At 39.8% G+C, this 72,089-nt stretch overlaps 1 protein-coding gene across 8 annotated transcripts; it reads left to right on the top strand.

Moving 5' to 3' along the window:
* Positions 1 to 26,526: 26,526 nt before the first annotated feature.
* On the top strand, positions 26,527 to 59,059 carry LOC144056197 (casein kinase II subunit alpha). Of its 8 annotated transcripts, none has more exons than XM_077572743.1 (14): positions 26,527 to 26,690; positions 27,015 to 27,044; positions 27,896 to 28,173; positions 28,251 to 28,362; positions 29,644 to 29,745; positions 32,713 to 32,763; positions 39,117 to 39,176; positions 39,271 to 39,354; positions 39,828 to 39,938; positions 42,280 to 42,381; positions 47,917 to 48,017; positions 48,200 to 48,348; positions 52,062 to 52,154; positions 57,331 to 59,059. In XM_077572743.1, exons 3-14 carry the CDS (start codon positions 28,073 to 28,075, stop codon positions 57,447 to 57,449), a joined length of 1,185 nt encoding a protein of 394 aa, XP_077428869.1. In that variant the 5' UTR covers positions 26,527 to 26,690; positions 27,015 to 27,044; positions 27,896 to 28,072; the 3' UTR covers positions 57,450 to 59,059. The 8 variants fall into 8 exon arrangements, with proteins under 8 accessions (XP_077428869.1, XP_077428871.1, XP_077428870.1 ...); XM_077572745.1 differs by having other exon boundaries at positions 26,528 to 26,690; positions 27,018 to 27,044; XM_077572744.1 differs by lacking the exon at positions 27,015 to 27,044 and having other exon boundaries at positions 26,529 to 26,690.
* The last annotated feature ends 13,030 nt before the right edge of the window (positions 59,060 to 72,089 follow it).

Genomic DNA, 72,089 nt, shown 5'->3' with positions numbered 1-72,089 from the left:
GGGACAATCGCAGTGAAACTACTCTGTTGTGCAAATCCTGCTCCCTCTCCTTGCACGCAGGGGAGTGTTACAAAAAGAAAAACTGTATTTGAGGCACCAAATTTTATGTACTACTATATAGCTAACCAGCTACAATATATCGTTCTATGGGCGCAACCCAACAGAGATACTAACTGTTGGCTGGAACTAGAACAAAAGGATTGTAATAACCTCAGACTTCTAGATTTACTCTTTATTACAACATCAATTAAGCGGCATAATTGTTTTAAAAACCCAATGATTTCCGCCACCCTGACTGCTTGGTGGAAGGCATTAGAAATTACAAAAGCCCAAGTGGAGCCCTGTGGGCTTTCTCCCCTATGGCATAACCCTGACTTTCGAATTAACAACCAATCGTTTTATTTAGGTGTGTGGGAGCAGAAAGGAATTACACAGCTCCACCATCTCTTCTCAGATAATATGTTTATATCATATACATCCTTGCTCCAAAAATACAAAATAACAAACGGAAATTTTTTACATTATCTGCAAGTTAAAAATATGATAAAGAAACAAATTCCAACACTTCAGGGTACACTCCAACCGCCTGGTTTAGCTGAAGATATTACCAAGCTTTCTCCGACAACAACAAAAAAACTTTCAAAAATATATAAGTTACTTTCATATACGGATAAAATGTCTTTACCCATCTCGAAATGGGAGACAGACTTGTCTATAGCTCCGGAATCTGACTTTTGGATTCAAGTTTGTGAAAATGCATTTAAAATGACAAAACACACAAATTTACAACTTATCCAATATAAAATTATCCATAGAACATACATTACTCAATATATGATGAAGAAAATGGGACTCTCCGACTCCGAAATTTGTCTCCAGTGTTTACAAAACACTACAGACACTTATTTTCATGCTTTATGGTTATGCACTCCGGTTATGTATTTCTGGACTAAAGTCTTAGAAAAACTTTCCGGTATCTTGGACTATAGGATACCTTTATCTCCAAACTTGTGTTTGCTAGGTGACCTAACAACAACTGACTTACCACACAAACAATTTCAATCTACACTTGTAGCCCTTACTATCGCAAAAAAAACAATTCTTGTTAACTGGAAAAATAAACAAACTCTGAATATCGACCAATGGTCTAACCTCCTCATAAATCACATTTTAATGGAAAAAATATCGGTCTGGGGTCTGGGGATTTGGGGACCTGGGGGCGATTGGGGTTGGGTTGGGGTGGATGGCGGGGGTGGGGGTTTGGGGCGGGGGGGGTCGTGGGGGGAGTGGTGGTTGTGGGCCGGTGGGGTGACTGGTGGGCCTGCAGTGCCCCGTCCTGCTGCGTTGGGTTGGGGGCGCGGGCCGCGTTGGGGTGGGGGGCGTGGGCCGCGTTGGGGTGGGGGGCGCTCCTGCTCCTGGGTTTGCTCTTCGGCCGGTGGCCCCTGCGGGGCCCGGGGGTCGTCCTTTGGCGCTGCCGCGGCCTGGGGGGCCCTGAGGTGTTGTGCTTGCTCTGTCCTGGCGGGGGTCGACGGCTCCCCTCTTTGGTGGAGATTTTCATGCATACCAGATCCACCACACCAGCATCTATCGAAACTCAGACTCAATTTGTTTCTCCCTCAGGTCATTGATTCGGTGGAGGCGGGTGTCTGTGGATCTCACTCTGCTTCGTCTGTCCTTTCTACCTTTCCTCAGTTTCTCCTTCGGGCCCTTGAGGTCTCCCTGATTTGTTGGAATTTAGATGTCTCTGGGGTTGGTGAAGGACTCTGGTTAGTGGCCCGGTGGGTGGTGTCTGGTCGGTGCTGGGCTTCGCTTTTCTTTCTTTTCTTTGGTCCCTCTTCGGGTCTCCTGGCGGCCCCACGACTCTGGCTGGATTTTGAAGTGTTCGGTTTAGGTGAACGGTATGGTAATTCTTATTTTTTTTTACACGCACGCACGCACGCACACACACACACACGCACAAACACACACCCACATACCAAAAAAAAAAAGAAAAAAAAAAAAGGGAGAACAATGATGATGACGTGTCAAATGATCAATACTGAGCTCTCCCCGAAAAGAAAAAAAAAGAAAAACTGTATTTGAAACATCCACATAATTGTAAATAGTACCACAGTTGCACACATTTGTAAATAGTTTGCGAAATTGTTTTGTCAAATTGTTACACTGTTGAATGGAAATAAACATATTTTGCAATCTAAAAACACTTTTTCATTGTTGGTGATAGTGTTTTACAGAAGTAAAGCACTATTTAGGTGTTTGTGGCATCATTCATGGACAAAAAGAAGTGTACAATTCACTAGAGTGCATGAAATAATATCGTTTCACAAAAAGCTCTTTTTCTCCGCTTTTTGTTTCAAAACAGAGCATTTCGGTGAAACTAACCATTTTCTATTGTTGATTACTGAAGAACAGAATAAGGTAGAAACAAACTTTTTCTGATGAAAGAGTTCAATCTTTCATTTGGTAGTATGTGTGTTTCCATAGTCCAAACACAACATTTTCTGTGGACCTTGAAAGATCAGTTAAAATGCTTAAATCGGCTGGCACTGGCGACATCCCGTTTCTGAAAACGTTTGGCAGTCAAAGAGTTAATTGAAGATTCTTCTGTTATCCATAGGTTTGAATCGATTCTGAATGGTCTTTTATTTATGTCATACTAAAATCCTTAATTGTTCCTCAACGCTGTCAGTACGTAAGGACTTTGTCCTGGGATCTAAAGTTTGAATCCTTTGTAGGAAACGAGCAACACAAAAAAAAGCACCCCAACCTTCCGTAATGTTTTCATCTGTCTGTGCTAAGGCCTAATTAGAAGCTGCTGTTCAGAATGATCTTGCAGCTCTTCAGTTCAGGTGGAACCTTTCTTAAAGACTCCCACAGGTATCCAGAATCAGGTAGATGTCATAGAAGAGCAGGAAGGAAACATCCTAAAGGCTCGACCCTGTTGAAATCCTCCCTGTTGGGGCCTTGGATCTTGGGGATCCAGATTGCAGAGGAGTGGCTGTAAAAATGCATTTCTCTTTGTCACAAAACAGTGAATTGTAAATGACTATATGTGATACAGGCGGCACGGTGGGTGACTGGTTAGCACGTCCGCCTCCCAGTGCAGAGGATGTGTGATCGAGTCCGGGCTTCGGCCTTCCTGGGTGGAGTTTGCATGTTCTCCCCGTGCTTGTGTGGGTTTTCTCCGGGTACTCCGGTTTCCTCCCACATTCCAAAGACATGCATGGCAGGTTAATTGAACACTCCAAATTGTCCATAGGTGTGTTTGTGTTTGTGGGTGTGGATGGTTGTTTGTTTTCTTGTGCCCTGCGATTGGCTGGCAACCAGTTCAGGTTGTACCCCGCCTACTGCCAGCAGCCAGCTGGGATAGGCTCCAGCTCCCCCCGCGACCCTTGTGAGGACAAGCGGTTAAGAAAATGGATGGATGCGTATATGTGATACAGTATACAATTAGGCCACACATGCTATAAAGCAGGGTTCATGTTTCCAAAGGAGGACCAACATTAAAAATAATATAAAAAATATATAATTCCAAAATTAAATACAAATAAATAAATGTAAATGAAAATAAAAAAATGTTTGCATTTATTTCAACATTTATTTTTCATATTTATTTTAATTGTTTTAAATCGTTTTTATTTTTGTATTTATTTTTACTTTTATTTATTTATTTAGAATATATATATATATTTTAATTAAGTTTTGTATATCCGTTTTTATTTTCACTTGTATTCAGGTTTAATGGATGAGTGGCAGCCTAGGGAACATTATCACGTTTGACTTTTACATATCTACAAAATAATTAAAACTATTTTTACATTTCATCGGATCTTCATTTTAAACAAATATTTGCATGTGTATGTCAGTAACAATGCAGTGCTGTAAAATACAAAATCCAACCATTTCTGTGTATATATATATATATATATATATATATATATATATATATATATATATATATATATATATATATATATATATATATTTCCATTTATATTTATTTTTTGTAATTCATTTTTTAATTAAGTTTTTTCGATCCGTTTGTATTTTCACTTGTATTCATTTATTTAGTCATTTATTTATTTAAAATTTTGGCAGTTTTGGTCCCCCATAGTTTCCGCCCACTGACTCATATAATCAGCTCATCAACATGTCTGATAACGAACCTGATCTTTAGTATCAGGTGTTGGTAGGCGGAAACATCTAAAACATGCAGGATTCCGGACCTTGCATGAAGGGACTTATCTATTTTAAATTTTTTATTTTATTCATGTCCATATTTGTTTTTATATACTGTAACTTGAATATTTCATGAACAATGTGTACAAAAAAAAAAACACTTTTGAATTACTCCTATGACTTGACAGCAAGAATGGATGATGTGCAGAAACTTACAAGCGACAGTCTGTCTGTCAGCAAGCCTACACCGTCGGAAGCACAATATCAAAAGCAAAGGGTAAGCAAAGCTGCATCGTTGTTTTGTGGCTGCACAGATAAGCATTACAGTATATTAGTGGTAGGCCTAAATGTCACAAACTTGGTTGCTCAGTAAAGTTGATGTGGTTGGTGGGTTTTTTGTGTTTCACGATGTGTCTGCGACAGTCCATATGCCACTTTCACATGTACACTCCCTAAGTGTAATTCAGCAGCTCGGTGTCTAGGTGCTACCTCCATGAGGGAATAAACTGTTTAGGGGTGTGGTGTGCGGATCCCAAAAAAGCAGAAACAGATAAATGTTTTACAAAATTGTATTTATTTACAAGAAAATCAAAACCGCTAACAATGGCAAGTGTAAACATAATATGCTTACAGAATGGCAAGGGGCAAAAATGAACAGAAAGCGCACGCACAAGCGCGGAAACAATGAACTAGCAAAAAGTGTTGAGATGATGAAATGTACAGAGTACTTTTTTTCATTTCTGTGAATGATATTACAACTGTTTCGAAATTGTTCAAATGTATCTTGTTTGCAGATGACACCACTTTATTTTATGCCGGGAAAAATATATATAATGTATCACAAGTAATAGAGAAAGAGTTTAAGAACATTATGCAGTGGTTCAATGCCAACAGACTGTCTATAAATATTAATAAAATCAGATTTATGATTTTTAGTTGTAGAAATATAGAAGTTGAAGCAACACTGCAGTGGAATAGAAATAGAAATAACTAATTAAATTAAGTTTCTAGGTATCATTATTGATGAACATCTAACATGGAAAACACATATAGAATATGTTAAATCTAAGCCAGGTATCCCAAACCGGAGCCGTTTTACATAAGGTTAAAGAATCATTGAACAAGAATGCTTTGTTATTACATGCAGTCAATATTCGGGTTAAGGTCAGAACTCCGGTTTCTGAAACAATCAAGGTAACATGTTACTCCCGTTTACATGCTTATTTGTGCTTGATTGGAATAACCTGTTTGGACCGCGACAAACAGACAACGTAATTCCGTAAATAACGTCATTTCCTCTTTTAACTTACTTTACGTTCAATAAAAGACATTATATTTATGTCACTCACCGCGCTAAATAAAGTAGTCAGTTTCCTCCTTGCTCCAGAAGTGTGGTTCTATTTTGTGTATAAAAGGGGATCGTGTCTCTTTGAACCTTCTCGCGCTCTCACTCGCGGTGTTTACCGCTCTTCTTCGTCGCCGTGGCTGGTGACCTGTGATCTTGCTGATCGGGGCAGCGGGTTTCCCTGCCCCCCTTGGCTGCGAAGGCTCGGTGTATTTTTTTTAGTTTTGAAATATATGTATGGACATTGGAGCTCCCCTTCCATCTTTACATGATCTCCGCTCCTCATCGCTGAGTGCAGCTTCAAGTTCGTAAATACTGATGGTGGATGTCAGCGACTGTTGACGTCTTGCCTACAGTTGCTTTGACTTGTTTTGAATACAACTCGCTAGTGTTGATACGGTTATTCATATCCTTACCTAGCTTGTATTGCTTTGCAACTCCATCCGTGGGTCGCCAGCCGCCTTGATGTTGTTTGATGGCTTTGATATTGTCTGTCATGACTTCTGCTAGTTTATGACGACACAAACGTTCACTTTTACGTGTTGCTGTGTGCACTTGTGGATTCATTTGTTCTGTTGGTGAAGAGGTCGGATTTTCACCTCTCCCACACGAAGATAGCAGCCTGTTGACTTCTGCACACTCATTGCGTGTCAATTGGCGGCTGCTATGGAGGACGACGCTCACTGTAAGCACTGTGGCGGCTCCTTGCCCGAAGAGGGACGCACTGACTGCTGTCTTGACTGTCGCACAGTAGCGACCGCTGCTGCTGTGATCCATACTCTGGTGAACACAATTAATGTTGCACCTCACCAGGATGCAGCGGCTCTCCAGGGGCAGTCATCGTCGGCGGTGGCGAGTCAGACTGGAGTAGATCTTGACAATTTTTTGCATATCTATAAATTGAAGCAGAAATCATTGTCAATCAAATAATTTTTAATCTAAAATCGTTCAGAATCGATAATAGATTCTGAATCGAATTGCAGACCCAAAAATCGGAATCGGATCGAATTGTGAGAATTGCCCTAATCAAAACCCTTCTGTTTCTCAGGCCTCTGCTGTGGCGTTGCCCTATGCAGGGTTGAACATGCCGGATGCAACTCTTCAATTACCCTCCCAAGCGGACGACGTCACAGAGGATGCCGTCTCCGTCTGGGATTCTGAGGCATATTTCCACTGCCCCGTCTTTTCTTCCTTCTGACTGTTTTTCAGCTGGAGCGGAATTGGTGCACACGGTTATGCTTAGAGCTTTCCAACGTTTAAAGTTGTACACATCTGACTTTTCTCAGCCTCTTACTGAGTGTGGCCTCTCTCCGATGGACTACTCAACCATGTCTTTTTTTGACAGACCTTCATTCCTGCTGGTACAATTCTAGTGTTTATCCTCGGCTCCTGGCGGACGGCCGTGCCCTGGCAAGCATGCGGTTTCTTAATCCTATTGGTTTGGACCTTAATCCTATTATCCTATGTAGATTATTCTGTGGCTTCACTCATCGTCTCCCCGGAGGAAGCCCTTAGAGAGGCTGTAAGATGCCCTAGCCCTCAGTGGCGCTTGATGGACGAACTGGTCACTAAGTTGTACAACGCGGCGACGGTGGTAGCAGGCCTGGCTAACGTCGAGGCGCATCTCCTACTTTCTCTTTCCGAGGCTTTGAGAGACAACGAAGTAGATGAGGCCACATGGTTCTGTAACATGGCGCTGAGGGATTTATCCCTCCTTTCGAGGTATCATGGCCGTAGTAGAGGCACCTCTGTGAGATACAGTTTCCCGGGTCTTCGTGACATCGCTGGTATTCGGCATTCCGTGCTGTTTCAGCACCGGCATCTGGCGGTCGGGAGGGATGAAATAGATCGACAGTTACGTATGTAACCACGGTTCTTTGAGTCCTGAATGACCGCCAGCTTTGCTTGTCACTCAGAGCCCTCGTGTTGGTTTGCGCGAGAAGGTTCTGAGAGACGCGTTTCCGGCTACGATCCTCTTTTATACATGAGGATCACATCAGTCGGAACCCTGGAAATGTCCTTTTTTCTTCTCATTCTTTCTTTTCATTCTTTCTCGAGTGACGCATGTGCGTGGGGGGATTTCCGTGCTGTTTCAGCACAGCCACCTGGCGATCATTTGGGACTCATAGAACCGTAGTTACATACTTAACTGTAATTCTTTGCTTCGTCGTCATGTTTGTTGACACCAGCTTGAATATTTCCAGTAAGTTACACACCAGAAGCACAGAATTATATACTTGTAGATATGTGTGTGTACAGGCACAAACTGTGGCGTTTTTGCCGTAGAGACACAAAAAATGTCAAAACACAGTGGAGAAATCAATTTATTCAAGGGAGGCTTCTTTAGCAAGTAGGACGGAGCTGCACATAATTCGCATAATTTACATAGACCAAGATTCCTTGTGAATCAAATGAGTGAAGAAGAAGAAGAGAAGACAGAAGAAAATAGCGAGCATGCGCACAGCGAAAAACATTGCCCCGATTGATCGAGGTATTCCGAAGGTGTTTATATGAGCAAGAATTTTGGTTATAAAAGGAGTAAACCAGGGGTCTTTTAAAAAACCCGAACAAGAGCTTATTCGGGTTGTTGCACATGTTTACAGGCCTTACAAAACCCGAATATTGTTAATATTCGGGTTTTAAAAGGGTTGTTGCCTGCATGTAAACATAGTCATTGATTGTTCGATACCTGACCTATTGCATTGAAGTGTGGGGGTGTGCTAGCAAAACCTATTCTTCTACAGAAACATGCTATTCTAGTCGTTTTCGGATGCAAATACAGAGATCACACTAACCCAAAATTTATACAAGTAACAACTGTAAAATTGAATGAATTGATGGCGTAAAACCGCTCTAAATGTATAAAGCCCAGACACGTACTAAGCCCTATATATATATATATATATATATATATATATATATATATATATATATATATATATATATATATATATATATATATATATATATATATAAACCATAGAGTTTAAAAGTAATATTTAAACAACAAAAATATAGTATATCACCCCCATTTGATAAAAAAAATGGTTTGATCCACCTCAGCCATCGGCTGTAGCATTCAAGCAGAGCATCCATTGATCGTGCTCCAGCGGTACCTCGCTGTGACTGTCTAGTCAAGCGAAATTGTAAGTTCCTTACTTTCCCCATATGTGAAAGGTTTGTTACTCTACCACTCAATACTAACACATTATTTTAATTACCAGTCTGCTTTTTTTTTGCTGTTCAGTCATGATACTTCGTAGGTAGCCAAAGTACCCCCCCCCCCCAACCCAACCCCACCCTACCCTCCAAGCTAGTAAACATCACAGGTGGTCAGACTGCAGGCTTATGCCCATCACTGTCATTTTTGAGTGGAATGAGGGAAACAAGTGTTAATATTAGTGTCTCTATTGTGCTGCTATTGGCTAGCATACTAACATGTGTGGCGTGCGTTTGTGCCTGTGTGTCTGCACCAGGGGTGAAAGTGGGCCGGAACTGCGTTCCGGTAAAAAAAAAAAAAAAGTCCGAAAATATGATGGCAACTGTCAAAACCTCATTTTAAATAACCTGCCATGTTGACACCCAAGAAGAAAAAAAATCTACTAATGTCAGATTTACATACACAAGTCCCCAAAAGCGGGGGGAGCGTGAGGCGGCGCGATTGTACTGTATATCACGCGGACGGGCGCGTTGTGTGGGGCGGCTCGGAAGACGCGTTTGGAGACACGGTGCGGTGCGGCAAAATTTAGCATATTAGCCAAAGTTGAAAAATGTGAACTTTCTTCGCATTTCGCCTTGCGGCCTGATAGGCTGAATTATGTGGCACATCGGCTTCGGGGATGGACTACGTCACACACAGCGTCTGTTGTCACCTATGCTCAACCACAGCCACTTAATACCCCCGTACAAAAAAGTATCCCCTACTGCGGGTTCAAGGCATGTTTTTCAATAAATACATAAAAACACACGTGGGCTTTGTTTTGAAACAAGAAAAAAGTATTTATCACGGAGAAGCAAAAGAAAAGCAAGCACTAGCGCTATTCAAAGACCACAAGCGCAGTAGGAAATCTCAGGTATACATAGAAAAACCTTAGACGACGAATGTCCTGTTTTTTTCCAGATGTTTGAAGTTTAAATATCTGTTTAAAAATAATATTTTCAAAGAATCTCCACTTTTCTGTGGTAAAAGTAATAATAACCCACGGCAGGGGATGCAATTTTTGTACGGGGGTAACTACTTTTGGGACGACAGCTGAACGCTTCCACCTATTTTGGTGTGGATATATCATAAAGTGCTTCTGAATTACTCCAGTGTGCTTGTGTAGCGTAATCCGTTTCCAACGATATCTATTATTTATTTTTCCTACGCAGTTCTGTACACCGGCTCCGTTCTCTGTGTATTTGACGAATCGCGTCGATGTGTGCACGTCTGTGTTTTTGTTATCTGCTATTTTGCACATCATTAAAAAAAAAAAAAACATTCTGGCTGCGCAGCGACCTTTATGTCAGGGAGTTCCGGCAAGAAATTCTAGCCACTTTCACACCTGGTCACACAGAAAAAAAGTAGCCTCATGGAGAGTCATGGACATTGTTTTTCAGCAAACAAAAGCTCCATTTTGAAACATTTGTATTTATATATTTGTATTAAATCCAGACCAGATGTAAAAAGGCAGAGAAAAACAGTGTTAAAGGTGAATGTCGCAAGATTGACGCAAATTGGAGTGTTAAAATAGCCATATATTTTTTTTAAGAATTGTAAAATGGACAGGAGGGACTACTGTGGGACAATGGCAGCTGCCCCTATTTTCCTGTAGAGTGAAATAATGATCACGGTTTGGGGGCAGAAACTTTAGGTTTTGTCTCGCGCGTGACGTCAGACGCATGCACGCTTGCTCACTCGCTCAGCGGGAAGCGCTAGGAAGGCGAAAGTGTTGTTTGAGAGTGTGTGGATACGACCGTAGAAAAAAGACAAGCGGATATGAAAGTGTGTCAAAATAATAAATAATAATAAACCAAGACTGCAGTACAACCCTCCGTCTCCCGGTGGCTCCTTTTGTTTGACAATCGGGCGAAAGTTTGGGGACATGCAACGGAAGTTGCCCCGGAGATGACTCTGACCATGGAGGAAAAAATCTCTCCTGACCACGGTCAGGATACCGATCAGGAAAAGGATAACCAATTTCAATTGTAACAAAAAGGGCAAAACTGAAGTCACACAAGTGTCGCGGGAGGACATGAATCAATATTGGAGCAGTGTGAATATTGTAGTATGTGGAAAGACCGAAGACGAAACGGGACCCACAGCTTGCTAAAAAAAACGAAAATGCGACAAGGTCTGTTTATGATGAGCAATGCACAATAAAACTACCACTAATGTCACTCTGGGCGCGTGCACGTTGCTGGCTTCCATTACGCTTTTCTCCAGAGGGGGTCGCAAATCTGCAAAAACTCGGTAACTTGCGTTCAGTGCCTTTAAAGTAAATTTGTTTTGTTAAATAATATGTTTCATATTACTTGTCTGCACTTCACCCATACACAGACTTGTGCATGTAATATTATAATTTTACAGATTCAAGCACATTTCTTTTTTTTTATATGTATATGTTTTTTGTTTTGTTTTTGTTTTAAATAGTACAGACAAGCAATATATAGTTAGAAAACAAACAAGTCCAGGGTCCATTTTTGTTCTCACTGTAAACTGTGGGGAGCTGGTTTACTCCAGAAACATGTATATTGTCAATGCGTATGTTGAGGAGCTGTTGTATAAAAAAAAAAAAAAAAGTACCCTTCCCCATAATTAGAGTTGGGATATGTTTATATTTTACTATTACAGTCATTTTCTCCTTTGCATAACTTTTATTAGATTTGGTTTACTCACTGACTTCCCATGTAATTATTGGAGCGGCAAGTACCCCCAAAACACGACAGACTAGCCCCCCCACACACACACGCTTTGTAGCAGCCCTAAACATCTTTATAGCACTCCTAAACCTCTGATCCTAGAATCGCCTCTGATAAAGCCTATCATGAAATTTTAAACAAATAACATGCAAATCAGATTTAAAAGAAAAGGGTATGTGAGTACAAATTAAGAGGAAAGAAATTATATATTTTTTCCAAACCTAAACACAGAACAAAACAAAAAGAAATAAGTATTTGAATTCAAGGTGTCAGTTTGTGGAACAATATGGATTGTAAAATCAAAACATCTCAGTCTAGCTGTATATTTTTTTTATGTATAAAAGTACAATTACTAATCACCATCATCATGTTGTTGAATTAATTTGTAAAATTGGTATGTTGAAAACGTCTTGACTGTTTGCTGTCATTCATTTTGTGTTGATCAGCAGATATCACAAGTTTTAATTCTTTCTGTCCCCCAATCATTTCTTTTTTTAATGAGTGATTTAAATAAAATAAAATAAATAAAACAGATTATATAAATGAACCCCAGAAAACCACATTATTATTGATTATATAAATGAATGATGATAATATGATTTGATTATATAAATGAACCCCAGAAGACCACATTTTGGTGTTTTGATTCCAATTCATGCCACATTCATTCATTCATGTCACACAGTTCAAATAACAATCAAAGCTGAAGCCTCACGAGCTGAACCTTTTTGTGAACCAACTGGATGGAAAACTTCAAGAGTTCAAAAGGCTTCGTCTGCCCATCACTTGGTTCAGCTGCCTTTTAAAGCAGTCTGATTACAGATCAGCGGTAGATGCGTCGCTGGAGGATCCGTCCACCATAATTCAAGTTGAACTAAAAAAAACACAAAACAAGCCTGAGAGCAGAGATATGACACACACATTGCATGCTTTCGTGATATTCGAGCTCAGCAGACTTAAGGTAAGAAGCAAAGCACACACCCTGGATTGATCACCTTCCAATCACAGGCCAGACATTTATAAACAGAAAAACACAATTAGCAATCCTATTTGCTGTCTGTGTCTTCAGTGACTTTAAAATACAGTACATGTTTTTAGGAGGAAGCTACCTGAATAAAAAACTTCCACGCAGAGAGACTATTTTGTTGTGAGGCAGCAGTGCTAACTCATCCATTGTGCTATTATAATCAGTATAGTGTATTTGCTGCATTTTAGTAAATGTTTATTTTGAACATTTTTGACAGAAGACAATTTAATATATACATATATATATATATATATATAATTGAAGGAATTTCCCTGACGGGATTCTCCTATAAATAGGCAATTGATAGGAAAAGTGTGTGATTGACAACTAAAAGCCATCTTCACCATCTAGTGCAATTGTATAGAGGATATCCTCAATCAATCAGAGTGCTTAGAATAGCCTCACTAACAGAAAACAGCTGTTCCCAAACATCCTCAACATCATGCATGGGGTCAAGCAGAGACAATAAAGTAGGCGTGCTTCAACCAATGTGACATTCTATCTTCATTCCTCATCTAAAACAGATTCAAATCATCACATATATACAATAGCATCAATATCAAATGTTTTTTGTTCACATCCAGGTTGTTATTCATTTACAGTATTATTGATCCTGACCGACTCCAGCGTGCAGGCATGCAAAGAGCGCGCAAATTCACAAAATAGACTCGTAGCTGTTTCAGGTTTGATGGGTGCCTTCTCCAACGAGCATGTTTGAACTTGTTCTTTCACAGTAGGCACAATGTTTAGGAATTACACTGATGAAGAGCAGTGCAGCAAAGAGGCAAAGATTGCAACAAAAGTAATACGTACAAGAGCACTGTACTGAGCAAACATAGGCTATGGATGATCAGAATTCTAAATATAATTTCATGAATAGCTTGTATGATATTTTTAATTACTGTATCATTTATTCAACTGGATGAAAGTCCTCAGTGAGATCCAGAGAAAAATCTTTTTATCCAGAGTTAGCTGGAACATAAAAGATAACTTCATTAATTAAAAAAAGAAGAAGAAAGTCAACCATAGCACACAGTTTATAAAACACTGCACACAATCTGTAAATGAGGAGCAGCATTAAGTTTTGAACAATTCCACTATACATTTATTTGCAATCACATCGGAAAATCTAACTTTATTCAAGATCTTTTAGGCTGTACTGATTCAGTAACCCAAGAAGAGATGACGTTTTTGCAATATTTTGTGTGATTTTTATAGCAGAGTTCCTGAATAAGTGTCTTCAATATGTTCAGTATAGGCTATACTGTGTGGATTAGTGTGTAGCACCCTCCTTTGGTAGGATAAGGTATATTAGTAAAACTAGAAAAATTCCCACGGAAATTTTGAATGGGACTGCTGACTTTTGTAAATGAGCTGAACAGTTTAAAATTTAAACCACTGGAATCGCTCAAGAAATGTGGAAGTTAACCATAATCAACATCAACTAAAAGTATCTCACTGTCCCTGAAAATGTATTTAAAAAAATGTAAATGAGCTAAACAGTTTAAAATTTAAATGACTGGAATCGGTCAAGAAATGTGGAAGTTAACCATAATCTAAAAATATGTCACTGTCACTTTAAGAGCGCACACACATTTTTGACTTGGAGCCGTCACGCACCCCACATTCCATTGAGATTGCATGAGAGAAGCACCCCTTCAACAAAAGCCTCTCACGACTTAACGGTTGAAGATACAGATTCAAGAAATGACTCGTTAGAACGGCAAGGGTTTGGGGAACACGAGCATGTTCTCATTTTCTTAATCGGATAAAAAATGACCAAATGAGAGCAGGTTGAAAACTTATGATTTATCAGAAATGGAGAGAGGAAGGCGCCTGAAATTAACATGTAAAAGACAGGCGAATTAGTCCGACTTCTCTTGCTTAAGGTGAAAATAAAGGTACTAAATGACACCTTAGCCAAATAAAAGTTAGTTTGTCTGAAAGAAGACACTCGTGACTACAAAATGTGAGAATTTGATGTCTAGTGAGCAAAGATTGTGGCCATGGTGACGAGTTGAAGTGAAACTTTTGACTTTTGGCAAGAGATTTGTTGGTTCCCGGCACTCTGGCTAATTGCTAAAACAGAGTGTGTTAAAATGCTATATGACTCACTGTCTTTGAACCCGCACAGAGGAGAGAGCTTTCATTCCTTAAAAAAAATTTCGACACTAAGCTAAAGATGGGAAAAATTCCTACAAAATGAGCTAAAATTCGTATCGGTCGGATAACGTATGCGTGCACAGCGTGTCTTGGAAAAAGGTGCTTGATGTGTGATTTTTTCTTTCCATTTCCCATTCATTCCTATGGCACTTTTTGGGGTAGTTTTTGGGGTATTGCGTCGCCATGATAAGTGGGAATTCCTAGAAAATAATGCCGCACCGAGTCAGATCGCGCCGCACCGTTTGATACCTCATTTGTCCAGGTGCGATCTACGGTACGGAATTCTTGCGGAAAAATCGGTGTGCTATAATAATAATAAACCCTTTTTTCTAGGAATAGTAATATGGGCTGCTTGCTTCGCAGCGAAGCTGCTGCTTGCTTGCTACGCTCAGCAGTCCCATAATTAGTCACCAATCTATTATGCTCATCGGACACTATTGCAATTCCTTCAGAAATTGCACATGCATGCTGAGAACAATAGCAGAAATACAAAATATCTATCTACATATGAGTGATTGAATGATTTAACATCAATTACAAATTATTTGAATTTTTGTTACAAACTTAAAGTAGTTTGTAATATACCAACAACAACAAAAAAACATATTAACTAGCCCAATAAAGATCATACCTTTTTTGCATCATCTTTTTGTGGTCAGCTCAGCTGTTAGGGGCTTCATGCCGCTAGTAGGTGAAAAGCAGGTCCTAGTTGTGTGATCAGAGATGGATGGCTGATGGCTCACAGCCGCCAATGATGACCACAAAAAATGGACAAAATTGTTCCTTAAGTGGTCACCTGGTGGCCAAGCCCGCAACCATGGCACAGCCCAAAGAGCCATCTCAGACTGTTCTGCTGCGCTGGCCTTGGGACGTCAACCATGTCAGCGAGGGTCGCTGGGAAGAGAAAGTGACATACAGTATTTTGAACCTCAGGTGCAGCCAGAAAGAAAAGAGGAAAGTTCTGACATTATTTTTCATTCTTTTTTTGTTGTTTATTCACATTAAATGAGGTCCATCAAGCTCAACCCGTCCACCCGGTCACGCAATATTTATAGGGAAAACTGTTTTGTTTTTTAAATTAAAAAATGTACACTATTAATTTAAAGACAAATACAAAAGTGTCTGAATGTCAGATGAATGCTAAAAACCAGATCATATAAAGAGACAGAGTTTGTCCATACCACCCCATCACAGTAAACTACTCCGTCACAGGGTCATCTTGCTAAAAATAAATAAATAAATAAATGAGGGAAACGGAGTGAAAAGCTTCATAAAGTAAATGCTGAATAATGTTCTTGTTTTGTGGACTAATTAAAGGACTATAGGTTTTATTTTGAATTTTGAAGTCGATAGATATTTTGTAAAAACAATGACACAGATGACGTGAAATTCATATTTCATGGCCAATGAGCCTAAAAACGAAAAAACTGATTAAATTACATACTGTCTTTTGATGGTATAAAAAAAGAGGACACTTCACTATTTTCAAAATTTATTTAATGTGCCATCACTCAAATAGTGCACATATTGTCCCTGACGTAGTGGAGAGGTGGGATATAAATGTATATACAGTGCTGCTCAAAAGCTTGTGAACCTCTTAGCAATTTGGATTTTCCAATTGTTTCAACCTGATTTTGTTATTCAATCTGAGCCATTACATTTTATATGAATTAACAGGTGTAGGTTTAGCATTTCAATGCATTTTTCTTTTTTTAAAAATCAATTGTGTAGTCAAAACTAAATTCAAAATAGTTTTTGGTCAATTCATGTAGGTGCAAAAGTAAGTGAACCCCGAGCTGCATTGCTTAAAACAAGCAGCCAAGTAGGATCAAGTCGGACAAATTGGTAGCTAAACTAACCACTGAAATGGACCAATGAAATGAGAGAAGTTTAGCGAAGAAATTGTGCATCACTGACTGAAACAAAGACAAAACCACGTCACTTTAATCTTACCCATGTGAACCCTTACAGGTCAGTCAAACTGAGAGTAAGAAAAATCTCAGGGGACCTCAGGAAGTTTGTAGTGACAGCACATCTCAAAACTCATCTGTTTAGACAAGCATACTCTCTCTGACTAGAACTGTTTCGTCTTTTCTTAATTTTTTTATTGACCTTATGTTGTTCTTACCTTTGTACTTTTTAACTGATGTTGTAAGGTGACCTTGAGTGTCCAGAAAGGCACATATAAATAAAATGTATTATTATTATTATTATTGTTATTACATCTGTCTGGGGAAAGCTATAAAGTCATCTAAAAAAGTTGAGCGTCATCATTCGACTGTGAAGCAGATCATCTGCCACTAGAGAACACTGAAAATTACTACAATCCAGCCTAGAAGTGAATAACCTACTAAAATATCAGCAAGACTGAAGAGGAATCTAGAATTTTGTCCTCTTTGCGTGTTCCAAAAATGAAGATAGATTTAATGTAAGAAAAAATACACCTTTGCAAAAATGATTTAATAAAAAACAGAGAATCTCTGGACAAATAACTGCCTCTAATCAACACTTAAACAGGTGGGATTCAGAGCGTCAAATGTAGCTCTTCCGCGTTCACAACGGTTTCTTATAGTTAAAAAGACCTCCTCTCTTTCATTTGTAGACAAAACATACTCTCTGGTACTTTTCCGTGAGCGATGGCGAAAATAGAGTCAGGTGTGGGTATTCAAAACAGATTCTGTTCTCAAGGACCAAATGTGTTTTCGCACAAAGCGCTGAGAAGGAACTTTTTTAGACTAAATAGTATGTCCCAGCTTAAGGTCAGCCTATACGAAGTCAACACCATCTGCTCTGCACAGGACACAAAACATTTCGACATGGTTAATATAAAGAATTAAAATGTTAATAATGTGTAACAATGGTTAATAAAATAAAATGAAGTATTAAAAAATGTTACAATATCTATCAGTCCGCCCTTTGGGCTTTTTAAATAAAGCCCAACAACTAAATATTTAAACATTTTTAGCAAAGGATTCCAGCGGGATTTGCATCATCGCAATGGCAGATGCAACAGTAGAATAAAAGGAAAAAAAATAAAAAACATTCTTTTTAGCAGGAGAGGAGGTTAGTCATATGTCAAAACAATGTGATTCATTAAAAGATTTTTCAGTAAAATAAGCATATCATATATGAAGACAATATGTTATGATTATGTTAAAAATTGTGGTGGGGGATCCCAGAAATAGCAAATTGGCATGACAGTCAGTATGAGAAAGAGTGTCATTATGTACGTGCAATTGGAGACGCGATTGAAGACTTGTTGTCGTTTGGGCTAGGGAAGTTTTTGTTGACGTTTGTCAGTTCCGTTTTCGTTCTTGCGTTTGTTTTTTTAAACCGAGTCCTTCAGCTTTGCGATTGGCTGGCAACCTGTTCAGGTTGCACCCCGCCTACTGCCCGAAGCCAGTTGGGATAGGCTCCAGTACCCTCACAATCCTTGTGAGGACAAGCGGTCAAGGGAATGGATGGATGGATGGATCCTCAGCTCTTTTAGAACCCACATCAACTGCCAGAGATGATCACCGGGCCCAAGGTGTGACTCATTCTTTGTGGAACGCCCGGAAAAGGGACACATTCCTCCTATCTCCATTGGGTAATCCTCAGGTCGTCTGGTGGGAACTGGAAGCAGTTGAATGGCCTCTCAGCTGGCACGTCTGGTCACTGGAGCAGTTGACTGGTTTCTCAGTTGGCTCCCGCTGGTGGCTGGCTCCTGAAGGTGGGGGTTGAGTAGAAAGCGGACCTCCGGCTGGTCTAATAGGCAAGATGTGGAACCAGGTGCCCCGTGGACTGGACTAGATTGACATTTTCATCACCTCATCTGGGTGCAAAATATTTTCATTTAGTCACTAATAAACATTTATTCACATCCTTTCTTTTTGAAAGAGCATTTTGGTAGTGTTATTAGTTAGGAGTTAGGAAATGTTAGTAAAGTTCTGTAGGCCTGTCCTGTGGGAAAAAATTCTGTTTGTTGTGACATTCAATTAGGATCCAGCCTTTGGCTGACTTTAATGATCTAAGCACATTCATTAATGCAAAAAATGAAAATCTTAGCCAATTCAAATCTGACGAGGCCAATTTTGTTTACAGAATATAATGATTATTGAAATGTTTTATTATAATATTTACTGTTATAGATATAGCATGAATGTGCTTCCAGCCATTAAATAAATGCAACTTTCGCCAACAAATAAAATCAAAAAATAACATCTAACCCCAGGGCCCCAGGGGAAAATAGAAATGGAACATATTCACATTCGCCGTCCCTGCCAAAACTTACTCCTTCTCCATGGTCAAAAAAATCCCCAATTGTCCTCCTGTAAAATTCATTCTCACGGAATATCTATAATTATCACATTAAGACTAACTTTTAATTTTATATTTATTTAATTCAACATGGACTGTTTGTGTCCTTCGCAACGATATACCCAGACCGACCAATAATTCCCCCATCTGAAAAAATCGACTTAGAGAATTTTTCAGACTCTAATAATATGCAAGTTCTGCAGTAAATAAATTTTGCTTGTTTTTTGTTTAGAAAGAGGGGAAAATTTTACTTTTAACCAGTAAATTCGACCATATTCTATTCAAATTTCACAAGAAAATTTGGAAAATATTAAAAGACTAAATTCAATAAGCGTAAAATATAATAATTAAGATTTAAATAAATTTTATCTTATCTTTATTCACATTAGCTGTTTTCAATTTCTGAAACCAGACAAAATTTACCTGTATTATCTTTTGTACTATAAAAATATTGCAGCTAAAGCCAATGAATTTTACAAAGAATTTCAGTTTTCAGCCAATCCATCAAATATTATTAATACATAAAGTTGCCCTTAGTTTTAATGTTACCATTAAGCTTGCTAGTCCCCCTTGTTGATGTTTGTCCAAAAAGCTGACTGTTTTAAAATAGACAGAGATAAACAAATCAGATCAAATCAAAATAGACATCAAACGTTTTTAAAATGTAATAAATCTGTGTGTATATAGTGTTGTCAATCAGTTCGTTATTTTTACGAAATGTTTTACTGTAAATGTTATCACCTTATATCTGTCAAAAAATATAGAGTGCAGTGTAAACAATCAGTATCACATCATATGGTCTGGTATCACTAACTCAAGGCACAGGAAATTTTGAGAAGGGGGAAGAAAAAAAAAAATTTTAATAAAATTTTTTGTTTTTTTTTAAAAATATAAAATAATTAAAACAATGAAAGTTTACCATTTTAAATAATTGCTAATTATATGTCAATATTTGTTATGGTTTACAATATTTAATTTAATATGTTTTGCATACCTTCATAAATAATACTTAGGATGAGATAGGACAGATATACTCTAACAATTTACAAATATAGTCAATTAATAAGTGTGTAGTTTTGAATTAATGTTTTCTCAATGGAGGCCGCAGCCCGTAAAGTCAGCCTTTGGTCAAACATCAAAGCAGGAATGATTTTTTAATTACATAGCACCTCAAATTATGTCAAAAATGTGATTCTTCCAGATAGCTTCCCCATGGAACAGTCCTATCTTCCAGGGTAGCGTAGTCCAATTCTGAAATGAGACTTCAAATGTTGAATTCAAAGGTTAAATATATTCAGGAGAGATTAAAATTATTTTTCTATTTATAAACATGGGAAAAAACTCCTTTTTAAATTATAATTAACACATTACTTCATCCCTAGGATGGGAGATAAGGAATTTGTCGTCTCCACTCCTTCTAATGGGTGATAGCCGCTTCTGAAAAGATATTTCAAGGTTAAATAATGTTCTCGCATACGAGAAAAATCATGAGGGAAAAACAATCAACTATATAAAGAATTATTCCACATTAGTCGCCATCCAAGTTATTCATTTTAGTTATTATTATTATTATTATTATTATTAAAATAGGAGAGTAGAGACTAAACTATTTAATCTAAAAATAATCCAAAAAAGTTAAATATATATTTTCTCATTAAACTTTAAAAGCAGATTAACAATCACACAATTAACATCTTCCTTTTATAAAAACATTTTATTTTACCTCATTACAAAGGTTGATTGGCCTTTGGCATTTTTAATTTGAAAAAGGGGGACATCTGGTGGTCAAAATGAGTCACAGCAACTAAAATTTTCAAACTGACCTGCGTCAATAATTTATAAAAGGATGACACCTGGCGGTCAGCTAGAGTCATAGCAACTACAATCAGTCAAAGTTATTTATGTTCAATAAGCATCATATATGCATTGAAATTTTATAATATCTTAAAACTATACCTCTCTATGTTATTTGTGTATTAATATTCATTCATTTTATATCAAACATAATTTTAAATATGACGTATTTGCACTCGTGAAGCCAGATTAAGTATTTAACATTAGTGCTTAAGAAATTTATATAAAGGGGCTTATAAAATCAGTTACGGCAACAATTTATGTAATGTCGTTCAATTATTTAACGCAGACGCTTGCGGTTTTAGCGTTAGAAATTTTATTAGTAATTTTACCGTCTAATTAATTTATCCCGTTTAGCGTTTATTAACCATTTTCATTTATTTTATTACTGTTATTTGTATTATACAGCTGTTTTATTTGCAAAGCAACATTTCAGCAGTAATCATTATTTAATACACTTTTCTTAAAGTTACGTCCGGGATTTTCCTCTATATTAAAATACATATAACTCTAATACTTTTCTAATCCGCGGTCGGCGTTTACGGAAATACAAAGTTAAACTACCGCCTTTGAAACCATCGAACAGATTACATATCTTATTAGAATAAATCAACCTTTTCCACAATAAATTCAAGTCCCATCGTTCAATATTAAATACATTTTATATCATGATTCGACGGTCAATTATATAACCTAGAAGCTTTAGTTACGTCTAGCGGAAAATCATTTAGTCCTTCAGAATAAAAGCACACCGTAGTCCCAACATTATTACTTTATTAAAGTTATATAAATGGTTATAACTTCACAAAAATACCTAAAGCTAGTATTCTAGCATTATTCATCATCTTATCCAAAATACACTATTATGTGTCGTTTTTATTCCACTCGTAAACGCGTTCTTATATCTCGTATTTTACGTCAAACACCCGGCGGCGCAAGCCTCAACGTCCCCCATCAATAAAATTAATTTACCGTAGCTTATAACGGCGCCATAACATTTATTCCACCGCAATCGTACACCCAGTCGTGCAATTGTTTTGATTTTTCGTCTTTATTTCATAGATAATTCTCCGTCTTATAACGGCGCATGCGCTCTCAACTTTTTCAAAGCGTCATCCCATGGTTTAACGGAAGCTTATTCGGGTCAAACAATTATATTACGCGCTCGAATAAAGCGTACATTTCTCTTCTTATTTATTGACTCCCGTATGTTATTAGCTTATTATATTATATTATATTGTAGTTAAGTCGTATTAATATTTATTTAATGCAGTGACGTCTCACTTATAACAGAATTAGTCGACAAAATAGCTCTTTGCGCCCCCTTTTAAAATAGTGACGTCTGGCTTTGTACAACACATACAACGGACAGACAAGATATATCGCTTTGTACGACATACCAAAACATATAAAATCCGGATGACTGTCTTTTCACATCTGAACAGTCTTGTCTAAAAATTTTAATCACGAATATTCAAAGACCTAGCGACTGATCTCAAAGCGGCGTATCAAATCTGCTTATGTCAGTCCGACTTACACAAGTTGAGCAAATATAACTTGTCTAAGAATATCAATAACCAATTATTCAAAAGACCTAGCGATTAATCTTAAAACGGCGTATTAAATCCGTTTTATGTCAATCCGACTTACACAAGTTGAGCTTGTCCCGAGTACATAACAGCAGTCGTACCTCCTGCTGCGTCTATCGGCGACTTACTTTTATTCAAGGTTCATTTCTAATCAGCCAAGAATCTACTGCTTGTAAAAACAAAATGCTTTTCTTGTAAAGACAAAAATGCTTTTCAAGCCGACTTTTCCTCAACTTTAACACATACACAAGTTGAGCTTGTCCCAATTACATAACAGCAGTCGTACTTCCTGCTGCGTCTATCCGCGACTTACTTTTATTCAAGGTTCATTTCTAATCACCCAAGAATCTACTGCTTGTAAAAACAAAATGCTTTTCAAGCCGACTTTTCCTCAACTTGCAATATATGGACTTCAAACCAATAATCCAAATATCCAACGTTTGTAAAAACAAAAATGCTTTTCAAACTGATTTACCTCAACTTCAACAACTTATACAACTTCTCAAACAACTTCCAAGCGATCGCGTAACACATATACATAGACTTCAAATCAATTACCTACGTATCTACCGTTTGTAAAAAGAAAATTGTAAAAACAAAATGCTTCTCAGACTGATTTACAAGCGATCGCGAACAACGTGACAGCATACACATATACATAGACTTTAAATCAATTATCTACGTATCTATCGTCTGTAAAAACAGAATTGTAAAAACAAAAGCTTCTCAAACTGATTTCGAGCGATCGCGTACAGCATTTTCGTATACAATGCTACGTCACCACGTGTATAGTTCAAACACCGTGGTAAAATCCGAAATATGGGACTTCGCGTCCAAACACACGATTTCAAAATTTATTACTATTTTTCTTACACAAATTCCATCCTCAATATAATTTTGCAAGACGAATTTATCAGCCACAGCGTTCTGAAACAGACAGAATTCCTAAAACGTGGATAAAGTGTCCACTTACCGTAATTAATATGTGGCCGGGGAATTCTGCCCGTTTGAACGCCCCGCTGTAAAATGTCGCTACGTCGGGGGTCACCATTTTGAAGAGGAATCTAGAATTTTGTCCTCTTTGCGTGTTCCAAAAATGAAGATAGATTTAATGTAAGAAAAAATACACCTTTGCAAAAATGATTTAATAAAAAACAGAGAATCTCTGGACAAATAACTGCCTCTAATCATCACTTAAACAGGTGAGATTCAGAGCGTCAAATGTAGCTCTTCCGCGTGCACAACGGTTTCTTATAGTTAAAAAGACCTCCTCTCTTTCATTTGTAGACAAAACATACTCTCTGGTACTTTTCCATGAGCGATGGCGAAAACAGAGTCAGGTGTGGGTGTTCAAAACAGATTCTGTTCTCAAGGACCAAATGTGTTTTCGCACAAAGCGCTGAGAAGGAACTTTTTTAGACTAAATAGTATGTCCCAGCTTAAGGTCAGCCTATACGAAGTCAACACCATCTGCTCTGCACAGGACACAAAACATTTCGACAAGGTTAATATAAAGAATTAAAATGTTAATAATGTGTAACAATGGTTAATAAAATAAAATGAAGTATTAAAAATGTTACAATATCTATCAAGACCCACAAGACAAATGATAATTCAGGTGGACGCCAAACTGTGCATCACGTTGAGGGATTTGCAGACCTTTTTTTCTGCATCTGGGACACATGTGCATGCTTCAACAATCAGAAGAAAAGTCAATCGACAAGGCTTTCATAGAAGGCTTGCTAGGTAGAAGCCTCTGCTCACAAAAAAGATCAAAGCTGCCCATCTCAACTTTGCCAGAGAGTAGTACCTGGACAAACCTGAAGCTTTTTGGAAGTCCCTTCTGTGGACAGATGAGTCCAAAATTGAACTGTTTGGTCACAACTTGTTTGTCATGTTTGGTGAAAAGTCAACACTGCATGCCAGCAAAAGAACCTTCTCCCTACAGTAAAGCAGGGTGGTGAGAATTTAAAATTCTGGGCTGGCTTTTCATCCTCAGGACCCGGACAACTCCACTAGTCCAGGGAATCATGAATTCAGAGGAATATTGTGAAATTCTGGATCATAACCTGAAGCCGTTCTTTGTGAAGTTACAGCCTGGTAGAAGATGGATCATGCAACATGACAATAATCCAAAGCATTCCAGCAATACAACCAAGGAATGGCTGGAGAACAAGATTAATGTTCTGGATGTGCCCAGTTAAAATCCCAATTTAAATTATTTCAAAATACTGTGGCAGGACCTGAAGCGGGCAGTTTATGCTGGACGCCCATTTTACCTCTCACAATTGGCTGCACATTACAAGGAAGAGTGGCAAAAATCCCCAAAGTAGATGTGAAAGACTGATAAGTCACTAAAGAAAGTGTTTGGATGAAGCTATCATTGATATATATATATATATATATACAGTGAGGAAAATAAGTATTTCACCCCCTGGTGATTTTGTGAGTTTGACCCTTTACAAAGAAAGGAACGGTCTATAATTTTCATGGTAGGTTCATCTTAACAGTGAGAGACAGAATATTAAAAAAAATCCCAGGAAATCACATTATATTAATTTTAAACATTTATTTGTCTTTTATTGAGGAAAATAAGTATTTCACCCCCTACCAACCAGCAAGAATTCTGGCTCCCACAGACCCAGGGACAAGATTGTAGACCTGCACAAGGCTGGAATGGGCTACAAGACCATTAGCAAGCAGCTGGGTGAAAAGGAGTCAACTGTTGGTGCGATAGTTAGAAAATGGAAGACACACCAATTGACCATCAATCTCCCTCGGTCTGGTGCTCCACGCAAGATCTCACCTCGTGGAGTGAACCGGATCATGAAAAAGGTGAGGAAACAACCCAGAACTACACGGCAGGAGCTTGTTGATGATATCAAGGCAGCTGGGACCACAGTCACCAAGATGACCATTGGTAACACACTACGCCGTAATGGATTGAAATCCTGTAGTGCCCGCAAGGTCCCCCTGCTCAAGAAGGCACATGTACAGGCCCGTCTGAAGTTTGCCAATGAGCACCTGGATGATTCAGAGGAGGCTTGGGAGAAAGTGCTGTGGTCAGATGAGACTAAAATCGAGCTCTTTGGCATCAACTCGACTCGCCGTGTTTGGAGGGCGAAAAAAGCTGACTTTGACCCCAAGAACACCATCCCCACCGTCAAGCATGGTGGTGGAAACATTATGTTTTGGGGCTGTTTCTCTGCTAAGGGTACAGGACGACTTCACCGGATCGAGGGGAGGATGAATGGGGCCATGTACCGGGAAATCTTGGGTGAGAACCTCCTTCCCTCAGCCAGGATATTGAAAATGGGTCGTGGATGGGTGTTTCAGCATGACAATGACCCAAAACAGACAGCAAAGGCAACAAAGGAGTGGCTCAAGAAGAAGCACATTAAGGTTATGGAGTGGCCTAGTCAGTCTCCAGACCTTAATCCTATAGAGAACTTGTGGAGGGAGCTGAAGCTTCGAGTTGCCAAGCAACAGCCTCGAAATCTTCAGGATTTGGAGAGGATCTGCAAAGAGGAGTGGGCCACAATCCCTCCTGGGATCTGCGCAAACTTGGTGACCAACTACAAGAAACGTCTGACCGCTGTGCTTGCCAACAAGGGTTTCTCCACCAAGTACTGAGTCATGTTTTGCTAGGGGGTGAAATACTTATTTTCCTCAATAAAAGACAAATAAATGTTTAAAATTAATATAATGTGATTTCCTGGGATTTTTTTTAATATTCTGTCTCTCACTGTTAAGATGAACCTACCATGAAAATTATAGACCGTTCCTTTCTTTGTAAAGGGTCAAACTCACAAAATCACCAGGGGGTGAAATACTTATTTTCCTCACTGTATATATATATATATATATATATATATATATATATATATATATATATATATATATATATATATATTGTATTGGAGGATCAATTGCGTGTCTTTCATTTGCTAGATTTAAAAAAAAAGGAATTTGCCCTGCATGAAAAGCTTACAATTCTCTCTCTCTCTCTCTCTCTCTCTCTCTCTCTCTCTCTCTCTCTCTCTCTCTCTCTCTCTCTCTCTCTCTCTCTCTCTCTCTCTCTCTCTCTCTCTCTCTCTCTCTCTTCTCTCGCACATAATTTGTAAATTAGTCGAAATACCTCGGGCTTGTTTGTCCTTCTGCGTCTTCCGTCTCACTACTTGGTGACGTAGCAGTCGTGTTCCGCCATATTGTCTCTGATACAGCAGAAATCTCATATTAGAGCAGGCATACCGGCGACCGTCCGAAATTTGACAATTGGGATTGACAACTGATTTTCTGGGGCAGCGTTTTGTTCGTCTCATTGATTACGGGGGTAAATATGTACAGTATATCTGATGATGATGTAAACCAGTCAAAACTGGCTGACAAAACAAGTGAGCCTTTGCCGTTTGCTATGGCTAGGATGCTAACGTCAAGGGTCCGCCCAACACAGATGAGTTTGTAGTTCTCTGTTAGCAGTAAACCCAGTCAATTACGCCAACCATATCGCAGGCCAATGTGCTCTTATTTCTCTCATCCTTCTGCATTTCTCAAAACAAATTTTCAACATGCACGTTTAATATAATTTGATTACCAGCTTGTATTCGGCTGTGAGTCCCAATGCATCTAATTGTGTGCGAATAATCTTACCAAACAGCAGAAAACTAATCATCTAAACAGAAACCTCGTAAGTAATGTGCTTGGTTTCCTTATTGTGTACTTTATATGTTCTGATTGCATTACAGACTGCTGCATGACATAGTCACTTAATATATTGCCAGCGGTTATTGTTGTCTATGCTTAACATACAGCATCTTATGGGTCATTTCGGACAAACGATTACATATGTCGTTGTTGTTTGTTATCTACAGTCAAGTGGCTTTTATTGATTATGACAAGTAGACACAAGGTTTCCTATTTGCTGTGTCTGGAGAAGCATTTTGTATGACAGGAGTAATGCCATCATCTCCAGACGAGCTCAATTGGATTCTATTCAGCTTTGTTTTGTGTTTGTTGTAATGGTCGCTTAACACATTTTTATTAGTGCTCTAAAAAAATAATAACTACCCATTTGAAACAGTGTAAGGTGGTCAAACATGAGTGATATGCTTTGCTACGGATGAGCCTGCAGTAGTTAGTTGTTACCCACAACCCAACAGTAAGATGGAACACGGACTGGAGCATGCTGTATTTGCGTGTGCATAGTGTTTGTTATATTAACTATAAAAGTATGGTTCTAAGTTGCCACTAGGTATGGGCCGATATTAGATTCTGATGGTATGATAACCGTGAGCAAAAATTACATCTCTAAAATGTCCTTTTTGCAATTATGAGGGTGCGTCAATTACTCACTGATTTTTGCTGTTTGCTGAGTTCACCAGTGCTTTCTTTTTACCATAGTGTATATTTTGCCATACCTAATGTTATAGCAACTTTGCGAAAGTTTATTTTTTGTTTTTGTAGCTTAAGGATGATTTTTTTTCTTCCAATCTTCCAAATGCAATAGTATTTCATTCATTTTCTTATCATTTTTTTAAGCGACAACAACCACGTGCCCTGGTTCCCCCTCCCTTGTCCTCTAATAACCCCTCCCCCTCCCATACCCCTTCCCCTTCTGAATTAAACCCTGCACCCCTCACCTTTGCTCCTACCCCTTCCTTCCTGATCCTTCTGCTGCTGAGAGAGCCCACCATCCACTCTGCCAAGCTGTCGGACATGTCAGGACCTGTGCCAAGCCGGGCCAGAGTATACAATGAGGTCAACACTCACCGGCCAAGGGAGTACTGGGACTATGAATCCCACGTAGTGGAATGGGGGTAAAGTGCTTGTTGCCTGCTTCACTATATTTTCACCATGTTGTTTCCGGTTTCCAACCTGAATTATGTATTTACAGTAACCAAGATGACTTTCAGCTGGTGCGAAAGCTAGGCCGTGGCAAATACAGTGAAGTGTTTGAGGCCATCAATATCACCAATAATGAGAAGATTGTAGTAAAGATCCTCAAGGTAAATGAAGCCATAAAATGACGATTCCCTATTTGCTTCAATGGTGTGCCGCACGATACACATCACCACACTTAATTAAAATTCATGACACTATTGACTGAGGCTGGGAGGGGGTGGGGGGCAAATTCAGGGGGACAGTCATGCTCGACGCATGTAGGTCTATGAGTGTGATGTCTACTGATCTTAACCTACTCATTCTGTCCAAGAATGATGTCCCTGGTGCCAAATTCATTGGTATAGACGTTGAAGAGCATACTATTGTTCAATTGAAGAGATGGCTTGAGTGTAGAGGGCTGAAAAAGGCAGGAAAAAGAGCCAATCTGATCCAGAGGTTATCATTATTATTTTTTTCTGTCAAAAACATCGTCCTACGCAACTGACACTGACATTCTCCTGTTTCAACAAGCCATCCTTTACCACTATATGCCCTGTCTGTCATATCTGGTTGTCTTAGATCTTTGACAGTTGTTGTGGTAAATTTGTATTGCTTTTTTTTGGGTGTGTAGCAATCGCAAATTCTACTCCGAAATTCTACTTGGGCACAATCAAAAACACTTGCTATATTAACAAACTTCAATTATTTTAATCCTTCCCCCTTAACTTTTCATACATCTCACAGCATACCACGATTTATATGTAAGGCAAAAAAAAAATCAGGCGGTAAGCAAGACGGCAAAAGCCATTTTTAGCATTCATTATTGTCGTCCAGCAGTCAGGGTAGTGCCAAACACCACACACACAAAAAAAAAGAAGAAAATTGCTTACTAGTACCTCTTCGGGACAAGCGGTGGCCGGTAAGGGATCAAGATTGTCGTCTGTAGGAGCATGCATGGCCCCCAACAAAATGTTTACTACATACAAGGATGAAGATGAAAGGCTTCACCTCGCTGGCGTTAAACTGGTGTTTTCGACGTCTGTGCAAAGTTGACTTATCGTTCACATATAGTTGACATACTGTATAGAGTTTTTGGCTTCGGGAAGCAAAAAAAAAACCCAAACATCCTTCATATGTGGATGGTCGTAGTGTCTGGATTTGTTTCTGCAAGTTCCATAGCAGCAGTGTTTACTTGGCATGTTGTTTTTCTTAGATAAACGAGAACAAAAACAAGCAGTACTAGCATGGGTCATCTGTGAGCGCGCTTCTACATTGACCCTCTTCCGGTTCAAGATGCTGACGCCACGCGGCCTTGCAGTCTAAAAATAGCACTTGTGTTGCACCCTATTATCTATGCTAGCCGTACTTTCATTCCAAAAACATTAATGAAATTTATGTCTTGTCAGCCTGTCAAGAAAAAGAAAATAAAGCGTGAAATCAAGATTTTGGAGAATCTACAAGGAGGCCCAAATATCATCTCCCTCATAGATATTGTCAAAGACCCTGTGGTAAGTGTGCATTTTTTATAATTGATATACTGTATAGGAATGGTCAAATCAATTTGATATATTTCTCTTGTCACCAAATGTAATAGCATGGTGATACTGTCACTTGTGTAAGCTTATCAATGTTTTTTTTTTTTTGCATAAAATGATGTGACACCTCATCCTTTTTATGGAGTTGACTTTCTTCCCGTTTAGGCTCTGCACACAGCCATCTAGTGAAAAGCAGAGTAATTAGTCTTTTTAAAGATAGCTTTTTTGTTGCTCCAAAAGCAACACAATACCTTGAACATTGTTGTGTTTCAATGTGCACATTGATGTCCAAACGGTGTTTTAACCAACCATGGATTTTCCAGTGAGTTTAACTCCCTCGTGAGTTGTGATGGCTACCACAGTGCATTAAAGCAACACTAAATAAGATTTGAACCTTCAATTCATATTTTCATAATTGTGCTGATGAAACATTCACTTACAGCTAGATTAATGAAACCATCGTCATGGCCTGAGGGGGGTTGGTATCATTTTTACTTGTACTAAACAACTTTGAGGAGGATGGTGGGAAAACTGGCACACAAAATAGTGCGAACGTGCAGACTGCTTTACGGCATACATCACATCCCCCTTTCTCCATTCGATCCAAAGACAGAAGTTAAATCAAACGCCTACGCTTGATTAATATTGTCATGCAGAAGCTGCAAAACAACCCAAGAAACGAAGATTTTTGTCTAAGGAGACAAACGAAATAAATAAAAAAGGAGTCTACCTGGATAAAAGCTAGTGTTGTTCCAGTTTTTTGGCCCCCAATTCCGATACCCCCGATTCTGATACCCAGATGATGTTGTTGTTTGGCTGACCTATTTTTATACTGTGGTTTTGTGCTTCTTTATGGACCCGAAGCGGCTAGCCATACACCTAATTAGTTTTCACTGCGGGCCACATGATGTCAAGGTTGCCAAGTCACAGGCCAAATTGTTGTTTTTTCTTGGGTGTGCCAGCACCAACATTTTTGACCATATCACATTTGACACCGCAGTTCTACAGTTTTAATGTTATTTAAAAATTAAAAAAAACTAAAATAATCTTATTGAAAAACAAAACAAAAAAAACCTGTATTTTCTGTAGTTTAGGGTACCGTATCTTCACGACCATAAGGCGCACCGTATTAAAAGGCACAGTCTCAGTTACGTGCTTTATCTGTATTTAACACACACATAAGGAGCACCGTATTATTGGGCGCAGGCATGGTAAAACATACGCTATCTTAAAAAATACTGTAGCATGCTTTCACGCTAACACATACCTAGCATATAAAAAAAAAGGCAGTGTAACTGGAACTACAGTCATATACTAATAATAATTTTAACAGCAATAACTTATTGTATTTACTGTATTTTCACAACCAGAAGTATTAAAAGGCACAAAATAACCACCACACATTAACAGAAGCCCAGAGGTGTAGATTGAGAAGGAGTTTATGTTTAAACATCCTGTATTTAAGAAGTGTTTATATCTGAGTCAAAACGTTGGACAGTGCCTTTAAATACAGAAATAGCACACGTAACTGAGATTGCGCCTTTTAATACTTAAGATCGTGAAAATATGGTCAGTTGTCGCTGTTAAAATTATTATTAGTATATGATTGTAGTTCCAATTACATTGAGTGTATTGGGTGAAACGTGTTTTTTCCCCCCATGTTTTTTGAGAAGCTGGACTGTCATTGTTTATGCACACGTGTGTTCTGAGGATGTTCTAAATTTGTTCGCAGAATACGCACAAATTCAAGTACGAAGATAATGATGAATCTCACATTTCATGCGTACCCATGTTTTGCACACGACTTGGTGCGTGAGCACAATAGTAAATCAGGCCCATTGTCCTTAAACGGTTTGATTATTTTCTCACGCACGTGGTCACAAAGAGGTGAACCTCCCCACGTCTTTTCTTGTGAATAACTGAGCAAATCAGAGAACTCTTTTTTTTATACCCAATCATGGTGCCCACCTGTTAGCCTGTGGGATTTTCCAAACAGGTGTTTGATGAGCATTTCTAAAACGTCTTTTTTGCCACCTGTCCCAGCTTTTTTGGAACGTGTTCAGGGTTTTTTCTGGCTCAAATTGAGGCAGAGATGGTACCGTCCTGACTATGATGGGTGACTACCGATACCAGTATAATCTGTATCGGTGCCAATTCCAGTCTTATTTTAAGGTATCGTTACACACGGCGTTGACAATACCATTATCGGCCACAAAGTTGCCATTAACTTCATCCAATTTTAAAGAAAAATAATATATTGGGATGTATAGGTCTTTCTTTAAAATCATTTGTCATTAAAGGGTGGGAAATTGTATTTACTAGTGGTTTCGGTATTTGGTCTCAGTAGCAGTGACTACTGAAGAGTTGCGTATTGGTCGGGAAAAAAGTGGTATTGAACATCCCTAATTCTGACCATGCGTCATGACCTGCATGTATTCTGTAAATTCAATTGACTCTCTTTAATTTTTTACTGGCAATATATAATAATTCCATGTTCCAATAATAAGAATAATTGTTCCAATAACAATATGACTATTATCATGTTAAAGCATTCATTCATTATCAGTCACTCAGGCTAGAAGTGGTGAGCAAAAAAGGTGGAGGTGGCCGCCTCTGAATTTTGTACACAGGAAAAACCCTGGCGTTGCAGCCATAAAATTCTAAGTTAATGATTATTTGCTAAAAACGAAGTTTATCAGTTTGAGCATGAAATGTTTTGTCTTTTTTGTATATTCAATAGGTTGAATATGATTTGTAAATCATTGTATTCTTTTTATATTGTTTAACACAATGTCCCAACTCCACTGGAGTTGTTTGTATGCAACTTTCAAATTGTAGCCATTGCTATATGAAAATTGCATACTGTTACATTGCAATGTTGGTTTGAATTTTGATTAATTGTCCCTAAGTGTTATAAATGTATCATTGTTCTTTTTTCAGTCTCGTACACCTGCCTTAGTCTTTGAGCATGTTAACAACACCGACTTCAAGGTGAGAATTTTTTAATTTCTTCAAATTATTTTAACATTCTAAAACATCCTTCTTCTTCTTTTTGCACTTTTTCTTTTTTTGTTCTTTGGTATGTATGTATTGACAAAGTTGTTGGAAAGGAAAACCTATGGTCACAGAAATAACTTGAACCAGACAAAATTAGTTATAAATTGAATGAAATTCTTTTTATCATCGCACATGTACAGAGCAACGAAATTAAAAGGCACAACCCATGAAACATGAAAAGCAATGATAAACAGAGGGAGACAGAAAGGGAGACAGAACAGGAAAGCATGTCAATTGGCCACTGAGGTGCCCCGAGATCTAAACTAAGGAAAGAAACCACTAAGAAGGGTGAGGGGAGGAAAAACAAGGCTCAAACTATGCTCCTTTAAAGGGGGATGCCACAAAAGGAAATGGCAAATTGGGCAAAAAACTACTTTAAAGGTCTGGAATAAAATACAGTTCGCATTCAAACAGTTTCACCTTTAGCAAACATTGTCATTTGTACTACCTTCACCCTTGAAAACCTTGATGCTGGCTTTATGAATGGGTCAAATAATATTAAGCGGAGCAATATATATCAGCTAACCGTGACAATCTTAAATCATTTGTCAAAAACAAAGCTCATGCTTGAGGGAGTATGGCACAAATATGGCCACATTCATGTATTCTGGTCATGCGCCAAATTTGACATGTTCTGGGAAGATATTTTTGACACGCTTAGTTATTTTTTTTTTAAACAGAATATTATTCCACAAAGCCCTGTAAGAATATTAATCCATATTCCTCCACATAATGTATTCTAATGTAAATAGGGGACATTTATCAGGTGGGTGCAAATTACATATTCGTTAAGCCTCCAAAAACATTTAACGAACGTTGGAAACCTGCCATGCCCTTACTAATACAATGAATTGGTGACCTATGACTGCTGACATAATACATAATGGAGCGTAAAGAAGTGCACAACAGGAGCTTTAAGATTGCACTGGCTGTTGAGAGTGGATTTATACACTTTTTATTCTATTCTATTTATGTATGTATGTATGTTCTTTTTCTCTTTACCCTCTGTCTTCCCCTTTTTTTTTTTCAAGTGTCTGTAATTGTCAATATTTCCCATTTATGTTTATTTGACCTTTGTATAAGAATATAAAAAATGTGCACAGTTGTAAGATGGAAATGTACTTGTACGCAAAAGGAAATGTATACTGTTAAAAGAAAATAAAAATTACCGTAATTTCCGGACTATAAGCCGCAACAGTGTGGCTTCTCCACCAGGTCTCGAGGAGGCGCAGTATAAAGGAAGTGCAAGGGCGCCAGGCAGAGCAAGTCAATCCAAGTGAGCCCAAATACAGTAGGAGAGACAGAACGAGAGCGAAACAGTTTGAGCCCTCATTATGGAAAAGAAACTGAGAAGTGAAAAATATGCTGCATTTAAGTTGAAGGCAATTGACATGTTTGATTCTGACACTGGCAAAAGAGGAAGAAGAGTTCTTTTGGTTTTGAGAACGACAACCAAGGAGAGAGAGTGGCTGACGAGGCCTTTCTGGGCCTGTTTATTTCCGACACTAAGGATGAGGATGATAGCACGAGAATCGCCGTTAATGACTGACTTTTCTGCTATAGTAGGCTGGTTATTTTGGTTACAGTAATGTATATTTGTACAGCCGTGTTATTAAAGCACCTTTATTGCCGTGTTACAGGCAAGCACTTTTAAAAACGGATTTCATTTAGCCATTTGACGTTATTGCCTCGACAAGTACTACAAGTTTTGTTCTCTTATACTGTACTACTGTGAATGCAGGACGTGCACTTTTTTAAAAAAAATTGTGCACCTCACGAATGTTGTTCAGATGTTAATAAATGAGACGCTTTGCGTTCCCAAACAGTCACCTCTGTCCCGACAATCCCCTCTGTGGTAGCGGGAACCCTTATATACCGGTATATATATACCTGTGGCTTAAAGTCGGGTGCAGTTTATACATATAATAATCTCGAGTATTCCCCAAATTTAGCTAGCGCTTATCGTTAGGTGTGCCTCATAGTCGGGGAAATTACGGTAAACTTAAAAAAAGGTTGTGCAAGGCTGTGAGGTTAAGATCAGGGGATGTTAATATTTGCAAACTGAGTGTGTGTGTGAATCTGTTTAAGACTGTTGTGATTCAAGGCTATATAAATAAACGTGACTTAACAAAATATCAAGTTACACAAAGAAATAAGCATCGACAAACAGTAGTTTCAGAGCAAGAAAACAAAAGTAGGTTACAAAATTTACTAAAAGAACATACATTGACAATGTTAAAACATTAGACAGCAAACTTTAAAAACATTTAGTGTAAGGAAGTAAAAAAAATAAAAATAATAAAAGAGAAAATACATGATTTAAAACTGTTTAAAATACCTTAATCAAAGGTATGTGAAAAAAGCAGTTTTCAACCTGGATTTAAAAGCATTTACACTCGGGGCTGACTTCACTTCTGTTGGCATCTTATTCCATTTGTGTGCAGCATAACAGCTAAATGCAGCTTCACCATGTTTACTTTGAACTCTGGGTTCTACTAGTTGGCCCAAGTCTGTAGATCTCAGAGCCCTGCTGGGTTTGGATTCAATTAGCATTTCTTGAATATATTCAGGACCCAAACCATTAAGTGATTTATAGACCAGTAGCATAATTTTGAAATCTATTCTACAGCTGACTGGGAGCCAGTGTAAAACCTTAAGGACTGGAGTGATATGTTCTCATCTCTTTGTTTTGGTTAGAACTTGAGCTGCAGTGTTCTGAATGAGCCGCAATTGTCTGATGTTCTTTTGAGAGAGTCCAGTCAGAAGACCGTTACAGTAATCAAGTCTGCTACAGATAAAAGCATGGATAAGCTTCTCTTGGACTGCTTGGAGCATGGAGTCCTTTAGTCTGGATATGTTTTTCAGATGATTAAAGGCTGTCTTAGTAATTGATTTGATATGATTACTGAAAGTCAAGTCTGAGTCAATTAGCATCCCAAGATTTCAAACTCGGTCTTTAGTTTCTAAAGACAGTGACTCAATGTGTTTTCTAACAGCAATCCTCTTTACTTTACTGCCGAAAAACTATGACCTCTGTTGTGTTTTTATTTAGTTGAAGGACATTTTGGTTCATCCAGTTGTTAATTCGCTCTAGTGAGTAACACAATACGTTAATTGAACTGCTGTCATTTGGGGACATTGATAAATGCAGTTGTGTGTCATCTGCATAACTATGATAGTCAACATTGGCGTTCTGAAGCATTTGACCCAAAGGTAACTTATACAGACTGAACAACAGGGGTCCAAGGAGTGACCCTTGAGGGACCCCACATGCCATGCCCATTCGATCAGATTCAAAATTTCCAATGATCACAATGTAACTCCTTTCCTCCAAGTAGGACCTGAACCATTTTAGGACTGTTCCATTTTACCCTACCCAAGTTTCCAGCCTGTCCAACAGTATATTATGATCAATCGTGTCAAATGTTGCACTGAGGTCCAGTAAGACGAGTACCGAAACCTTCCCTGCGTTACTGAGTGCTCAATCTTATATCATTTAGTACTTTAATCAGCGCTGTTTCTGTACTGTGTTGAGGTCGGAAACCTGACTGGAATTTATGAAAAAGTCAGTTTGAGCTCAAGAAATTGCTGAGTTGATTTAGAACCACTTTTCCAACAATTTAGGTTAAGAAGGGAAGGTGGCTGGGCAATAAATCAAATTAATTCGATACATCGTCATTTTAAAAATCGAATCGTTGAAAATTTGCTAAATCGTGAAATCGAATTTTGTCTTCCGGATTATTAAAAGATGTTCTTATGTTCTGTTGCATTCAAATGTGTTTGTGATTTGCAATTTTGCACAAGTGGCAGAGAATGCTGGATGGGTGGTTTACAAGACATGTTTACAATAGCTGCCAACTACTTAATTTTGGCATTTAAGCACAAACTATGAATGTTAAATTTATGTTAAAACTAATTTATAACCAGTATACATTATTGTTGTCTTAACATTTTGCAGAGAAATTATTTTTGAAAAATGAAACCTTTAAATGTTTGTTTGGTTTATTAGATTAAAATCGATTAAAATCGTAATCGTCCTGAATGACTGCAAAAATTTAGATTTTTTGGGGGGGTGGGGGGCATATTGCCCAGCCCTCGATAGGTCTATAATTTGCTAGAAGGGATACATCCAGCATTCTCTTTTAAGATGGGCTGGACGGCAGCTACTTTCAGAGATTTAGGAAGCTCGCCTGATTGAAGTGAGCGGTTGATTATTTCCTTTTTGTTTCTTTATTACATATTTCACAATAGTTTTGAAAAACCCAGAGTCAAGACAGCTCGTGGAAGGTTTCAAATGCTGAACCAAGTCTGTTATAGTATAGAGTCAAATTCTGTCATGGTAGTTATTAATAATTATTATTAATTATTTTTATAATTAATAATTATTATTAATTACTTTTTATAATTAATAATTATAATTATTCCTAGGTGATTTTAAGTGCTGCATCATTTTTTTCATTGTGTTGGTTTGTGACAATGTTTGACCTGACGGCTTGTACTTTTTTCACTAAAGTAGCAGGCAAATTCATTGCATTTATCTGTTGAAATGAGTTCTGGCGCTGTTTGATGTGGGGGATTTGTGAGTTTGCCGACCACGGCAAATAGGGTGCGTGTATTGTTGAGGTTCTTACTAATGATTTCAGAAAAGTGTTGTCTAGCTACTACTAGCTCTTTGTTAAAATTGCAAAGACATTGTCTGTACAGATCAAAATGAACTTGGAATTTAGTTTTTCTCTACTTTCGCTCTGCTCCTCTGCACTTTGATTTCAAAGTCATTACGTTGGTAGCACACCTCCAAGGTGTTTTAGGTCAGGATGAAATGGTCTTAGTTTTAATAGGAGCAACAGCATCCAGAACATTTGAGATTTTTGAGGTGAATTCATCCAGAAGTTCATCAATAGTCTCTGCATTGACAGTTGGTGAATAGTCTCTGCATTGACAGTTGGTGATGGAGCCATTAATTCCATAAACATATTGCTTGTGTTCTCATTTATATACTTTTTTTTAAGAGAGACAGTGGTTGTCTTAATTTCTGGGATGGTTTGTACTTCAAATAACACAGAGAAATGATCTAAAATAGCCAGATCTTTCACCTCAACAGATAAAATGTCAACACCTTTAGAGATGTCGAGATCAAGAATGTGACCTTGATTGTGTGAAGGATGTGAAAATGCAAGCAAAAACCTTTAATGCATATTTTCTAGGAGTGCTGAGCAATGTGAAACTCCTCTGTCACTATCTCTGTCACAGCTGCCTTCCCACAGGACATTGTTTGGAGCTTGGGGTCAAATTAAACTAGAGAAGCAGCAGAGGGGTAGGTGTTTTGTACTGGTCAGAGTACGCATTTGCATTAATTCCACCAGCTGTTAGCTGCCTTCATCAACTCACGAGCTGCCAATCACAGTTTGACTGGCTCCGTACAGGGTCTAAAGCTAATTATTTGGAGGAAAACACAAGTCATACAAACCACGGTATTGTTCTTGACATTCCTAAACATAATTGCAAAATTATTCAGACCAATTGTTTTGGAAGTGAAATGTATTGTTTGGCAGCTCTGCCTGCTAAGATCAGACTTGGGACAAAAGGAGTGGGTGGGTGGTAGAGTAGCAGTGCTTTGCACTGCCGCGGTCGCTCACGGTGCATCTTGGTCAGCCACAAATGCACTGATGTCCCGTTGTACCGAGCGGAGGTAGGTTGGGAACTCAGAATTCCCCTGTTGCTACAGCCAGTCACTGGCCTGGGGCAAAAAAAAAAAGCATGCGAAACGTGCACATCGCTCGTAATTTGTAAAGTTCTAGTGTGCTTTTAATAAGCAAGCATTACCTTGAACTTTTATGCTAGCTTCAGCTAGCTGCTTATCTTTAATTAACAAACCTGCAGTCGTACTGTCTTTCTTAGCCGACTTGGTGAAATCACAATGACAAGGACATTCCTATCTATGGTGACAGCACACGTCACTACAAAAAGAACCAGGGAGCGCACACTTATTTTAAAAAAACAACTTTTTTTTAAATGTTTCTAACACATAATCTCTTTCGGGTTTTGGCCTTGGTTTCCTAATTTTCAGTTTTCGTTTTTTGGCCAGGAATATTCATTTTGGTGCATCACTAATGTATGTGATAGTGGAGCATTATTATCCAGTGCCATATCTTCTTGTTATATCCTCAAGCACTGGTGCCTTCTGGCTGCATTTTTTATTTTTTTTTTGCAATGAGTGATGCATTGCTGTAGTCATACAGTCATTATTCTAAGATGGACCACCCTAATAACTTTGCTCTGATCCCTAGCAATTGTACCAAACTTTGACAGATTATGACATCCGGTTCTACATGTATGAGATCCTTAAGGTGAGTCAACCCTGAATTGTCTGCTGCACACAAATCTAGGCTTTGTTTTCTTTCCATATGTTATGCAAGTTGATGGGGTGGTTCTTTTCTACAGGCGCTGGACTATTGTCACAGTATGGGAATCATGCATAGAGATGTCAAGCCACATAATGTGATGATTGATCATGAACACCGCAAGGTAAGAAAATGTCTTGGTCTCATTTTTCTGAGTTGCACCACAAAAAGCTGGCATTTTGACAGGGTTATGTAGCCTTTTTTTAAAACGTTTTTTTTAATCCACTGTATCTTGTTTACACTTGGAACCAGCTCAGTGGCCTAGTGGTAGAGTGTCTGTCCTGAGACTGGGAGGTTGTGGGGTTAATTCCTGGCCGGGTCTTACCAAAGACTATACAAATGGGACCCATTTGCCTCCCTGCTTGGCACTCAGCATTAAGGGTTGGAATTTCGGGGAGGGGGGTTGGATCAACAAATTATTCCAGAGTCCAGCCGCTGCTGCTGCTCACCGATCCCCTGCAGAGAACAAATTAGTATTCCAAGGCAAGACTGTATAGGGCTCCAACCGATCTTTTTGAGCAGTCTCTCGACTGATACTGTTTCTGTTTGTCCACATGTTTATGTATGTGTTACAAACTGTTATGTGTCTGTCTGTAGTTACGTCTTATTGACTGGGGCCTGGCAGAATTTTACCACCCAGGACAGGAGTACAACGTCAGGGTCGCCTCACGCTACTTTAAAGGACCAGAGCTTTTGGTGGACTATCAGGTACAGCTGAGATTAATAGGGTGTAAAAGGAGAACATATCCTTGTTTTATCCATTTCACATGAAATTTATTGTGAATTGTAAGGTAAATTTTTGAATGATTTAAGAAAAAAAAAAAAAAAATTTTTAGAAAGTCTCCCCGCTGCTGGAATTCTTTTTTGCATAGATTGCCCACTTTAAAGTTGCTGAACGCAGAAAATTTAATGTGGCAGTAGCAAAAATGCACACTCCCTACTTCATGTACACTCCCTACTTCATGTACACAATGCGCATGTGACATCATGTGTGACGTCACATCCACAGACAGAGGGTGGGAAATTCGAACCAAATCCAGTCTAAAAACTATTGGCCAGACGTTTGTAGGAGTACCCATTGTGAACAACTAAGGTGTTAAAGGTATACTTGACTGATTGAGCCATTATCAGCAGTAAAAAGTTCATATTTTGTCCAGAATTAATTTGATAACTTCATTATTTTGCTTGTACAATTAATAATAAAAAAACAACAACAAAAAAAGCACTTGCTGTCGACTGAAGATGACATGCGCTGAGGAAATAGGTAACAACCAATCATGGCTCACTTGTTTTCTGGGTTTGGTCAGTAAATTATTGGTCGTCACCTACTTCCTCAGCACAGGTTATGTCATCTTCAGTTGACAGCAAGTGGAAAAATTAGTATTTAAAATTATCAATTGTACATGAAAAATAATGAAGTTACCAAATTCAAAATATTAACTTTTTGCTGCTAAAAATGGCTCAATGATTCAAGTATCCCTTTAATCTGCTAATTAGAAGATGTTTCAGTCATGAATGGTCAAAAGATAAGGCTATTGTAAAGATATTTTTATGCTATATATGCTATGATATTGTTACATAGAGCTACATAGACATTGGGATCGTCAATAAAAAAGGAAATATACAAGGATGACCCAAGTAAACATTAAATATAGCTTATTTTTAAAATTTTGTTTTTATTTAATAAGAAAACAAAACTATTCAAAGCTATCTCTGTGTGTGGGGATAAAAATACTTGTCCCTTTGTTAAATCATGAATTAACTCACATATTTAGAAAACTGGGTTTTCCCTCATTAAGTGAAGTCTTAGCAGTGTGCTGCCCACCAGCACCTGACCTCTGGCGGCTGTGCAAAGATATTTTCTGCATTGACAAAACATGCTTTTTTATAAAACATCACTAACGCTAATGCTAAAGTGATTGTTGTATCACATTCGAATGCTAACGGCAAATTAGCATCAACTTCGGGTGTGATATTCCTTCAAATAATGAATATTCACAACCAAACGCTGTCGAAACACATATATATAAGTAAGATAACACTACTCAGAGGCACATTTTTTTCCCCCGATATGTGAAAAACAAGTTATATTAACAGAGCTCAAATGCAACTTTCTTCTACCTCATTGTAAACGTGTACTCCATGCATGCACGGCACCACACTGCCCCTAAGAGGACAACACGCTCAGGAATGGTTAGTTAAAAAAAAATAAAAAATACTATATTAGTATACAATATACAGTATTTTTTTTACGTTCTTACTAAATTCTTCCTGTCATTTTAAGTTATATTTAAAGTTTAATTTTGAAGGAATTTTCCTTTCTTCATAATTCAAGGATTTAATACTTAATACTAATACTAATTTAATACATTTCCACATGGCATGGCACAAAATACAATCCCTGAGGTCCCAGGTTAGCCACTAAGTCCCAAGACTTGTGAACATAAGATAAAATAAATATGATGAAGAGATAAGGATATTATAATGCTTCAGACTGAAAATTAAGGTGGGAAAAAGCAAAAGGCTTGAATTATAAACTAGTTCATTTTTGGAACAATGAACTTAGTTCGGAAAATTTCAGTTATTTCCTATGAACTGAACTAGTCAAGTTTATTTATATAGCCCTTAATCACACAAGAGTCCCAGTTGACAAATATCAACAACATCCCCTAATCGAACCACAAGAACAACTAGTTCATTTAAAAATTTGTGAGCTGAACTTTAATAATTTGTGTAGAAAATGAAGTTTCCCAAAACTGAAGATTGCAAAGATGTTCGCAAACAGTTTACATTTATTTAGCTCTATAAAAGTTGTACTGTTGCGCATTTCATGAGACGTTGTTACTCTCATTTCTTATTACTATTTCTTACGCAGCACCACAATGTGACCATGCATTTTTATTATACATTGATATGGTTTTCTAAATCAGCTGTCGCTGCTCGGGCCCTAAAAAGATTATTTTCCATAATCTTTCAGACCTAGTTTGTTCAGTATTATTCAAATAATTGTACATGGACCTACTGCAGGATTGGCATCTCTGTGTTTCAGATGTATGACTACAGTCTGGATATGTGGAGCTTGGGGTGTATGCTGGCGAGCATGATCTTCAGGAAAGAGCCTTTCTTCCACGGCCATGACAACTATGACCAGGTAAACGCATTTTCAAGAGTGAGCTCTTTATAGCCCAATTGCTTTTCTTTATGGTTCACTTCTCAAAGATTCATTCAAACCCCTCTTGCGCCATCAATTGCCTGCCAATTGCAGATCTCAAACAGATTTTAGTGTTAAAAAAATAAATACAATATTTATTCAATAATATTTTGTAAACAATTCTGGTTTTGGTCACAAAATTACTTCCTATTTGGGCACATACGTTAGAGAGTGAGAGAGAGACAGAAAGCTAGACGGAGTCTATTACTGGGTTGCAAAGCACACATGGTACGTTGCTTTATTGTTTATTAAATGTTTGAGTCAAGGAGATGATTATAAATATTAGTGATGTGGCATTCATAAATAAATCTAGTCTTTTGAACGGCTTTTCAATATGAACGATGGGAACCGAGTCTTTATAGAGAGCCGTTTACCCCCTTATTTTCTGATCTTAGAGAGTCAAACCTAATCTTTCAGTCAGAAGCTGCGTCAGACCCTCCTGTACACTCTTGCATGAGAAAAACGCTTATGACGCATAAATACCTCATTTGTGTGGTGACTATGACTTTTATAACATATTTATTATGTATAGAAAGAGTTAAAATAGTTTAAATAGGTCAAGGAACAGTGTGCAAACTGTTTCTTTTTGGAAACTAGATATATTTGACACGCTTTGGGTTACTTTATTGGCTATTTTCTGAACAATAATGTTTTTTTGTTTGTTTAAAAAAACTAACTTTGGAGATACGTTTTTTTTTTCACAGGACAGCGACGATATGTTCTTTATGTGTTGATAAAATTTTTCGAGAGATACATGTCCTTTTTTAGTCTTAATCGGTGGAAAAACATTTGATCATCACTCCAATATAGAGTATCCGTTATGCTAAGTAGCTGAGTAAGATTTTATAACTTGACTTTTGACTTGCTCGAACAAAGTAATGACTAGACCCGCTTTTTTGGTAACTTGCTTGATTTATTTTCCCACTTGAGACTTGTTTTTGATATGACTTGCACATATGTGACTTACTCCCATCTTTGGTGAGTACACAGCTTTGTTGTACCTTTTGCCATCCAATGAAAGAAGAGGTGGGCATTTTACATATTTTTGATGTTCCGTCATTCCTCGATGTCTAGCGCCCCCTTCTGTCATTGTCAGTCTGACATTTTTTTTTTTCAAGCTGAGCCAACCTGTAATCGCTGGTCTGTCGATTTGCTGTGTTATTTTACCTGTGCTTCCATTGTCACTTTATCACTACTATTTTAGGACATTCCGTCAGTATTAATGGACCGTTTGACAGTAGTCCTTTACGTAAAAAAAAAAAAAAGCACTGCTGCTCTTATTAGTCGAGTTCACATTCACATGAAACACATAATTAAACTAGAGCTGCGAGCAGCTATAAAGGGCCCTCGCAACCTGGGCCACATTGGGGTACTGGCACATCAGGGTATTGGCACGTTGGGGTACTGGCATGTCAGGATATTGGCACGTTGGGGTACTGGTAAATAGGACAAGGACCGTCTAAAATTTTAATGTTTTTGCCAAGCCCTGTGTGTGCAAAGTTAAAAGGTAAAACAATTATGCGCAGTTCCCAAAATAAAATAGAAATGGCGAACTTCCTGTTAGGTTTAGCATATGGCTACAAAATACTTTTTTGTAGGTCTTAGGCTGGTAGGTATGTTTTTGTATTTTCACAGATCTAGCTGAATCATATTATCAGAAATGCTTCATAAAAATGTGTAGAGGGCACAATTGAGCCATTTATTGCAAATAGCACAAGACATCTCTAAAATATTCATGTTCATGACAGGTCTGATGTGTGTGTGCAAAGTTTAATTTGTTTTTTTGCACATTAAGACTCTAAAAAAGAGCTGCATTCGTCTTTGCAAACAATGCATCGCTACGGCAACACCAAGCAACAAACTAAAAAGCTTTCCATAACATTTCATCTTAAACATCTTAAGAGGAAACACGCAAAGTTTAAAGACGATCGGATGCATTTTGCAGTAGGAGTTTGCAGTAGGAGTTTGATCAAATATGACCCCTATAAAAGACCACAAAAAATGGCTATAAATCCCAAAGTAAATCAAAATGGCGGATTTCCTTTTTTATTTTTTATTTTATTATTTTTTTCTTCTGGAGAGCTCAGTATTGTTCATTCGGTAATTTTACCGATTTGACATGTCATCGTCATTGCTCTTTTTTTTTTTTTTTTGTATGTGGGTGAGCATGTGTGTGTGCGTGCGAGTGTGTGTGTATTCATTAGATCACCTAAAACCTATTAAAAAATCCCATACCGTTCACATAAACCGAACACTTCCAGCCAGAGTCGTGAGGCCGTCGTGAGGCCGTCAGGAGACCCGAGGAAGGACCAAAGAAAATAAAGGAAAGTGAAATCCAGCACCGACCAGACACCACCCACCAGGCCACCAACCAGAGTCCTTCACCAACCCCAGAGACATCTAAATTCCAACAAATCAGGGAGACCTCAAGAGACCAAAGGAGAGACTGAGGAAAGGAAGGAAGGACAGACGAAGCAGAGTGAGATCCACAGACTCCAGCCTCCACTGATTCAATGACCCGAGGAAGAAGCAGATTGTTTCGATAGATGCTGGTGTGGTGGATCTGGCATGCATGAAAATCTCCACCAAAGAGGGGAGCCGTCGACCCCTGCCAGGACAGAGCAAGCGCAACACCTCAGGGCCCCCCCAGGCCGCGGAAGCGCCAAAGGACGACCCCCGGGCCCCGCAGGGGCCACCGGCCGGAGAGAAAACCAGGAGCGGGAGCGCCCCCCACCCCAACATGGCCCGCACCCCCAACCCAACGCAGCAGGGTGGGGCACTGCAGACCCACCAGGCACCCCACCGGTCCACAGCCCCCGCTCCCCCCACGCGATAGTACTCGCCCCCCGGATGCTGGGGCCCGCCCGAGGTGCCAGGAGGTCCACCGGAGCGGGGCGGACACAACACCAACCCAGCCACCCTCCTGGCCCCTGGAGCGCCGAGACCCGGGCTACGGATGGAGCACCCAGCCCAGGGGAGGGGGAGGAAGGCGGACAGGGGAGGGGGAAGGGACGTGGGAAGGAGACGACAAGAAGGGCAAGGGGCAGCGGCAGGGCCACAGAGAGAGGGGGAGAGGAGGAGGAGGAAGGGTGACGAGGGAGAAGGGACAGGGAGGCGGAGGACGGGCGGGGAGAGGCGAGGAGGGAGAGGCAGCAAGGGGGAGGAAGGGGGACGAAGGGGGAGGGGAGAGGGAACCACGGGGCACCCCGGCGGCCCACAGGCCCCGAACCGCGTCACCGGGCTCAGAGCGACGGACCGCGCCGGAGCGGCGCCGCCCCGGACACCAGGGAGAGCCCCGCTACGCAGCACCCCCAAGAGACCCAGGGAACGGCCAAGACGCAGCCGCCACCCAGCAGCCAACAGAGGGGCAGACCCGCCCACGCCCAGCCAGGGGGGGACAGCACCTATAGAATTAACCCCCTGGCATGCAGTGAATCCGAATATTAACCCTTAGTGCCCATTGGAGCTGAATCTGCTCGATCCTGTGGCAGCAACTGGGTTCCTGACTATAAAAACACAACCATTAGTTACAGATTGCCAAATACAGAAACATCAATGTAAGTTATCGCGATGTGGTGGCTCTCGCTAACAGGCAGAATTAAGTAACCAGAATTAGGTTAAAATATTCTATATACGTAGACCATGTCTCTATAAATTTTGATATTTGGTTTTTATTTGAGGCAGATATTTTTTCCATTAAAATGTGATTTATGAGGAGGTTAGACCATTGGTCGAGTTTGTTTATTTTTCCAGTTAACAAGAATTGTTTTTTTTTTTGCGACGCCGCCACCGCTGCTCGGGCCCTAATTGCAGGGTTTAAATACTCTGGCACAGAGACGGATTTCCTGCGCAAGCCCTATGTGTATGTCTTGTTTTTTTTAGAGAGAGCTCAATATTATTAATTTGGCAGCCTTTCTGAGTCAACATGTCATCATCATTGCTCCCTTTTTTCTTTTCTTTTTTGCATGCATGTGTATGTGTGTTTGTGCTCTTTAATTCACCTGAAACCTATTATAAATCCAAGACCCTTCACCGGATATATCAGAGTCCCGGCAGAATCGTGAAGTTGTCAGGAGACCAGAGGAAGCAAAGTGACATCCACAGACACCAACCTCCACCAACAGTTACAAATTCAGGACAATTTACCAACCCCAGATGCATCAGAATTCCAACCGGATCCAGGAGACATCAGGAGACCATAGGACAGACAAACGGAAAGATAGATGAAGCAGAGTGAGATCCACAAACGCCAAACTCCATTGATTCAGCGACCGGTGGGAGAATCAAATTATTTTTGGATTTTTAGTAGATGCTGGTGTGGTGTATCTGGCATGCATCTGGCAAGAACCTCCATCAAACGAGGGGCGCGGTCGACTTCGGCCTGACGAGGCACGCTAAATGCGTCTATACACACTTAAGCGAATCAAAAGACTTAATTCCCTGGCAGTAAAAGTCCACCAATAGCATAAGTCAAATTAACAGCCACTGGCCAATCAGGCAGAGTAGGGCGGGTCTTGTCTTGAAGTAGCGCGATGGCATATGCAAATTTGCGACGCACACATCTTCAAAGATGGAAGGGAAATCATAAACACGGTGAGAACACATCTTTAAAGAAAAAAGTGTAAAAAACATGGCGCTGGGCATGGCTCAATGTAAAAGATGGAAAGCCTTTCTATCATTTGTGCCACAATTTGACACAGACAAGTGCTAGCTTATGCTATATGTGCTCGAAGAAAGATGTACAGTAGTAGCGGAAAGAGAGAGTGCTAGTCTGCCAATAACGCCATGAAGGGGACCCCAGCCACAAAGCTTCGGTTCGTGCGCTTAGCTATTACTAGTACATTGCAGATTTAGTGCCAATATAGTTACCCTGAAAAATTTGCGCGATATATACGTTTGTTTATATTATATTTCAAGACATGATTACGCTTTTTTTTTTTTACATTTTCAAAAAAGTGCTTGCATTTAACAATGATAGCTAGCTGTGTGGAGAGACGCAAAAGAAAAGTACAGTAGGCTGCTACGTTAGTCGCGTTTGCCAGTAGACTCAAGGTGCGACATCTGAATTAAACATAGGAAAATCTCATTTAATGTATCAAACCGAAATAACTAGTCGTATTTGAGCACATTGCAGTGGGTAGTTGAAAACATTTGATAATTTATTGTATTGCTGTTGTTTTATGTCATGTGTGTCTGTATCAGCCACATGTAAAGTCAATTGTCATACACATATTTAGAATCATCTCCTTGACTCAAACATTTAATAAACAAAAATGTAACATTATGTGTGCGCCTTGTTAACCCAGTAGTAGACTCACTCTCTCTCTCTGTCACTCTCTCTCTGTCTGCTTAAGTGTCCAAACAGGAAGTAATTGTATGACCCAAACCTATTTATAATAATAGAGCATTCCTATTTATATTTTATTGTTGGTAATATTTAACATATATCTGAGAGGACTGTTTGTGTTCATTTAGCTGGTGAGAATAGCCAAGGTTTTGGGAACAGAAGATCTATACGACTATGTCGACAAGTACAACATTGAGCTAGAACCTCGCTTCAATGATATACTTGGAAGGTAAAGTGCTACTCAAGTCTTTTGATTTTAATAGTGTCTCATATCTGCAAATTTCACTTTGAAAAGAGTAAAAACCTTTTGAGTTTCCCATAGCCTCCGCCGCTACAATATTTTAATATATATTCTGTATCTCAAGAAGGTTTAATAGGTGGCATCTTGCACAATTTTTGCTTGTCCTCTAGGCATTCTCGTAAGCGGTGGGAACGTTTTGTCCACAGTGAAAATCAGCATCTGGTCAGCCCGGACGCTTTAGATTTTCTTGATAAGCTGCTGCGCTATGATCACCAGGCCCGGCTGACTGCTCGTGAGGCCATGGATCACTCCTACTTCTGTAAGCACTCGCATGCAGTCACGAGAGTTCAATTAATAATGGGAATTGCTTGAAGTCCTTTGCACAAGTTGTGTCTCTGAAACTTTCGTGGTACAACAATGTATTTAGTGCACTGCTACAAAAAAAGGGAACTTAAAAAAAAAACACCCAAGTACAAGTAAGCAGAGCTGGGCGAGTCAATGAATTTTTGATCGTCTCATTTGGCAATCGTCAACAGTCAAGACACCCTTCCGTCATCGTTAATCCGTCAATATTTCAAGTCGAACTGCATTGTAATGTCAATCCGTCATTCGCTCAGCGAATGAGCACTTTTTTTCCAAACCTAACATTAACGTCAGGCTCGCATCGAAGTCCATGCGCTAGGCATGACTGACATCTAATTGTAGAAACAGCACACTGCATGCTTCCAAACATGCTTCCAAAATCATTGTTTGTGAGACCAATTTTTCCGTCATGGTTTCATGAAATAAAATTTCAAACATATTAAAAATACAAGCAGGACCATATCTAAGTAATAGGCAGGTTTATTTATAATTGTGACGAAGTAAGTGTCATTGTGCTATGGTAGACATGGTTTCAATTGATGTGCCATCAATTGCACTGTGTAAAATGGAGATCACTGATTGGCTCTCTCTCTTAGCACGCAAATACAAAAGCATTCCTCCTCTGGCCGAAGATCTCCGCTGGTTTATGATGTCACGCTACGGCAACGCCATTAGGACAAACTGCATTGCACCCCATTAAATAAGAGTGATAGGTAATTTATTAGTTCAATTTGTTCGTTGAATTCACCTGGAACTTTTGTCTCAATGTGTACTATATCCATTGAGCCAGCGTATAAGAATAAGTTGGAATGCACTTATCTTTTGACTGAGACTTTAACTAACTAACATAGGTGAGTCCGACCTCTTAATGTGTCACACCAGATATCTACCATTAGTTCCTATCTAACTACTCCCAGCACGCCATGTAGTAAAGATAATGACAATTAACTGAACTTTGATTTGTGTTTTGATATTTTTTAATGAAATCTTTAGATCCTTGAATGTGAGTCTTACTGTAACTCTTGCGTTAAATTTAAGTTGCGAAGACTGTTTGGCTTGCAAATCATTATTATTCCGGACAGAATCACCATGTTTTTCTTCTCTAATTGAGATATAACTGGAAGGGCTAGAGTCATTGGTTCAATAATTTGGGGAAATACTCCCTTTATAAGTCCCACCGACTCTAAGCCACAGGTGTTTTAATTCTACCGCACCGGTATTATAAAGGTTTCCGCTACCACAGAGGGGATTGTCGGGACAGAGGTGACTGTTTAGGAACGCAAAGCGTCCCATTTATTAACATCTGAACAGCATTCGTGAGGTGCACAAATAATGTAGCGCACGTTCTGCAGTCACAGTAGTAGTACAGTATAACAACAAAACAAAATTTACAGCGCTTTGACGAGGCAATAACGTCAAATGAGTCAATGAAATCCGTTTTTGAGTGCTTGGCAGTAACACGGCAGTAAAGGTGCATTAATAACATGGCTGTACAAAAATACATTACTGTAACAAAAATAACCAGCCTACTATAGCAGAAAAGTCAGTCATTACTGGGAATTCTCGTGTCATCGTCGTCTTCGTCATCGACGAACAGACCCAGAATTGCCTCGTCAGCCACTCTGTCCTTTGTTGTCGCTCTCAACAAAAAAAAAAACTCCTCTTTGTTAGTGTCAGAACCAAACAGGTCAATTTAACTTGAATGCAGGTCAATTGTCTTCAACTTAAATGCAGCATCTTTTGCACTTCTCAGTCTCTTTTCCATAATGAGGGCGCAAACTGTCTCGCTCTCGTTTTGTCTCCTACTGTGTTTGGGCTCACTGGTTTGTTTTGTTCTGCTTGGCACTCTTGCGCTTCCTTTATAGGAGGATCCTTTGTTTCATCTTTGTTTATGTTTTGCGTGTTGCATCACGGGAGCTGGGTAGCAAGAAACAGTGTGTTTTACATGTAGCACATTTGGAGGAGGATTAAGATGGTTCGTTCTTGTTGTGCCATCAATTGTACCTGTTGGGGGGTCTGTTAAAAAAGTTTTATCGCATCCCAACCAAAAGGGGCCGCAAAAAAAGAAAGAAATGGCTGTGAGCGATCAAGAGGGTGTCCCTGGACGTTTTGGAGTGACGTCTTTCACAAACTTACTGTAATGCGATACACCTCCTGCATCGTCTTTCCTTTGGCACTACAAAGGACATTTATCAATGAAAAATGATTACCCAGCTTTGCAGTCGTATTGAGCAGTGATGATTTCCCCGTTGTCTTTACGATCACCCACGGGCTGGGACACTTATAGCACAGTCACGGATTTGTGCTTGGTTGACAAGACTGGTCCAACTTTCCTCGAAACAAAATAATCGTAGGCCTCCAGGTTTTTTGAAAGCCTTTAATTTTTCTTGAGAAAAAGGTCCAGGGCTTTCTATTAAAAAGAGTAAATGTCCCCAAAGCAGAGGTCTGTGTGGCCAGGAAACAGGTTAGTCGGACCAGTGTTTATCATCATCCCACATCTCATATCATGAGTTTTGAAGAATTTCAATTTTGTCGCCAATACATATATTATACTTCTCTGTAAACCTCCTTCGGTTGTTTAAGTGCTTAAATAGGGGTGATTTTCGCCCGCTAACTTTAATGTTGTATGCCGCATTTATACAGCACACGTTCATTTTCTGCCACCCAACCAACTGCAGATTTGCAAAATGTCAACAAAGGATCCTCCTATAGTGCGCCCCCTTGTGACCTGGTGGATAAGTCGCATCGTTGTATTAGCCACGGGGTTGAATGCAAGTGAAAAAAGTAGCACCTTATAGTCCGGAAATTACAGTACTACCAAAATAATCGTGATTTTTATTTTTTTTCATAATCGTGCAGCCCTACTCTAAACATACCTCTAGCTTCTGGTGGCGGGCAAGCAAGCACAACTAGTTTGTGCCAGTCACAAGCCCATATAAAATAATAGGGAGGGTTTGAGTCAATAACGGCCTTTGTCCTTATTAAGCCACACCAAAACTTCATGCAGCGATCTTGAATAGGGAAAATGTTGGGATGAAGAAGCTAGGGATATTTTTTTAATAAAACAAATGCAATTTTGCCAGGGGTGGCCAAAATAGAGCTTTTTGCTTGACTGCAGACTTTTGGAGGATCCTGAATTGGGAGGGGCTTGGGACTCCAGAAACTCCAGCAGCTTCAAATATCAGTTTACAGTGACCTTTTAAACAGTACAATGATTTCTCTGAAGTTTTCTTAAAATGTTCAGTGTCTTCAATCTTTTCGGAAAAACGTTTTTCATTATTACTTTAAGTAGTTTTCCTTTACTTGAGCTGAGCTGGGAAATGAATTATCAAACCTTTTTTAGATTGATATATGTGAGCTACATTTACATGGACAGAAAAACATAATTTACAAAAACTAAAATGTTTAAAATGAATCCAACCTACAGAATTACTTGAAACTGTAAATGTTTCTGACTTGCTACTGCTACTTGCTTATTAGGTGAATAATCTGGTTGTTGATGACTTCCAATTCTACACCACAATACAAGGTTGTGACATGACTTGTCCATGCAAAAAAAAAAAATAAACATGCCTCTTGGTTTTTATAATTATCTGGATGAGGACCAAAATATGGTATGTTGTTCTAGTATGAATTTATTCCAATAATTTTTGGTTGTTGTTCTTTTAGTCCCCATTGTGAAGGACCAGTCTCGTGGTGGAGCTGGAGTTGCCAACCTACCCAGTGGGAACACGGCTGTCAGCACAGCCAGCATTATCACTGGTGAGAACCATCACACCTCAGATCTCCACATCACAGTTTTCACATACTACTACAGTACAGTCTTGTATTATTATATTTTGGTCCATGTATTGTAGTGAAACGCCGTGCCATGTTTACTGCACGTTTCCATTTGTGAGACAAGAACTGATCACTCTTGCAGTGTTTTAATAAATCAAGCATCCATACTGTAACTTAACATTATTATGCCTAATGTTTTGGGCTCATCAACAGCAATCTGAGTGATTGGCGCTTGCTTGCAGGTCATAACTAGGTGGCTAAATTAGGCCATTAAGTTGCAGTGTTTATTTGATATATCAAGGCAATATTTTACTGCATTGTATTGCCATGACAAACTCAGGAAGCCATTTTTACACATGGACATACAACTCCTATTGCTATTGTAAATTATATATAAATGTGCACATTTTCAATAGATTGCCACTTGTAAGATTAGTTGTGTTGAGCCGTTAAGTATTTTGAAATTGGAGTTGAATAATATTGAGTGTAATATTGACTCAACTCAACTTTATTTATAAAGCACTTTAAAACAAGCATTGCTGTATACAGAGTGCTGTACATGGAAGAGAAATTAGTCATTCAGTAAACAAAACAAACATACGGACAGACATTCTGGACATTTCACAACGTTTATGGTGTATTTCTGCATAAATTTGCTTCAAAGGACCTTTTCATGTTACTAGGAAAAAGGTCATGTGAGATACAGCCCTGTCATTGTAAAGTGACAATATTCTTATTTACTCATATCCAGTGGTGTAGTGGTCCCTGGAGAAGTGGGTATACTCAGAATTTTCAATTTTTTTTTTAAGTATGCCAGAAAAATGTGCTCTTTTAGAAACGGTGACATGTAAGAATTAAAAAGCCATCATTTGTGCTTGCTCACAATAAAAAAAAATTATGACTTGTTAAGAAAAGTTTGGTATCACAAGCAGCCTAAAATAATGTAAAATGTATTCATCATGAGACATACAAGGTATATGTCCATAAAACAAATTACAATATTTAGTTAACAATGAACAAAAATAGTGAAAAACAGTCTGGTTAGACATCACTTCAATATTGTTTTGTGCTGAATCTTAAACTATTTGTCCTCATTGTTGTGTTTTAATATACCGGTATTTATAAATCAAGTACCAGCCTATAGCTACTATAAAACTTAACTAGAACATGTAGTTAGTGTGTAACCGGCAGCGTCCACCCCAGGAATCGAACCCACGTTGCGATCAAGTAAATCAGGGCACATCAGTTCACCTGAGCTAAATTTCTAGGTTATCATTGCGGCTCGGGGGAGCATTTGAAGGATTGCTTTCCTCGACATGACCCACCCTACTCTGCCTCTGATTGGATTTTCAGTCCTCTAATCAGTGTAGGCATTGGGTACCAGCCAATTAGAGGCAAAGGAGGGTAGGTCATGGCTGAACAGAGTGCATCAGGAGGATTTAGAAGTGGGTATACGCAATTGGGTATATGCCACGGAGGAGGCAGGACTTTCGACTTCCGGGTTTCACACACTAGCGCTGTTTCCGGTTGCTGTTTGCGACATGTGGGCCGTGTCCCAGTGCTTGTGCTTCCGCCTTTGTGCCCCTCGGTTGCGTGTTCCCCTCCACGCGTGTGAGCGTGTAGTGTGTTTGTCTCAGTTGTCCGAAGCATTTCGGAGAGCTGAGACGGGCGGTGGGCAGGAGCGCGCGGTTGGGAGGCGCAGGGGTGGGGGTGCGAGTGTTGGAAAGCAGCCAGCAGTGGCCGGAAACGGCGCTGTGTGAAACCCGAAGTCGGACATCCGTGGCATCTACCTCATACTGACTGAAAAAGAAGAGGGTATACTCAATGCTAACTAAAAAAAAAAAGTGGATTATACCCTGGACTACACCACTGCTCATACCTCTCTTTAAAGCTACTGAATGTAGAATATTCAATTGTGAATCGCTACTCCCACCTGCTGATGAAAAATGAAACACATACACATGAAGCACATACCCTTCGTCACATACACAACGCGCACTCAACGTCACTTCCGCAGATTCGTGGGGAAATTCGAACCCGAATCCAGTCTGAAAACTATTGTTCAGAGGCTTGCAGGAGTACCAATTGTGAACAACTAACGGGTTAATCTACTATTTTAGACATTTCAGTCATAGTCAAATAAAAATGCTACTGTAAAGATATTTTGGGGAAAAAAGTTCCATATTGCAGCTTTAAATTTGGCAGGCAAAAAAAGGTTAATAAAAAGCCTTTTTAATTAAGTGATTAATCGTGATGAATCAAAATTCTAAGATATGATTCATCTAAATAAAAATGTAGTCATGTTACAGCTCATATATTATATAGTATTAACTATATATATTCTAAGTATTAATTGTAAGTAAAAATGCATGTGTTGTGCACATAAATTAATGACCAGCACAAAGTGTACTCCATTTGGATCATACTAAAGATCTGTTGAAAAAATATTGCTTTAAAATATCTATTTAATAATTAAAAAGAATACTGACAAGTGACAACATTACCAACTGTCAACACAATATTGCATTGTTGCACTGAAAGGAATATGTTTGCACTGCAGTTAGTGAGACACTTCGGCTTGTGCTTCACCGATGCTCTTTTGTCAGTCGTGCTGGCAAATGCTGTGATCAAGCTCTTTCTTCCTTTTTTTTTGCATTGATGCTGCTTTTTTTGGTAACTTGCATTTTATTGCGTTTTTTAACCTTTTTTGTTAAAAAACAAAAAAACATTACAGTGATAGGACAGATTATACAAATGCAAATAAACAATGTCTATACATCCAGTCCTTATTGCCAGTGGTGGTGTCCTCTTTGTTTGTTTTCCTCGTATAGTCCATCCATTTTTCCCATTTATCCTCAAACTGTCTCTCTTGTAGCCTTAATCGGTGCGTTAATCTCTCCATTACAAATAGTTCTTCCACAGTGCACACCCACTGCTCCACGGTCTGTGATTCTATTTTATACCGTAACCTTGTTATCACTTTCTTACTTGCTGTCAAGAGCACCTTGACAAGGTATTCATCCTCCTTCTGCATTACATGCCGTGTTAAACTCCCCAAGTAAAGTACCTTGCATGTTTTTAGTATTTCATAACCCACACACCATATCCTGTCCCAATACCCGTGTAATCATTGGCAAAACCAAAAAACATGGACATGATCCACATCCATGTGTCCACATGCTCTCCAGCATGATTGCTGGACCGCTACCATTCCTCTTTTAATTTTGGGGGTAACAAAGAATCTGACCATGTTCTTCCAATTGAACTCCCTCCAGATCCTGGAGTTAGTGGATGTGCACTGCGTTTTACAAATACTCCACCACTCTTCCTCAGTTATTGGCTGTTTTAGCGCCTTTTCTCTCTATAGGGCTCTATGGGTGTGCTACAAAGAAAAAGCCATACTTTGAAGAAGCAACATCTCACGGCTTGCAGTATACTATCACACATATGAAAACGAGTCTTGAAAAATTAAACTTGCATATACGGTATAATGCGATGACCTACATCAGGATTTTTTCCCACACAACTGTGATTACTCTTTAGGCATGAAAAAAAGTCACCTTCATTTTTTTTAAACATATATTTTTCAAGGAGATAGTGACATGTCCACTAGGGTGGATAATGTGCATTTGAGTAGATGATGAAATATGTTTGTAAGAAAAGAATAAATAACAAAAAAAAATATGTAATCACTAAATAAAATGTCTCTTTGATTTTTAACATTGTGTTCACATATGTTTAACATATTTCAAAACTACTGCATGTATTGCAAAAACATTTACCTAAAGAAAAATGAATGTTTTATTAAGTACACATAGTAATTATCTTTTTTTCTGGCAACTGAAGACATTTAACATTTTCTATGCATATTTTTACTGTTTATGAATCTACTTATAGTATATAGATGCCATATAACTGTGATAATGTTCTTCCAATTGAACTCCCTCCAGATCCTGGAGTTAGTGGATGTGCACTGCGTTTTACAAATACTCCACCACTCTTCCTCAGTTATTGGCTGTTTTAGCGCCTTTTCCCATTTTTCCTTGATGTAAAGGGATGAATGCCTCTGACATGACATCAAGCTTTTATACATATCTGAAATTGCTTTGCAATTTTTCCCCTCATAAACCTTCTTAAATATCTCAATGACCTTATGCTCACTGTGGCGGATTTGACCTCTTTTTCAAAATAGTCCTTTAGCTGCAGGTACCGAAAATAGTCATGTCCCTGCAATCCAAATCTATCCTTTAACTCAACAAAACTCTGCAGCTTACCTCGTTCCACTATCGTCCACAGTGCTGTTATTCCTTTATTCGCCCATTGCTTGTGATGGAACCCTTTATAATTCACCTCAGGAATTAACCTTTCATCAAATGCAAACCAACTCAAAGCCCTTTCCAACTCAAATCTTTCCACAACCATGTTCCATATTTCCATTGTAGCTTTGATTATCCCACCCAGTTGATTACTTTTTTTTTTAGTGTAGACCCTTGTGTGCTATTAAATTCCGTACCTCAGTGTTTGCCTTCCCCAATTCTATACTTTTCCATTTTGCAACATAACTCTCCTTACACCAGTGATGCTGCTTTTTAAATATATTTTAAAATGTCAAGTACCCTAAGGGATACGAGTACCGTCATTTGAGAACCACTGACATAAAGCATTGATTAACCATTATTTTTAACATGTACATTCTGAATATGTGTTTAATAAATCTATTCTGCATCATGTGATTTTCACGTTTTGAATTGTATTGAAATAAACATTTTCAACTATACAGCAAAACCCCTGCGTTGGCAAATTTACCTATTCATTGTTTTGAGCTTTGCCGCCATCTTATGGCCTCTTGGTGTCGGACTATCATTGTAGGAGCTTCACTTTGACAAAGGATGTGCTTTGCTGCCATCTTTTGGAACCTAGTAGACAAATCTAAACACTTTTTGGAGGTGTTAATTACGCGTAGATTTTTGTTATTCACCGCATGGCTCGGTCTTTCTCATCCCAAATGGTGTTAGTTGACTGTGTACTAATTCATTGACACTTATCCGTGTGCCTTAACAATCACCGTTTTTTCAGTGTTGTAGGCACAAAACACTGCAAACTACAGGTTGTTATCTTCATTTGTTACAGTGCATCTTTTTTCCTTGTTCTCCTGCAGGTATCTCTGCCTTGCCAGCCTCTACTACCCTGGGTCCACTCACTGGCTCGCCTGTCCTGTCTGCCACCACCAACGCTCTAAGTGCCCCGGTGCCCGCTGCTGCCGGAGGCCCCCAGTGACACCCTCATCAAATCCAGATGGAGACAGGTGCAACTCTACCAGCTCTCTACATCGAAACTCTGCGTGGCCAAGCCTCATCAAAACCTTACCATTTTTGATTTTGAAAGTCTCTTCTTCCTTTTCTCTTCCTCGTCTTAGTTTAACATGCTCATGTGACATCCAAAATGAATGTCTTGTGATATTCGTTTCTCCAAATGCAGCAATGCATTCAAGGGGGAAACTGTGGTTGTTGTTTTTGTTGGGATGATGTGGTACTTTAAGAAGTATGTTGGCAGAAAGCAAACAAGATTTGCCATCAGGACCAAAAGGAGCACATCTTGAATAAACGTGTCTCGCTTCCAATAACTCAACACGTGTCTGGTGCTGTTATGTGCTCCAGATGCATGACACGAATGCTTTATTAGCCTTTCAGCACCAACCGACCATGCCAGCCAAAACATGCCAGCCAAAACATGGAGACCAAACCATGCTCATTGGTTAGCGACAATACACATACACTCACATACTCTTCTGGACTGTTGAATACGGCCCAATAAAGAGTCACTGGTTTTATGAGAAATGCTGCTTTCTTGTTCTTTGAAATACTTCAAGATTTAACCAAAGTTTGACCCCATTCACCGGAAAGAATAGTGGAACAAACCTGGTTTTATTCCAATAGATAACGGTGTTTTTTTTTCTACATGCAAATAATTTGCTCAATAACTATGGAGAAAGAACACCGTTAAAAAAAAGAAAAGAAAAAAGAATCATGTCCAAAACTACGTATTAGCACTACATATATATATATATTTCTTTATTTATTGAGGGGGGAAATATTATTCAGAGAAAAAACTCACAAATTTGTCGCTTTCTAAACTCGCAAATTCCCGAGTTTTTTTCTTGCAAATTTGCCATGTTATAAAGTTGCAAATGTGCATGTTTTTTTCTTGGAATATTGCCCCCACCCTCTAAAAAAATATATATAATTATACGTAGCCCTAATGCACCTACTGCCTACAAAAGGAGTTTTTGTTCTGTATATGTTTGAATGAAGTGGAGTTGCTGGTTGAGGCAAAAACGGAATGCTTTCAAGCCCTGGGTATTGCACAGACTATCCAAAGTAATATAAGGCACTGGACAGTAGAATAATAATATGATGGTGCAAATATATTATGAAAAAAAATGTGTTTTACCAATATGAAGAGTTTTTATGCATGGTGGGGGGAGGGTAGTGTGTTTATTTTGTTGTCCCCAATGAATGAAAACCTTAATGGTTACAGTTGACAATGTGAGTATTCATAGCTTTTTATTTGAATAATCGTTCTTGGCAGGTGAGTGAAATGCTGTTGAAGTAAAACTTGGCAGTGTTGTGTGACTCTGTGATGGCGAACAGTTGGACGTTCACAAACATGGTCAAAGTTGAAAAATGCTGAATAGTCTCCTGTGTTCTTGTGCCACAGTTGGAAAGTGTGACTTTCTGACCCTGCTGTACATCTTTTGTAAACATGGAAATGCAAATAAATCAAAATGTGTACATTGAATTCCTATGTCACTGTATATATTTGTATGTCCTTATGTAGAAGACTAGTATTTGCAAATATTGTGTAAATAAACAGTTATTTATCAGGTACCTGGTGTTTTTGTCATCTCTTAAAGATTATTTGTGTCAAGTGTGCATAAGCACACATGCTAGAAGTTTTTTTTTCTTCCAGGTAGAATAAAGCAACCTCTTTATAATTAAAAATGTGTTTTATTTGATGGTAAGTGGACTTGGTTCACCTAGATCTCGTTTTCAACTACTTAGTACAGTGGGATGAAAAAGTATTCACACCCACATGACTAACACTCAATTTCTCAGCAATTAAAAATGTGTTTTATTTGATGGTAAGTGGACTTGGTTCACCTAGATCTCGTTTTCAACTACTTAGTACAGTGGGATGAAAAAGTATTCACACCCACATGACTAACACTCAATTTCTCAGCACAGAACAAAGGAAATGTGTTTTTCACCTGTTTGCGTGAAAGGAAACAGCACAAACACAAACTATCACTGTTTTTCTTTATAAGCAATCTTTACTATAGATATATTAAATAGAAATAGAAAGTACTGTTGCGCTGGTCTGTGAAAGTGAAAGCGTGGATGGAACCACTGTTAAGAACAGTGTGTCCCTCCAACATCACGGAAAAAGGCAAGAGGAAACCCCTCTGTAACTCTTGAAGACCTGAAGAAGTCTCTCCAGATTATTGGGACTAATGTACACATGTCCACAATATCCTGCAGGTAGGGCTCTATGGGTGTGCTACAAAGAAAAAGCCATACTTTGAAGAAGCAACATCTCACGGCTTGCAGTATACTATCACACATATGAAAACGAGTCTTGAAAAATTAAACTTGCATATACGGTATAATGCGATGACCTACATCAGGATTTTTTCCCACACAACTGTGATTACTCTTTAGGCATGAAAAAAAGTCACCTTCATTTTTTTGAAACATATATTTTTCAAGGAGATAGTGACATGTCCACTAGGGTGGATAATGTGCATTTGAGTAGATGATGAAATATGTTTGTAAGAAAAGAATAAATAACAAAAAAAAATATGTAATCACTAAATAAAATGTCTCTTTGATTTTTAACATTGTGTTCACATATGTTTAACATATTTCAAAACTACTACATGTATTGCAAAAACATTTACCTAAAGAAAAATGAATGTTTTATTAAGTACACATAGTAATTATCTTTTTTTCTGGCAACTGAAGACATTTAACATTTTCTATGCATATTTTTACTGTTTATGAATCTACTTATAGTATATAGATGCCATATAACTGTGATAATGTTTGTGTGAAATATATTGGACATATAACTGTATTGTAATGAATAACACTTTTCACTCCCTTCCAGCTGGTGAGATAGGAATGCACATGGGAGGCATGTTCTCAAGTTCTCATGGTGATAACACTGTGGGTCTGAGGGGAGTCTAGGTCGCATGGTAGTACCTGTCCAATCATATATTTCCGGCTTTGGACGGAACTGAAGTAAACATGTCAGTAAATCACTTGTCTGTCTATTATAATTACTAACCCTTTGTCCAGCCTCAGAGGAGGAGTATGCTTTTTTCATCTATAAAGCGACTGTGTGTTTTCATATTGACACACTCGAGGCTTAACATCACTTTTGAATGTAAGCATGTCTTGTGTCTTTTAAGAGCTCTTAAAATAAATTCTTTATAAAGAAGGCTTCTTCATCAGATCTCATTTTTCAATTATTTTTGAACACGCAAAGATTACACTTAATATAGTAATCAAATAATACCTTCAATTGGTGACCTCCGACGGCGACAAATTGGGACGTTTTTGCAACAGCTGTGATGATCTTGGACAACTGAATTTCTAAATGCGCAAATATTAACAAGGTGAGTGGACAAATTATCCACGTAGAGAAATTCTGTTTGTTTAGGATTACTCAGAGCTGCATTACGTCCGTACCAAATTGTATGAGATCTGTGAACAAGTTAGGGTTTTTTTTAAGTCGTATTTGTTACGGAGGGACGCGAAAGTCCTCGATTCTGACAATTACTACGACATTGAACCATGCATGGGTTGGCCCGTTGAATACGGAAGTGACGTCAAGTAGGAGCGCTCCGCCGTTCGGAAACGGCATATGAGATTTGTTCCGCGGTGGAATAGGCTGTGTGGATAAGCCGCCTGTGTAATATCATTTACACAGTGTGGGTGCTGGGAGTGTATTAGCCGCTCGTATTGATATAATTTTACGATGTGTGTGCTGTGGATTATTAGACCGTGGGACATAATTCCTCGGTGTGTGTCTGTTGTGTTGATTTAAAGCCGCCCGTATTGATCACACGGAGCGAGAGCTTTTAAACGCCGTATATCGCTACGGTCTGGTGTGATATTGCCCGTCCGTATATTTTCATGGTTCGGTGCTGCGTGAAAAGCCGCCCGCGAAGATCCGGATAAGTATTTTAGTAAGTCGCGCAAAAAAGATATTTGATTTCTGTTTCGTTTTTTCTTTTTCTTTTTCTTTTTCTAAAAATATATATATAATAATAATAATTTTTGGGGGGATTAATGAGAATAGTTTTGATCTGTTGTATTGTAGTATCATAAGTGAGACGTCACTGACTTTATAAATATTATAACGACTGACTTACTACATATAATGGACGACATTTTTGACCGAAACTCAGGGTGGTTTGATTTGCATAAACTTCCGGTCCATACTCAAAGCTTGTCGCTAAGCGAACAAGTCACGGCCGCAACGCTCGTCATGGCTGAAGCGCTGCCACCACGGCGATGGCGGAAGATGAAAAATCTTTTAAATGAATGGATGCGGACTAATTGTGATAAAGGTTGGTTCCCACCGTTAAAATCTGAGACATGTCTGATTGCATTAATGAAGTCTGTAGAGCTTGCTTGTGTAAAACAGCGCCAAATGCTGATTGACTCCGTGAAAAACACATCTATATTTTCTTTAAATGGAAATAAGTGAGACGACAATGTAAGGTCGTGGACCAAATGTTGGTTAACGCTAGAATGCTTGCTTTGGGCAGCTCTGTGAAAGTTGCTCGTAAAGCTGTGTTGAGCGAGTCCGCTAGCCACGGCTCGGCTAACGACAACGTGTTTGATGAACGCATGGCGAATGCTAGGCTAAAATCTCCGCCATCTTAAAATTGTTAGAAATGAGACATGACCCGGAAAATAGATTAAATAAGGCAAAAGTTTTCGGATAATATATATATATATATATATATATATATATATATATATAATATATAATGTATAATAACTCAATTGTCTTGACCGTTGCTCCTAACACAAACACATCTGTCAAACTCCCCATTAAATCTTTGAAGGGATTTAGTAGTGGGGGGCCGACAAAGGGGGGCCTTTGGCTCAAGTACTAGTGGTATTTGACAGGTAGTGTTTTACGACTGGACTGGAGCACCTTCATTACCACCCAAAGTGGCCGATACTGGCCGTCAGGTGGGGAGGCAGTTTATTTTGCCAAGAGAGTAACATTGAGAAGAATGGGACATCAATTTGAATTAACTTTTGTTCTTCCTGAAGGTAATATCCGGCCACCTAATGTAACCATAAATAACACCTTTTGTTATGGCCTAATGCTGTGGGCATGGTTCTCTGGAACTGATCCCTATTTTCCAATTTTAATTTGCATTGATAAAACTATGAGTAAGACAGAACAACCTAAAATGACTAAATACACAATGGAGTCTGGGGTAGAAGCTTTTAGTTTCCAAATTGATGGAGTAAGTGAATGGTTTCGGGTAACAACGGGCCTGTCTGGTGGCAGTAATAATTGGCTACTGTTAGCAAATGCAGCAGCACAGGCTTCTGGAAAAGATTGCGTCGTATGTGTGGGCCCAAGACCTTTATTGAGGGTAATTCCTGCTAAAATAGAGGATAAATGTGTAATGGAACTAATGAATAAAACTGTCCCCAATGATAAATGCTCTAAATGGGATAAAGTTTATCCACTGGTTGATTGGCAAATTACTAAACCTATTTTTTCAAATAAAGTGGCGGATGGTGATTTTTCATGTATTAAAATGTCAGGTACTGGGAAACAATTGGGGAAACTGAACCACACCACTCACTGCATTTCGGCAACAGATGTGGGTCGTAAATTCCAGCCTCAATCCAGAGCTGACATCTGGTGGTGGTGTGGAGATAGCTGAATATTTGATAAGTTACCTCTGAATATGAAGGGATATTGTGCTCTCATCACCCTCCTTCTGCCAGTAGATATTTTCCCTACATCGGTTGATAACCTTCTGCAAATTGTTAATACTTGGCAACCAAATTTTTCTCATTCTTTTCAGAGGGCCAAAAGATCCACTTGGCAGGATCAAAATGTTCCCACATACATAGATGCGATTGGAGTGCCACGCGGGGTCCCAGATGAGTATAAGATTGCGGACCAGGTGGCTTAAGGTTTTGAATCTTTGATTTGCTGGTGGTGTACCATTAACAAAAATGTAGATAGGATTAATTATGTACATTACAATGTTCAAAGACTAGGAAATTGGACTCAATCAGGTTTCGAAGCAGTACACAGCCAGTTGTCAGCTACATCTTTAATGGCTTTTCAGAATTGTATAGCCCTTGATATGTTACTTGCAGAAAGGGGTGGTGTTTGTTCAATGTTCGGAGAACAATGTTGTACTTTTATTCCTAATAACACTGCACCGGATGGAAGTTTAACCAATGCCATTGAGGGACTCCGAACATTTAATAAAAAAATGAAAGAGCAGTCCGGTATCGATACGTCAATTTGGGATAACTGGATGGATGTTTTTGGAAGATATAAAAGTTTGGTTTCATCAATTTTAATTTCGATATCCGTATTTGCAGCTTTCTTGACAACTTGCGGTTGTTGCTGTATTCCTTGTTTAACTCTTTCACTGCCACTGACGTTTAAAGACGTCAAGTAAAAACCTACGGTTCACTGCCAATGACGTCAAAAGACGTCATCCAATGATTTTTATTTTTTTTTTTGAAACGGGTAGAGGAAACCCTTCCGCATGTCTGGTGAAAGTTTCCAGTCTGTCTGTTGTGCCTAATGACTATTTTTGGCCCCTAGAGGGCAGCGATGACTCTCTTTTGACAAGATCGGGTGGGCGTCAGTAGAGGCGGAGCTAAAGCGTCGAGCAGGAGATGAGAATGGAAGATAAAGGAAAAATGGTGGCCGGTCGCGAGGAGCTCACGCCTGAGACGTTTTTTTCAAAGACCAAAGGCATCGCTGAAAGAGCACATTGTTGAAGACGATGATCATCATCGATGATGAAGATGAGGGTGGTGACTCCGTGGTTGAGAAGCATTGACGCGGCAGTAGAAGACGTTAGATGGAGCTAGATGGAGGAGGGAACGGGCAATGGCGAGCGTTTGCAAGCAGCTCTACACTTACAAGACGAAAGGCATCGACCAACGCTAAAATAGTACATTGATGACGACGATGATCATCCTTGATGATGATAAAGGTGAATACGAGCTTGACGGCGAAATTGGAACCGCTGACGCAGCGGCTATGACGGTGTCGTAACGCGGAACACAACCGAGCACGCACAGGCGGACGTTCGATCGGACGACGGAGAGTGCCCCGAGTCCAATGCATATTCATCGGAGGAAGTGTGTACAGTCTGCTACTTGCTTTTTATTCCCCGGAAAAAAAGGCCGTCAAGAAAGTGTAACGTTTGCACGCAAAACGGACCAATGTGAAAGTGAAAGTAAACTGTTGTGCGAGTCCTGGCGTCTCCTTGCACGCAGGAGAGCGTTACAAAAGGAAAAACTGTATTTGAAACATCCACATAATTGTAAGTAGTACCACAGTTGCACACATTTGTAAATAGTTTGCGAAATTGTTTTGTCAAATTGTTACACTGTTGAATGGAAATAAACGTATTTTGCAATCAAAAAACACTTTTTCATTGTTGGTGAAAGCGTTTTACAGAAATAAAGCACTATTTAGGTGTTTGTGGCATCATTCATGGACAAAAAGAAGTGTACAATTCACTAGAGTGCATGAAATAACATCGTTTCACAAAAAGCTCTTTTTCTCCGTTTTTTGTTTCAAAAGAGAGAATTTCGGTGAAAGTAACCATTTTCTTTTGTTGATTACTGAAGAACGGAATAAGGTAGAAACAAACTTTCTGATGAAAGCTGAGAGTCCAATCTTTCATTTGGTAGTATGTGTGTTTCCATAGTCCAAACACAACATTTTCTGTGGACCTTGAAAGATCACTCAAAATGCTTAAATCGGCTGGCAGTGGGGACAACCCGTTTCTGAAAACGTCTGGCAGTGAAAGAGTTAAGATCGTTGTGCACGCGGCTTATTGCCACAGCCATTGAAAAGCAAGATGTACAAAACAAGTCGTCTTATATGATGGTAGAATCTGTAACTTCTAAAGCTATGACCGCGGTGGCGACATCAGATGAAGATCCGGCTGGAATTTTTCTCTAGACTATTTCTAAGGGATTTAATGTCTTATTTTGAACAAATATATTTTGTTCATTGAGGGACTGAAGACATTTAACATTTTCTATGCATATTTTTACTGTTTATGAATCTACTTATAGTATATAGATGCCATATAACTGTGATAATGTTTGTGTGAAATATATTGGACATATAACTGTGTATTGTAATGAATAACACTTTTCACTCCCTTCCAGCTGGTGAGATAGGAATGCACATGGGAGGCATGTTCTCAAGTTCTCATGGTGATAACACTGTAGGTCTGAGGGGAGTCTAGGTCGCATGGTAGTACCTGTCTAATCATATATTTCCGGCTTTGGACGGAACTGAAGTAAACATGTCAGTAAATCACTTGTCTGTCTATTATAATTACTAACCCTTTGTCCAGCCTCAGAGGAGGAGTATGCTTTTTTCATCTATAAAGCGACTGTGTGTTTTCATATTGACACACTCGAGGCTTAACATCACTTTTGAATGTAAGCATGTCTTGTGTCTTTTAAGAACTCTTAAAATAAATTCTTTATAAAGAAGGCTTCTTCATCAGATCTCATTTTTCAATTATTTTTGAACACGCAAAGATTACACTTAATATAGTAATCAAATAATACCTTCACAACCATTCATCATCACTGCCGCTGTCATGTCCCCACTTGAGTCATATGGTCGACTATCCTGTAGGTTTTAGTAGCATGTTCTGCATATGCCGTGTTTTATTGGCTCGTTGACGTTACTGCAGCGTTCAATTGCCTCATTAATGTCATGAGCTTCGGTGCTAAAAATAGAACAGTGCCGCTTGTGGCCTTCACAGACGCTAATTGTAGCCTTTATAAATACTACATTCTATTTTGTAATGTGGCTTTTTGCGTTTTCTTTGGGTTTTATGTATCTAATTTCTGCTCATTGTTTCTTCCGTTTCAGACCACACACACACAACACATACAAACTTACTCACACGCAATGCTCATGTAAATAATATCCCACCTGCTGCCATTAAAGCATTAAGCGCCCGCTTCAATCAGCGTAATTAAAATAATTAATGTGGACAACACTACATTAAATTTGGTCCTTCAGAGCCGTATTGAAGCAACACTAAATCATTATGGACCCTGCAGCAGAGATGGAGGACACATTCAGCAGGCCCCGCAGAGAGACTCGGCTTCCCCCTCATCTAATGGACTATGAAGTTGGCTATTCAGCTCACGGCTCACAACCTCCAATCACTTCATCCAGCTCCAGCAGCAGACTCAGAAGTACTTTGAGGAGATCCCACAGCTCTGCAACCAACTCCAGTTCACACTCAGGGAGACACACCACTTACTCCGTTGGCCGCTACCCACAAGATAGACTCTCTCCCATCCAAGCTGCAATTCTTGAAGAGAATGCTAAACAACTTCAACTTGCTAATCTTCAGAGACAACTGGAAGAAGATGCAGAGGCTGAGCGTGAACTCCACTGATTACAAGCTCAAGCCAAAGCTGCTTAACAAGCACAAGAGGAAGCCATACAAGCTAGAATGGCCGTTAGCAAACGCCTGGACTGAAACCGCAGACTACAGCAACTACAGACGGATCTGGAACTAGCTAAAATTGTCACGTCAATGCTCAGCACAAACAGCAGCACATCGAGCCACTTCCACCGGCTACATATCTGCGCCAGGTAGCTTTGCTCTTCCGCACTCCAACTCACGTCCAGCTATGATCGAGCCACAACAAACCCCCAATCCAGTCCAAGCAGCTACTACAGCTCAGCCGTTACCTACACCGACAGTAGCGCTAACGGTTATCAACGTCAACGCGGCTGTTCCAACTCGCAGTCAAATCAATACGGCTCAAGTCTCGTCATCCCAGCAGACGAGTGCTGTAAGACAAGCCTGTAGTGTCTACAAGCACGCCGCAAACAACGCAAACTCAAGTAGTGCCCCACTACGACCATCTTACAGCCTCACATCGATTTTCCTGCCACATGAACGCAGCGCAGCCGCCAATCACAAGCCAAGTGCATCTCCAGCCGTGCCGCAGCCTTGTATCAGTCCGAACCGAGCAAGCCAGCTCAAACTAGAAAGAACTTCGGCTCAACTATCGATAACGAGTGGTCCACACCTGTTCTTCCAACGGCGAAGGAAGAGTGTCCTCATCCCAAGCCTGCCAAGCCTGAATCAAGTTCCAAGCCACAGCCTTACTGTCCTCACTGTGATAACGAAGACCATTACCTGAACTCTTGAGAGAATTTCAAGAAGCTCACGCCTAATCAGATTACCCAGTGGATCAAGGATAGAAACCGTTGCTGGAAATGCGGTCGCAGCCACCCTGTAGAGAACTGCAACCTGAAACGCCCCTGCAAGGTCTGCCAAGAACAGCATCTCACAGTCCTGCATGACTCCATTCATGAGACCTCCAATGCAGTCCAGGTGATAAACCCAGCTTCCACAAAGGTCTATCTTGACCGACCCAACCGTGCACAGAGAGTGATGCTGAAGGTGGTAAAGATCCTCATTCATCACGGCAATCAGGCAATAGAAGCGTATGCAATCCTAGACAAAACGTTCAGAACGTACGATCATCTTGTCACAAGTTCTCCAGTCCCTCAAGCTATCAGGAGTGCCGGAGACCACTCCCATTCAGACAATACACCAGAATGTGAGACAGCTACAGGGCCTTACTGTCTCCTTTGAAGTGTCTCCTCTCTCCAAACCTAATGAGAGGTACCTCATCTCCAATACCTTCTCCGCTGACCGACTATGCTTCGCTGAGCACCACTACCCCGTTGGTGCTCTACAACAGGCACATAAGCACTTACGGGGCATCCCACTACAAGCTGTCGACTATGTGCATCCACTTATCCTCATTGGCTCAGACATTTGTCAGCTTATCACTCCAGTGCAGCCAACTGTCCATGGGCCTCCAGATGGTTCAGTTGCAGTCCGCACACGTCTTGGTTGGTGCCTTCAAGGTCCCATGACTCCAGTACAGAGCCGTCACAGTCCATCTCGATGTCTACATATCTTGACAGCTTTGATGAACACAGAGCTACTGCATCATCTGCAGCGCCTCTGGCAGCTGGACACTTTACCTTACTGCGAGAAAGCAGTTACGAGGTCTAAGCTTGACCAAAAAGCACTCAATCTTCTCCAAGCCTCTACCGTCCGGGTAAACACAAGGGGAGTTTTACGCCATGCCATGCCACACCTGTGCCGCTCTCCTCCCGTTCCACTACATGCTCCGAAGGAAGCAGCACTACCAAGTCTTTGCAGCACGGAATGTAGACTTGCCAAGGACCCATCAAAAGCCGGCACCTACTGTGCTGAGATCCAGAAACTGGAAGTAGCAGGCTATGTGGCAAAGATCACAGCTGAAGAAGCACGCAAATCCATAGAGTCCTGGTATATTCCGCACCACCTTGTTCACCATAATGGCAAGGACCGTCTTTAACTGCTCCTTTCAATACAAAGGGCAATCCCTAAACGAACAACTGCTCACAGGCCCTACACTAGGTCCTACTCTGCTGGGGGTGCTCCTAAGGCTTCGCCAGCACAGCGTAGCCATCAGCGGCAACATCCGTAGTATGTTCCATCAGGTGCTCTTGCTTGCTGCTGACAAGCCCATCATGCGTTTCTTGTGGAGAAACATGCAGAGAGCGAAAGAACCTGAGATCTACGAGTGGCAAGTCCTGCCTTTTGGGACCACATGCAGCCCGTGCTGCGCAACATATGCTCTGCAGCGACATGTGGAGGTCTCCCAAGTCAACCAATCAGGACTTACCGAGTTTGTGACCCAAGCGTTCTATGTTGACAACTGCCTTTACAGCACGCCTGATCCCGCACATGCCAAGGCCGTTGTGGACGGATTACGCAGCCTACTCGCCGAAGGTGGCTTCGAGATTAGACAGTGGGTGAGCAATCTGCCTTCAGTCATCGAACACTTGCACTCCGAGGCAAGATCTGTCAGTAGCGAGCTGTGGTTGTCCCGTAAAAGTGTCAACCTCGATGAGCCCACGCTGGGACTGCAGTGGAATTGTCTCGACGACACCATGGGCTACTGGCACCGCTCATCTGAGCCTCTTTAGCCCACACTGAGAAACCTGTACAAAACGCTGGCAAGCCAATACGATCCATTGGTCTTTACAACTCCAGCCAAGGTTCTTATCCAAGATCTCTGGAATCAAAATCTGAGCTGGGACGACCCCTTTGAACATCACCAGCTTAAAGAGCATTGGCTGACATGGGTTGACGAGCTTCCCAACCTTCCTCAAGTGCAGTGGCCCAGGGCCTACACACCACCAAGTGCTGATACCTCCACAGTGACCAGGCAGCTTCACGTGTTCTGCGATGCCTCGGAGAGGGCATATGGCTCCGTCGCTTACCTGCGAACAACTGATGATCAAGGTAAAGTCCATGTCACCTTCGTTCTAGCCCGCTCTAGGGTCGCTCCCAAGAAGTACCTTTCGATGCCTCGTCTTGAGCTCAGTGCCGCATTAACCGGAGCGCAGCTCGTCAGGCTGCTTGAGACCGAACTCACCATCCCTGTCCACCGAGTGGTCTGCTGGTCTGATTCCACCACCGTACTTCACTGGCTGCAGTCCGAGTCATGCCGCTATAAAGTTTTTGTTGGAACGCGAGTAGCAGAAATCCAGACACTGACTGACTCCACAAACCGGAGGTATGTTGATTCACCCCGTAATCCTGCCGATCACATCACTAGAGGCCTCACTCTGAAGGATCTGTTTGGGCCCAAATTTCTGTCCAGACCTCCAGAACAGGTGCCAACCATGCCTAACACCTGTGTCGAACCAGATCACAGTGAGCTCAAGAAGAGTAGTTTTATCGGAGCAGTCTCAGAGCTACCTAGCCTCCAGCTACCTGACCCCAGCCAGTTCCCAACATGTACGGAACTAATCAAAGCTACTGTGCAGTCTCGTCATGGTGCGACCGACTCTGAGTCTCAAATCGAAGCGACAGACTTCACCAGGGATGAGAAAGCCTTGTTAGTCCAAGCTCAAGCAGATTCATTTCCAGCCAAAGTTCAGGCTCTTAAGGTGCTTCGTCCACTCTCTTCAGGAAGCAGGCTTGGTTCTCTTGCTCCAGAGTACGAGCCAGAAACTGGTCTCATCCGTGTGGGTGGCAGGCTTCGACAAACTTATGATCTTGAAGTTGAATCTGTCCATCCCATCGTTCTGGATCCCAGGCACCCTCTCACAAAGTTGCTCATTAAAAGACTGTGACAAAAGACTCCACCATCCAAGCACAGAACAGGTCTTTGCGGAGCTGCAACGCCAATTCTGGATCCTAAGAGGGCGTGAGGCAATCCGCAAGCACCAGTACAGCTGTCGTGAGTGTCAGTTCTAGCGGGCTAAACCCCAAAGTCCAAGAATGGCAGATCTCCCACCTGCCAGACTGAGGCTCTACAAGCCTCCCTTCTACTCAGTGTGTGTTGATGACTGTTTTGGCCCATTTCTTGTGAAGATCGGTCATCGTCAAGAAAAGAGATGGGGCATTCTATTCAAATGCATGACTACCAGGTGCCTCCACTTAGACCTCCTCGAGAGCTTAGACTCTGACGCCTTCCTGCTCTGCCTTCGACGTTTCGTGGCTTGCAGAGGAAGGCCATTTGAGATTCTCTGCGATAATGGCATGAACTTCACCGGTCAGCCGCAAACTCCAATAGGCTTTCCATGCAATGAGCCCTCAACTTCGAGCACAACTAGCAGAGGAGAAGATACAGTTCCGGTTCAACCCTCCAGCCGCGCCGCACTTCGGGGGAACATGGAAGAGGGATGTGAGATCAATCAAGGTCTCCCTGAGAGTCGTCCGAAAGGAACAAGTCATTCCGGAACTCATTCTGCGCACCCTGCTCATCAAAGTAGAAGGCATACTGAACGCCAAGCCACTTGGCTATGTCTCGACGGACATCGCCAATCCTGACCCAATAACGCCGAACATGCTACTTATGGGACGCGGAGATTCGTCACTGCCACAAGCCATCTACGACAGTGAAGATCTTCTTGGGCGACGTCGATGGAGGCATAGCCAGGTGCTTGCCGACAACTTCTGGTCATCATTCCCCTGTGTTGGATATTATTAACATTTAAATTCTTTATTTTCAAATATTAACCATTGTTATACATTATTAACATCTTAATTCTTTATATTAACCATGTTGAAAGGTTTTATAGATATGTAAAGCAAGTAGTGTTGAACTCAGTATAATTTGACCTTAAGCTGCGACATATTATTTGGTCTAGAAGTTCCTTCTCTGTGGGAAAACACATTTGGTCCTTGAGAACAGAATCTGTTTCGAACACGCACCCCTGACTCTGTTTTCGCCATCGCTCATGGAAAAGTACCCAGAGAATATGTTTTGTCTACAAATGAAAGAGAGGCGGTCTTTTTAACTATAAGAAGCCATTTTACACGCGGAAGAGACACATTCAGCACTCTGAAATTCCACCTGTTATGTGATGTTTGGAGCATGTCATGATGTCCAGAGATCTCTGTTAGATTAAAATCATTTTTGCAAAGGTGTTTTTTCTTACATTAAATCTGTCTTCAAGTTTTGGAACACGCAAAGAGGACAAATATTTTTTATTCCTCTTCAAATTGGTGCACCCCGACGTAGAACGACGTTTTGCGAGCGGGGCGTTCAA

The sequence above is a fragment of the Vanacampus margaritifer genome, chromosome 8 (genome assembly GCF_051991255.1).
Source record: "Vanacampus margaritifer isolate UIUO_Vmar chromosome 8, RoL_Vmar_1.0, whole genome shotgun sequence".
Classification (NCBI taxonomy): Eukaryota; Metazoa; Chordata; class Actinopteri; order Syngnathiformes; family Syngnathidae; genus Vanacampus; species Vanacampus margaritifer.
Note: the sequence above shows the minus strand (reverse complement) of the source record. Positions and strands in the feature narration are given on the sequence as shown.

What these genes read in the sequence shown, in the direction of transcription:
- LOC144056197 (XM_077572743.1), top strand. Translation starts at nt 28,073, where the DNA reads ATGTCAGGACCTGTGCCAAGCCGGGCCAGAGTATACAATGAGGTCAAC. An exon ending in GCCATGACAACTATGACCAG is followed by an intron (nt 42,382 to 47,916) that starts GTAAACGCATTT and finishes GTGTTCATTTAG; the next exon opens with CTGGTGAGAATAGCCAAGGT. An exon ending in CATGGATCACTCCTACTTCT is followed by an intron (nt 48,349 to 52,061) that starts GTAAGCACTCGC and finishes TTGTTCTTTTAG; the next exon opens with TCCCCATTGTGAAGGACCAG.